General features: G+C 42.2%; 1 protein-coding gene across 4 annotated transcripts; it reads left to right on the forward strand.

Moving 5' to 3' along the window:
- The first annotated feature begins 9962 nt into the window (after positions 1-9962).
- LOC129829032 (SAP30-binding protein-like) lies at positions 9963-58830 on the forward strand. Of its 4 annotated transcripts, none has more exons than XM_055890461.1 (10): positions 9963-10077; positions 28353-28471; positions 28607-28651; positions 33845-33887; positions 50978-51066; positions 55368-55459; positions 55583-55695; positions 55813-55916; positions 57492-57579; positions 57835-58830. In XM_055890461.1, exons 1-10 carry the CDS (start codon positions 9984-9986, stop codon positions 58014-58016), a joined length of 969 nt encoding a protein of 322 aa, XP_055746436.1. In that variant the 5' UTR covers positions 9963-9983; the 3' UTR covers positions 58017-58830. The 4 variants fall into 4 exon arrangements, with proteins under 4 accessions (XP_055746436.1, XP_055746438.1, XP_055746439.1 ...); XM_055890463.1 differs by having other exon boundaries at positions 57838-58830; XM_055890464.1 differs by having other exon boundaries at positions 55813-55871.
- The last annotated feature ends 2118 nt before the right edge of the window (positions 58831-60948 follow it).

A 60948-nucleotide genomic window follows, 5' to 3' on the forward strand; every position in this document is an offset into this window, starting at 1 on the left:
TAAAAGTAACGTAAACTCGTACATCGCCTTGGTCCGTACAATTGCCCTTATTTTAGCGCCCCAAAAACGTAATACTTCCAGATCAACTGTAATGTCAATACCATTTTAAAGCACAATTTCTCCCCTTTCCAACAGAATCAATTCCATGACCTAAACGCTGCCCGTTTCTGCATAATTCAAGCAGGCAATGAGCCCCGTCGGGTCTTTTTAAAAATGCCGGGTGGGGAAGCGAAACTAATGCGTTATAGTGAGGAGAGATGTTGTGTGGGATTTTTTTTTTTTCACTCGATCTGTCCAACTTATCGCCTCTAAAAATGAAAATAAAACACTATAAAGAGTTTATATAATGTGTCATTACATACCTATTTGAAGGTTTGTGTCGAATTTGAATCGGGTTTTTAGGGCGGTGCTAAAGTGATCTTAGAAGTAAACAGCTGCTTTGAGAATGATGATCGCTTGAAATGATGACGCAAAAAATGACTAGGTATCCCCCCTTATCCCCGTCACTGTCCATTTCTTGTTTTTAAACGATGAGAGAAGTGCTACACCTGGTAGAGAGAGAGATTGTAAGACAGAAATTGTTGCTTTATGCGTGCTGTACGTTGCAACATGACACGTCACGATGTAACGGAGCGTTTTTTCAACTTTTCTCCAATACAATAGAGCCATTACCATGTCGATCAACGCTTGAATAGAAACCTAGTTCACACCCCCGATTTTGAAGTCAACACAGTCGCTACAGTTCCATTCGTTTTCTTTGTAGCCTCGTTTGAATGTTGTGGTTGCGCACATTTGTACGGAATGGGGTGTTTATGTTAGACATGCACTCTTAATTGACTGTAGTGCATATAAAGCACCCACAAACTACCGGTGGCTGAAAACACAATCATCGCGGGATTAACGAATGACAAATTTAAAAAATCTTTCCTTCCTCCCTCGCCCCTTTCCCTGCAAGTGTATACTCGTCAGATGTCATGATACGTCATCAGAAGTGTCCACTTAATTTGAGGGCAGAGGGGATAGGGTGTGTCTTTTAAGTGTTTGGACCGCACTTGTGATTCCACTTTCTCCCACTATGAAACTCTTCCTCAAGACTTTCGTTACTGTGACATCAGTAGCTAGCTAGCATCACTCGACTGGCTAGCTCCACGTTCCTTGCGTCTTTCTACAGTGAAAAAACTACTTACACTCAGACATTCTACCGAAAATAATGAACACAAACGTGAGAACGTTTCTTCCTCGTCGCCAGTTTTATTGTATAGCACACTGTATTACTTATACAACTAATAAGGACGGGAGTTGTAAGAAATACCATTGTAAATAACACAAGCATATTGCTATTACATTGTTATAACTAACTTCTTTCTAAAAAACAGGGTTTCTCACAAGCAGAAACTGAGACACACACACACCAGAGACAGATGGCTGACACAGAACATTCATAAACACTGATAAGGCAGGAAAGGCTTGGGAGTGCTTGGGAGTGCTTGGGTCTGCATCTCACGAAATAATGAGACACACACATAACCAAGGACAAAGGGCTGACGTAAACCTTTCATAAACACCGATTAGATAGGAACATCTGCGCACACACCTAAATCTCCTGTTTTAGCTGAACATTTGGTAACAAAGAACTTTTGATACAAGACTCAGAAGGATGACGCACAGCTCATCCGGACCAATCTGAGAAGACAACAACCTGATCAGGACCAACCAGAAAACCAGATCTACCAGACTCAACCTACTTTCTGTCCTGTATAAAATGACTATGTATTTCTGTTATCTGGGCTCTGTCTGCAGGTTCCTTACGAGCTGAATGAACGAGTCCATGCATGTTTGTATCAGATATCTTTACCTCTGAATAAAACTGCTTTTTATTATACGAATATCCACCCTGTCCAGAGTCTCTACTTCGTCTCAGTTCTCCAGTAAACTTGTGTCATCAACAGAGTAGAAACTAACGTGGGCATTGTTTAACTCGTTTCACAGAACAAAACATTCCAATGTACGTAAGCAGTGGGGTGTTACAGGTGTCCTAAAAGGGACAAACTAGAATATCAGTACACAACAGGAGTCATTTCTGGGGGCCCACCATCTATGTCAATAGATTATTTATTTTTTTAAAGAGGAGAAGGGAGGCTAGTGATTGAGGCCAAAAGGTTGGTCAGTAGGAAATAGGGTCAAAGGAATTTAAGCTTATCAGTGATACTGAGGTTTGAGACGGTTTTGCCTGGGAAACTCCAATGGAATTGTATTAAAGCCTACTGTGTATCAGAGATGCTTTTAAAGGGTTGGGAAACTCCAATGGAATTGTATTAAAACCTACTGTGTACTTTGCCCATACGTTGCCAATGGCCGTGCGGTGCATTCTGGGTACACTCCGACAAAGATAGCTCTCCTTCAAGGAGTCAATAGCTATGTTTCCATTAACTTGTCCAGTGATTTATTTTCTTTACAATTAGAAAGTTGGAATAGAAAATAGATGCAACATTTGCCTGCTAGGGTGCGTTTCCATTTATCTATATTGTGTCGATAAAAACAGCTGGACGTAAAGATGTCACCCCACCCAATAAAACAGATCTGTAAAAACTTACACCATCTAATAAAAATGTAGTGGTTGAAATGTTGCCATTAGCCATTTAGGCAATACATTGGTGACAGCCTGTATGCCCTCCCACCTCAAGTTTCATGTCTCAGGTAGTCAGGGAAAGCCAGCATGGATAGAATGCAATCATTTACTAATATTTGCCATATTCTAATTAAGATATAAGGCATGAGTGGGTGTGGTATATGGTTCTGAACACAGACTTTAGCCGTGGTATATTGGCCATTTATCACAAACCCCTGAGGTGCCTTATTGCTATTATAAACTGGTTACCAATGTAATTAGAGCAGTAAAAATAACTTTTGTCATACCCGTGGTATACAGTCTGATTTACCAGGACTGTCAGCCAATCAGCATTCAGGGCTCGAACCACCCAGTTTATAATCATTCTTATGTCGCCACGTCCATGCCATGGTGAACTCCTATAGATCTGAAATAATTAGATGAAACTTGCGAGCCAACCAGAAAAGCAAGGCAAACCAATTCAGTCATCCTTGAAAGTCAGGACAATCCTTGCCTGCAAAGAAACATCATTTTTATAGTCGATTTTTATTTATTTTGCAAGCAGTAGACATTTAGAATTAAATATGGAGTAGAGCTTCTAGTACGTTATGACATCACGTGCCCGGCGTATCTTGAAAAGTATTCAACAATCAAAATGTATTTTTTTGGCAATAAAAGGTATACAAAATACAAATCCACCCGTTGAGCAAATAAAAATGTTGATCTTTATAAAATGTATTCTATATCTGCCGTTTCCATTACACATGTCGTAATAATTTTTCCCCCGACATTGACCCAGATTTATTCTACAAAAGCAATGGAAACCTGCATAATTGGAGTCAATTGGGCACTAGCACAAAAAAACTACATGATCAAGAATTATGTGAATAAGGTCAACATTACAAATCTTTTCCAGGATTTGAGATAATTAACTTGTCCTCTGTAATAGGCCATCATTGCAGATAATAATTTGTTCTCACCTGACTTTCCTAGTTAAATAAAGGTTAAATAAAAATACATATCGTATAGCTTAGAAATCATGACATTACTAACTTTCTAGGAAAATAGGAAGGTTTCTTGACACACAACCTGACTTTTAGAAGGGATTGTGTGACGATTAGTTTAGCAATCGCGTGACACAGCATTACAACGTGAACGCGATTGTTCGACAGTCTGCTGGGTGGAGCGTTGTTATCTTCTTCTTCTTCTTCTTATGTTCCCCAGTTTCTGTGTTGTGGGTTTGTATGTGTGTGTGTATTTCAGGAAATGGCTTCCTGGATTCCAAATAAGCTGCTTTGGAATCCAGGAAGCCATTTCCTGAAATACACACATACAAACCCACAACACAGAAACTGCGGAACGTAACACACCCACCCCAAAACCTGCAAACTCCCATTTTGCAACAACTAAACCAACACGCATCCCCAGTTACTAAACCCGTGAGAGAGCATCTGCGATCACGTTCATCGAACCCTTCACATAGTGAATCTGTATATTGTATCCTTGTACAATCAGAGCCCACCGCATAAGGCGGCGGTCCTGATTGTACATTTGCTTTAGAAACACTAAAGGATTATGGTCCATGAAGACCAGTACAGGCAAGGCACTGGAGACCACATATACCTAAAAAAACTGTAAGGCTAGCAATAAAGCCAGTGTCTCTTGTTCAATTGTGGAGTACCTTGACTGACACGAGTTGAACTTATGAGAGAAGAAACTGACGGGCCCATCCACTCCCTCTTCATCTTCCTGCAAGATAACCGCACCCACCCCCACTATACAAGCGCCTACCTCCAACTTAAAAGGTTTGTCAAAGTTGGGTGTGGCAAGCACTGAGGCACTACAAAGTAGCGCTTTGGCGGACTCAAAAGCATAGTTACATTCCTGGGACCACTTAAATGGTACTTTGGGACTAAGCAGAGATGTAAGGGGCGCTACTACCATTGAAAAATTCTTACAGAACGTACGATAGTACCCTACCATCCCCAGGAATCTGCGCAACTGGTGGCGAGTCGTGGGAGCAGGAAAAGCAACAATTGCTTCCACTTTGCCAGTTATGGGGCGCACTTGACCTCGTCCCACCTGCTTCCCTAAGTAAGTCACAGTAGCCTTCCCGAACTCAGACTTGGCCAAATTGAGGGTTAAAGAAGCATTCTCCAACCGCTGAAACACACTTTTCAAGGTGGTGTAAGAAATTGTAATAGAGACTGGAAACTAGCAATAACTACATTTCAACATAAGCCATATTTTATACAAAAATACACATACTCCTCATTTCTCTTGGACATATGCTGGACTTATTAAGACACCAACTACAGACACACATAATTCCCCTCCCCCATAATAACCACAGAACACACCCAACCCATGGTTGGAGCTCAGGACAAAGAACTATCTCAGGAACCAATGGAACGTGGACACCAGGCCTGTTCAGGACTATCCAAGACCCAGATCGACCAATCGGAAGGCCGGACTCGCAGATCTACCTACTTTGCTTGTTGTCTATATAGTACTGTACAATTCTTGAAACTACCTCTTTCCGGACGATTTCATACAAATCAGACAGAAAGAGCCGGGGCGCACGCTTTACGTAATATCTTTACACTTGAATAAATCTTCCTTATTATACAATTATCCACCTCGTCCTACTGTCTCCTCTTGTTCTCCTGTCAACAGTAAACGTTTTACTAACAGTGGCGAGATGTTCAGACCAAGTAGACGAATGAATCACCACAGCGTCAAGGTAAGCAGTACAATTTGGCACATCCGCAAACACAATGTTAACTAGCCGCGGAAAAGTAGCAGGTGCATTACACATTCCAAAGAGCATCATAGTGTATTGTACGAAGTTATCAGGCGTCACAAAAGCCGAGGTGTCAGAAGCTCGAGAGGTCAGAGACACCTGCCAACAACCTTTTAGCATATCTAACTTACTAACGTAAGCAGCAGAGCCAATTCTATCAATGCAGTCATCTAAGCGAGGTAGAGGAAAAGTATCAGAGTTTGTAACTGCATTCACGCGATGATAGTCCGTACATAAGCAGAATGTACCATCAGGCTTAGGAATAAGAATACACGGGGAACACCAGAAGCGGTTACTGGGTTTTTCCATGTCATTCTATAATAAATAAGCTACCTCACTGTTCATTACCTCCCTTTTCTTAGCGTTAACCTGGTAGGGATGCTGGCGTATAGGAGCAGCGTTCCCCACATCCACGTCATGTTCCAAGATGGACGTGCGACTTGGAACATCCTGAAACACATTGAGAAAACTATTTATCAATAGGATAAAATCATTAGTTTCATTGTTATCCAAATGTTCCATTTGAGAGGGTAACTTTTTCAGCATCTCCGAATTACATAAGCGTTCACACTGCTGTAACATATGGTGTAACTCCAACCCGTCCTCCTTATCCTCCTCTAGGTCCCAGCCAGGCTTCAGCAGCACCGCAGCCACACTGGAGACAGTGTGGACCGGCTTACCTGAGGAGCTGTCTGGAGAGTCACGCATATAATATGCTTTCAGCATGTTAACATGACACACACGGGAAGAACGCCTACGATCTGTGGTCTTTATCACATAATTGGTGTCACTGAGTTTCTTTTCCACAAGATATGGCCCAGAGAAACGTGCCGACAGAGATGAGGAAGGGATTGGCAACAAAACTAAAACGTGATCCCTTGGTGCAAAAGAACAGCCTCTTTGTCATAATGTAAATTCATGTGTTTTGAGATGAGGAGAGAGACTTTTTGGATAACGCACATGCGGCTTGCAGTCTCTCCCGCATCTTACTGACATAATCCAAAACATTTCTAGGGGCGCTACTGGGTGTAGGAGATAGGATATGCTCCTTCAAAACTTTTAGAGGACCCCGTGGGGTGTGTCCAAACACAAGGTCAGCAGGGCTGAACCCTAAGGACTCTTTTATTGTTTCCCTGATAGCAAATAGTACAAAGGGCACCCCCTCATCCCAATCGGTACTGGTATCCATCGCCTTTAGCGTCTGATGCCAGCGTTCGAGGGCTCCTTGACTCTCCGGATGATACGGACTGGAGACCTGATGGGAAATACACAGTGTCTTTAACACATTTGAGAACAGTTTTGACATAAAGTTGGTTCCCTGATCAGTTTGGATTACTTTAGGGACTCCACACGTAGAGAAAAACTTCACTAGTGCCTTCACCACAGTCTTAGCCGTTATAGTATGGAGAGGGATAGCCTCTGGGTATCGAGTAGCACTGCACATTATTGTTAGTAAGAACTGGTTAACTGACCTGGTTTTCGGTAACAGACCTACACAATCGATTATCACTTGTTCAAACAGTTCCCCCACCAAAGGAATCGGGCAGAGCGGTGCACAAGGAACTGTTTGATTCGCTTTCCCAGTGAGTTGACATACATGACATGTTTTACAAAATTGGACAACGTTAGACTTCAAACCTGGCCAGAAAAGATGTTGAAGGACTCGGTTATAAGTCTTCGTGATCCCCAAATATCTGGACCACGCCTGGTCATGGGTGAGTGACAGCACATGCTGTTGGAACGGTGTAGGAACAACCACTTGAAACACTTCACTCCAGTCACTAACTGTGTTATGAGCTGCACATTTACGCTTTAGCTTCCTCAATGGAAATTACCGAAGCAAAACACTTGCGAAGACTGGTGTCTCCCTTTTGACATTCAATCACCTTCTCGGGGATGACAGACAAAAGAATGTCATGTAATTGGGGCACGATTTCGCTTTCCCCTGCCTTAGTTTTTATGGGAGTAAAAACCGTCGGCCTTGCAGAAGGAATACTCGGTGCATTGCCTTCTAACTCAACATTCTCAAAAATGGAACTAGACAAATCCACCACATCTCCCAGCTTGTGAGATTGTGCCCTAGTTAACACACAAGCAGGAAAAACATGGGGAAATGCTTGAACCAATTTTTCATCTGCAGTTTTGATTTCTGGGTTGTCTATTACTTCTAACACAGGAGTTACTTTACCAGCAGCGATATCATTCCCTAGTACCAATGTGACTCATTTTACTGGCAGTGTAGACACCACACCAACACAAAAATGTCTTGATACCAAGTCTGACACTAAGTGGACCCAGTGTAATGGTACAGATACGTTTTTTGTCTCTATACCCTGTAATATGACATGCGAGCCACAATACCTTTCAGGGGACCAGGGTAAAGCATCAGTAACGATTACTGACTGCGCCGCCCCGGTGTGTCGTAAGATTTGTATGGGCTTTTGATCCGCTTGTTCTCCAGTTAAGGAAACACAACCGACAGAGATAAACAGAGCATAGATAGGATCCGATTTCCCAAATGCTGAATCAATAAGTAGGTCCAACGGACGAACCAAAGACTGGACTAAACCCATGCTTTTTAATTTAGGGGATGGTGACAGGAACTGTTTCGGTTTATTTTCCAAAACCGGGCAGTCCGCAGTCACTTGACCCTTTTGGTGACAGTAAAAACATTCACGGATTTCGTGCGAAGACTTAGGGTCATCAGAGGAAAAGCAACCCGAACGAGGCACTGATGACGTAATCGTTAGGCCTTCAAAACAAGGCGCACCAAAGACAGTTTTGTGTGTCAAAGCGTACTCATCTGCCAACACTGCTGCCTGGGCCAATGTCGCCACTTTCTGTTCATTTAAATTAACTACAATTCTATCAGGCAGGTTTCTTTTAAATCCTCCGACAGCATCAACTCCTGAATATCAGCAAAGGTGTTAGATTTGCTGGCTGAACACTAGCGATTAAACAGAGACTCTTTGTCCAAACTCATCAAAAGGACGGTGAGAGGGTTTTTTGTGGTTCCTGAAGAACTGCCTATAAGCTTCAGGCACCAACTCATAAGCCCGCAACACGGTTGTTTTAACTATATCGTACTGTAAACTGTCTTCCAGGGAGAGAGCGGCTACTACTCCCTGGGCTTTCCCAGTCAATTTACATTGCAACAGGAGCGGCCAAACCTCGAGTGGCCAATGTAGCGCAGCGGCCACACGTTCAAATGCAGAGAAATAGGAATCAACTTCCGACTCCCGAAATGGAGGGACTAAAGCATTTTTTTAACTTACATCGAAGTGGGCTTGATGATGGGCAGGCTGTGGAGTCGCACTGGAGCCAGCATGTAGCTCCAGTTGTCGGCTTCTATTTCCATTTTCCTAATTTCTAAATTAAAATCCATCTGTCTAACGCGCTCTTTATCTTTTAGCTCCATTTCCAAACGGGTCAGCCTCACCTTTAGCCTAGCGGTCCCGTCTGAACGACCCGACGCGGAAGATAAAGGTTCGAATCAGGGCAATGTAAAGGGAGTACGAGCAACCTCTTCCTCCGTGCCGTCCTCCGACTTGGCATCGGAAGGTCTACCCGTCTCCTCTCCTGAAGCCTCCCTCTCCTCATCTTTCAACAAGAAAATTAGTTTTCTCACTAAACCCTCCCTGACTAGCACCAAAAGCTCAGCCTTTAGAGCTTTCTCAGGGACGAAGAGTCCATAATGGTCAGCAATGATGCAAAGGTCTACTTTATGCAACCCCACCAACCGATCAACAGAGGGCGCTTCAATAAACTTGGAGACGGCTGAGGCAGCCATTTTGTACACAGCAGCCTACTGAACACACGTAAACTAAACAAGTCACCCAAACTCACAACCTACCACCACACCTCAATCACCGATCACAGAGAGCTCAGAGCAGTGGAGTCCTGTGGATTTAATGATCCCGGATGAGCCCCAATTATGTTATGTACACCTCTTGGTGGAGGGAACGCAACACCCTGCTCCAACTCAACTCCCCACGGAGCTAAAAAAAAAAAGGTATGTGACTGTAGGTGCGGGTAAGGATGACAGAGGCAGAGAATATTACCGTTTACAGGGAATTTATTCTTCCTTCACACGGTAAGGTGGGGAATAGGGTCTGGACGGAACCAAAGAAAGTACAAGTTAAAGTTCCCCTCTCCTACCTTACCCTCACCTACAATCACATACATGTTTTCAACTGTTGAGTTGTAGCAGGTTGTTGTGTTCCCTCCTCCAACAGGCGTAGGTAACATTCTTCTATGATATAATGGTGGTCCGCAAACAAACGTTTAAGGTGCATGCCGCCACCTACTGTGCTGGAGTGTGTGGTCAATCACGGTTTACAACATTAGCTCCACATTTCTAAATTATCCTATTTAACTCAGTGTTTTTGATAAACTAAAAAGAGCTCTACTAACTGGCGGAGCGTCATACATTATGCCAATAATTTTCATAATGGGACTCGTAACTACGCCTTTTCTAATATCTCGGACTACATTTCCCAGAGCCCCGAATACGCATAACCCTTTCAAAAACGACGCTGAAAGTGACGTCTTTGTTGTGCGACCGGTGGAGAAATGGCGAGCGGCAAAAAGAGTGCACTTCTCTCCTCTTTGGCGGATTATGGAGACGATTCAGAGGCAGATTCCGACCCAGAGATAGAAGAAACAGGTAGATAATTTGCTTAACTACTGATACTGATTGCATAGAAATGAGAATTTTGGCCCCAAATCTGTTGTAACTGAGACGAAAGTGGGTAACCGGAAATCGCTTTGTGTAGTTCAACAATGTTGTTGGCTAGCTTGTAACAGAAACGTTAGCTAGCTAAATACTATATTGAGGTGTTAACTTTAACATTACTGTTCTAACTAACTTTGTCCCCGAGCACGGTAAACAAACACTGGATTGTCATCGTTATCTAGAATAAGGCGTTGTGTGAGCCTGTACAGAATATACTTTATTAAACGTAAGGCTAACGTTAGCTAGTTTTGTGTGGATGGAAGAGGGGCATGTCAAGATGCCATCATAACTGGCTACGGTAGTATCTGAATCACATCACCGGCTACGGTAGTATCTGAATCATGAACTCTAACTCCACACTTGTTGCTAGATAACAAAATACGGAACAGTGCTGTGCCATAGAGATCCTATTTAATTACTAGAGGGCTATGTCGTTCGTAGACGTTACTAGTTCAAGAATTGGCCAAAATTGCAGTCATGTTGGTCAGGGAGAAATCCAAAGCAGTCTAATTGGAATGAATGACAGTAGAGGCATACTCCTGATTTTACTTATGCAGAAATATACAAGTAAGGAATGTGAACCTAAAATGTCAACCTAAAATATTGTCATATAATTTATGAATACAGTTTATACAGGTTTTAGACACATTTTCTGAATTAAGACTAATGTAAACATACATTAATGTCGAAATGTTAGTTTTCTTAGAGATCTGTGTTATTACATATGTTATTAGATACAATATCAGTGCTAGTTGCATTTACAACTTGTCTAAGTCTTATCATCAACTTATTTCAGCAAGTATATGGCTGTGGATTGACTGCATTGTTTGAATGGAATGTTGGCATATTGGCAGTAACGTTTTAACAATTTATGAAATCATTCTTCTAAAACAGTATAAGCTAGCCAGATAGTCTTATCACAGCACTGGCAAATCATGATTGACCAGCAGGGCTTTAACTCTAAGTTTTTGGTCCACCAGCCACTGTGGCAGGTGGATTAAGAAATCTACCAGCCACTCAGATTTTTTACCAACCATGAATGTCAGTCAATCCGGGAAAGTTTCAAGAACTTTGAACATTTCTTCAAGTGCAGTCGCAAAAACCATTATCTCTATGATGAAACTGGCTCTCATGAGGACCGCTACAGGAAAGGAAGACCCAGAGTTAACTCTGCTGCACAGGATAAATTCATTAGAGTTAACTGCACCTCAGATTGCTGCCCAAATCTCAACATCAACTGTTCAGAGGAAACTGCGTGAATCAGGCCTTCGTGGTCGAATTGCTGCAAAGAAACCACTACTAAAAAGACACCAATAATAAGAAGAGACTTGCTTGGGCCAAGAAACACGAGCAATGGACATTAGAAATCTGTCCTTTGGTCTGGTGAGTCCAAATTTGAGATTTTTGTTTCCAACTGCCATGTCTTTGTGAGACGCAGAGTAGGTGAACGGATAATCTCTGCATGTGTGGTTCCCACCGTGAAGCATGGAGGCGGAGGGGGTGCTTTGCTGGTGACAGTCTGTGATTTATTTAGAATTCAAGGCACACTTAACCAGCATGGCTACCACAGCATTCTGCAGCGATACGCCATTCCATCTGGTTTGCGCTTTGTGGGACTATATTTGTTTTTCAACAGGACAATGACCCAACACCCCCCAGGCTGCGTAAGGGCTATTTGACCAAGGAGAGTGATGGAGTGTTGCATCAGATGACCTGGCCTCCACAATCACCTGACATCAACTCAATTGAGATAGTTTGTGATGAGTTGGACCGCAGAGTGAAGGAAAAGCAGCCAGCAAGTGCTCAGCATATGTGGGAACTCCTTCAAGACTGTTGGAAAAGCATTCCAGGTGAAGCTTGTTGAGAGAATGCCAAGAGTGTGCAAAGCTGTCAAGGCAATGGGTGGCTACTTTGAAGAGTCTCAAATATAAAATATATTTTTGATTTAACACTTTCGTGATTACTACATGATTCCATGTGTTATTTCATAGTTTTGATGTCTTCACTATTATTCTACAATGTAGAAAATAGTTAAAATAAAGAAAAACCCTTGAATGAGTAGGTGTGTCAACTTTTGACTGGTACTGTATATATCTAGGTGGTTAGAGCCCTGAATGCTGATTGGCTGACAGCCGTGGTATATCGGATCGTATACCACGGGTATGACAAGTTATTTTTACTCCTCTAATTACATTGGTAACCAGTTTATAATAGCAGTAAGTCACCTCGGGTAGAGGTCGACCGATTTATGATTTTTCAACACCGATAATTGGAGGACCAACAAAGCCGATACCGATTAATCGTACGTTTTTTTTTGTGTGTTTTTTATTATTATTATTAATATAATTATTTTAATATTTGTAGTAATGACAATTACAACAATACTGAATGAACCCTTTTATTTTAACTTAATATAATACATACATAAAATCAATTTAGTCTCATAAATAATGAAACATGTTCAATTTGGTTTAAATAATGCAAAAACACGGTGTTGGAGAAGAAATTAAAATTGCAGTATGTGCCATGTAAAAAAAGCTAATTGCCAGCCTAATCTCGAGAGTTGATAGGCTTGAAAACATAAACAGCGCAATGCTTGAAGAGCTACTGGCAAATGCAGGAAAGTGCTGTTTGAATGAATGCTTACGAGCCTGCTGCTGCCTACCACCACTCAGTCAGACTGCTATATCAAATCATAGACTTAATTATAATATAATAAACACACAGAAATACGAGCCTTAGTTTCCGGATTTGACATATTAATAACCTATCATTTCGAAAACAAAACGTTTATTCTTTCAGTGAAATACGTATTTTAACGAATGGGTGGCAACCCTAAGTCTAAATATTGCTGTTACATTGCACAACCTTCAATGTTATGTCATAATTATGTAAAATTCTGGCAAATTAATTACGGTTTTTGGCTGGGGAGATGTGCGCACTGTGATTGAAGAAATGTTTAGAAGCGCTGCGCATATAAAGTCTAATTTACTCAAGTCTACTAAAGTGAGCCTTTGTCCTTGTGTTTCTTGGCTATTGACATTGTTTTGTTCACAAGCTAGGTTGTTTTGTAATTTCTGAGTATTCTTCTGCGAAGACACATTGGCTACTAGTTATATTCTCATATCTCACAGGCCGGTACACTAAATGACGACTCCAGTGGCTCGAGTGCCCTTGTAGCTACGGTAACCTCTTGGCCTTAAAGGGGCAGCTGAACATTTTGTCTCATCTGTGATTTTTTGGGGGTTAAAATACTCGGGTCACAAAATTTTTATAAAATTTAGCAATTTACCGCATCACTTCTTACTAGTAATACATCCATTGTTTGAGAAACATTACAAAGCATGCTCATTTGTTTTTTGTATGTGTTGTATCTTCTATATACCACCCCTACCTTGTCACAACACAACTGATACGCTCAAACGCTTTAATAAGAAGGAAAGACATTCTACAAATTAACTTTTAACAAGGCACACCTGTTAATTGAAATGCATTCCAGGTGACCACCCCATGAAGCTGGTTGAGAGAATGCCAAGAGTGTGCAAAGCTGTCAAGGCAAAGGGTGGCTATTTTGAAGAATCTTATATAAAATATATTTGGATAACACTTTTTTTTGGTTACTACATGATTCCATATGAGTTATTTCATAGTATGGATGTCCTTACTATTATTCTACAATGTAGAAAATAGTAAAACATTAAGAAAAATCCTTGAATGAGTAGGTGTTCAAACTTTTGACTGGTACTGTGTATGTTTGTGTATATATTATTCGTATTGAACTGTTCGGTACAGGGTCCACGGTGCACGGTTTGGTATGCACTGCGAACCGAACAATGCATTAATCATATATTATAGCTAGGAAAATATATAATTGTAAAATAAACCAATGGCGTATAAATTGACGTGGGGAAAATATCCACATAGTAATAAAGTTGTTATAGTTGTCTGTAGCTCATTAGTTATTTCACTCCATTGAGAACAGAGCTGAGAGACCGTCGCAGCAGCAATTCACTTATGAAGGAATTAGCAGTTAGCAAAGGAGCAACTTGGCGAGCCAGAACTAGAAGACGCCCCGGTATCATTCAGGTCTGCCGTCTGGGAACATTTCTGTTTCCCTGTAAACTATAATGGGATTGCCAACGAGTGGTGGATAAAACTTCTACAACATGTTGGCTCTGTTCATTTGCCGATAGCCTATTCGAGTGGCAATACGAGTAACATGACTACTGATTTGCGCCGACATCACCCCAAAGTGCCAATCGGTGGGACTAGGCGAAAAAATGAAACGGCAACCACTTCTCCCCAAAGCCTTCAAGCAACAATATGCGGCTGACTCCGGTAGGGCTAAAGATATCAATGCAGCGATAGCAAAATTCATAGCGGCAGATATGAGACCCTTCTCTGTGGTAGAGAATGCGGGATTCAGAAACATGCTTAAAGTGGTCGAGCCGCACTCACTATTCCTTCCCGCACACATTTTGCCCAGACATTAATACCTACCTTACTCAAAATAACAACTTGAGAGTGAGTTGTCAGAAACGTGGTCTGTTGTTCTAACAGACCGTTGGACGTCTAGAGCTTCAGAGAGCTACCGTACTGTAACGGCTCATTTCATTACGGCAGAGTGGGAGATAAAAAGCCATGTCCTTCAAACACGTCCTCTTGAGAGTCGTCACACCAGTGTAAACTTGGGGGAAGAGCTGAGGGAAGTAGTTGCCGTGTGGAAGTTGTAGGGGACTAATGTAACGATTCCTGTGACCACTGACAACACTAGAAATGTTGCAAATGCAGTTGCACTAGCTGGACTGGGGCCACAGATAGGATGCTTTGCTCACGTTATTAATCTGCATCTCAAAAAGCAATGTCAGTCAATCCAGTCTCTCGCCTCCTAGCAAAGATCAGGAAAGTGGTATCCTTCTTTCGCAAAAGCACAACTGCTGCACATGTTTTCAAGACAAAACAGGAGATGCTGAAGCTGCCAAACCACAAACTAATCCAAGATGTCCCTACTAGATGGAATTCAAGCCATGACATGGTTGAGAGAAACCTTGAGCAGAAAGTTGTGGTGTATTCTACACTGACTGATCAAGCTGTCAGGAAGAATGTCAAAGATATTGGGGCTTTGTCTGAAAATTATGTAAGAGTGCAGAGGAAAGTGTGCTAACCTCTCAAAACAGTCAACACTGAACTGCACTGGAAACAATGATGCTGAAATCAATGGTGGCATCTGATGAAGATGAATCGGCAGTAAGGGATGTCAAGACTGCTATCAGAGTTAACCTGGAGCCTAGATATGCTGACCCTGGTGTCCAAGACTTGTTACACAAGAGCACCACTTTGGACCCCCGGTTCAAGTCTCTGCTGCACCTGGATGCTGCTGCTCGTCTGAGAGTCTACAATGACTTCACAGCAGAGCTTGTGACCAATATACAGGTATTGTATTTATTTTGTTAATGTGACATTGTTTTATTAATTAGTGATTTAACAATTATAAAGTAAAAATTGTTATAGTGTCTGATATATATTTCTAACAAATCATATTTTTAAAGCCACTTCAGAGATAGCAATTATCATCTAATTTAATTCTGCAGGGTCAAGCCACAGATACCAGAGGAGCCAATCCCTCTCCAGAGACGACAGACGATAGGGGTTCTCCACCAGAAAAGAAGTCTGGCATGGCTGAGCTTTTTGGGGAGTTGTTCACGACCCAGGAGCAGGGAACCAAGTCAAAGGTCAAGGTCATAGAGGAGGAGGTGACCTCCTACAGGGAACTGGACTGTATTCCTCTGGATGCTGATCCATTTACATGGCGGAAGACCAAAGAGTTAATATACCCTCATGTTGCCATGTTAGCAAGGCGCTACCTGGCTGTGCCTGGGACCTCTGTTCCTAGCGAGAGGGTATTCTCCACGGCGGCTGACATTGTCACTTTAAGCCGATCTGTGCTCACTGTAGATAATGTGGATAGACTAATCTTCTTAAAGAAACACTTGAGAATCTGATAATGTTTTTAAAAAATTCAAGTAACCAGTCTCAAGTGGTCCTATTTTGTTCAAGGTACTGCCATGTGACTTAATTTTGATATGCTGCTGGACTACAGTATGCACTCTTGTTGAAGTTCTGTTTTACTGCTGTTTTTTGTTGTCCCTTTGTTTCCATCTGCTCCTGGGAATTCGAGCTACCCGTGTTTACTATTATAATAAAGGGAAAATCTAAATACAAATGACTTATTTCTCAGGCATTTATTTTGTCGATGTATTGAAACCGTACCGAGCCGTGACACCACTGTACCGTACCGTGAGTTTTGTGAACCGTTTCACCCCTAGTGTGTGTGTGTATATACAGTTGAAGTCGGAAGTTTACATACACTTAGGTTGGCGTCATTAAAACTCGTTTTTCGACCACTCCACAAATTTCTTGTTAACAACCTATAGTTTTGGCAAGTCGGTTAGGACATCTACTTTGCGCATGACACAATTAATTTTTCCAACAATTGTTTACAGACAGATTATTTCACTTATAATTCACTGTATCACAATTCCAGTGTGTCAGAAGTTTACATACACTAAGTTGATTGTGCCTTTCAACAGCTTGGAAAATTCCAGAAAACATGTAATGGCTTTCGAAGCTTCTGATGGGCTAATTTACATAATTTGAGTCAATTGGAGGTGTACCTGTGGATGTATTTCAAGGCCTACCTTCAAACTCTGCTTGACATCATGGGAAAATCAAAAGAAATCAGCCCAGACCCCAGAAAAACAATTGCAGACCTCCACAAGTCTGGTTCATCCTTGGGAGCAATTTCCAAACGCCTGAAGGTACCACATTCATCTGTACAAACATTAGTACGCAAGTATAAACACCATGGGACCATGCAGCTGTCATACCGCTCAGGAAGGAGACGCGTTCTGTCTCCTAGAGATGAACGTACTTTGGTGCGAAAAGTGCAAATCAATCCCAGAACAACAGCAAAGGACCTTGTGAAGATGCTAGAGGAAACAGGTACAAAAGTATTTATATCCACAGTAAAACGAGTCCTATATCGACATAACCTGAAAGGCTGCTCAGCAAGGAAGAAGCCACTGCTCCAAAACCACCATAAAAAAAGCCAGACTACGGTTTGCAACTGCACATGGGGACAAAGATCGTACATTTTGGAGTAATGTCCTCTGGTCTGATGAAACAAAAATGGAACTGTTTGGCCATAATGACCATTATGTTTGGAGGAAAAGGGGGAGGCTTGCAAGCCAAAGAACACCATCCAACGTGAATCACAGGGGTGGCAGCATCATGTTGTGGGGGTGCTTTGCTGCAGGAGGGACTGGTGCACTTCACAAAATAGATGGCATCATGAGGGAGGAAAATTATGTGGTTATATTGAAGCAACACCTCAAGACATCAGTCAAGAAGTTAAAGCTTGGTCGCAAATGGGTCTTCCAAATGGACAATGACCCCAAGCATACTTCCAAAGTTGTGGCAAAATGGCTTAAAGACAACAAAGTCAAGGTATTTTAGTGGCCATCACAAAGCCCTGACCTCAATCACATAGAAAATTTGTGGGCAGAACTGAAAAAGCGTGTGCGAGCAAGGAGGCCTACAAACCTGACTCAGTTACACCAGCTCTGTCAGGAGGAATGGGCCAAAATTCACCCAACGTATTGTGGGAAGCTTGTGGAAGGCTACCCAAAACGTTTGACCCAAGTTAAACAATTTAAAGGCAATGCTACCAAATACTAATTGAGTGTACGTAAACTTCTGACCTACTGGGAATGTGATGAAGTAAATTAAAGCTGAAATAAATCATTCTTTCTACTATTATTCTGACATTTTATATTCTTAAAATAAAGTGGTGATCCTACCTGACCTAAGACGGAATTTTTTACTAGGATTAATTGTCAGGAATTGTGAAAAACTGAGTTTAAATGTATTTGGCTAAGGTGTATGTAAACTTCTGACTTCAACTAATATATATATAAAAAAAAATGTTTTTTGTTTTAGTAAGCTATGAAAGAAAAATACAGTAACGCAAACTAGTGCAGAATTTATTTTTCCATAAATGTGTATATGACATTTCACTTGCAAATGCAAGGTACCCTGACCACCCACCAACATGGCTGGTGAAATAGACATCTTACACGGCAATTCCAAAATCTATGCTCATTTGGCGGATGTTCATTTTAGGCATTGTTGACAAACTCCCTGACCGACATGGCTGACCATTATTGGGTTAATGACCATTGTAGTATTCAAATTCCTAATTCTATGGCGGCAGCTTTACAAGTCAGAATGTTGAATAAATGCTAATTTGAAGGTATACTTATCTATATATCTAAACTGACTGTACCGGTTGTCCGCTATGTTTGTCCTTATGCCGCTGGAAATTTTAGGCAAAATATTGACAGGTTATTGTTAAACAGAGTTTTCAAAATGTCTGTTTTTGTGCATGGCTCTCACTGTTAGTTTGTCCATCACCTGGCGCATGCAATATTGAAACTTGCTGACGAGACTACGTCGATGAGTGGATAAAACGCCTCTACCCTCTGTTCTCTTGTCAAACGTGCAATCACTGGAGAAAAAACTGGACGAGCTAGCTATGTAATCTGAAGAACTGAGTGGCTGAACAAGGACGAGGGAATCTCTGTGTTAACAGGTGGTGTGCGATCTCTAATATTAAGGTGGTCTCGAGGTTCTGCGCTGGTACGATGTAGACCATACTACACTGAACAAAAATATAAATGCAACATGCAACAATTTCAAAGATTTTACTGAGTTATAGTTCATAAGGAAATCGGTCAATTTAAATAAATGTATTTGGCACTAATCTATTGATTTCACATGACTGGGAATACTGATATGTATCTGTTGGTCACATATACCTTTTTTTCCCATGTAGGGGTGTGGATCAGAACCAGTCAGTATCTGGTGTGACAAACATTTGCCTCATGCAGCATGACACATTTCCTTCACATAGAGTTGATCAGGCTGTTGATTGTGGCCTGGAGAATGTTGTCCCACTCCTCTTCAATGGCTGTGCAAAGTTGCTGGATATTGGTGGGAACTGGAGCACTCTGAGCATGTTTGGGATGCTCTGGATTCACAATGTTGACATGTCTGAGTATGCAGGCTAGGGAAGAACTGGGATATTTTCAGCTCCCAGGAATGGCGTACTTAAGCATTAAGGCCCAGGGGGGTGTGGTATATGGCCAAAATAGCACGGCTAAGGGTTGTTCTTATGCACAACGCGGAGTGCCTGGATACAGCCCTTAGCCGTGGTATATAGGCCTTATGCCACAAACCCCCGAGGTGCCTTATTGCTTTTATAAACCGGTTGCCAACAGTGAGGCAATTAAGGACACATTTTAAATTAAATGTTTTTATAAATAACTTCTGACAATACATTGCAGTTGGTCCAGAACAAAGCAGCACGTTTCACACTTAAAAGTAGACGGAGTAAAAGTGTCAGTCTCTCCTGGTTCAAAGTTGGGAAGAGATTGACGGCATCACTATTGGTCTTTGTGAGAGGTATTGATGTGTTGAAGGTACCAAACTGTAAGCCAAGGCAACAGCTACTCTTCCTGGGGTCCAGCAACATTAAAGGCAGTTATATACAATAACAAATATTACATTTCATAACACTTTTCACAGCACATCAAGTGTGTGCTCTCAGGCCACTACTCTACTACCACATACAGTGCATTTGGAAAGTATTCAGACCATTTCCCTTTTTTCACATTTAGTTACATTACAGCATTATTCTATAACGGATACAATTATTCCCCCCCCCCCCTCTAAATCTACACACAATACCCCATAAGGACAAAGTGAAAACAGATTTTTAGAAATGTTTGCAAATGTATATAAAAAAAATATTTAAAAGAAGCCTTATTTACATAAGTATTCACCCCCTTTGCTATGAGACTCGAACTTGAGCTCAGGATTTTGTCAATGCACAGATATCGGGAAAAGTACCAAAACATTTCTGTAGCATTGAAGGTACCCAAGAACACAGTGGCCTCCATCATTCGTAAATGGAAGAAGTTTGGAACGACCAAGACTCTTCCTAGAGCTTGCCGCCCGGCCAAACTGAGAAATCGGGGGAGAAGGACCTTGGTCAGGGAGGTCACTCTGACAGAGCTCCGGAGTTCCTCTGTGGAGATGGGAGAACCTTCCAGAAGGACAACCATCTCTGCAGCACTCCACCAATTAGGCCTTTGTGCTAGAGTGGCCAGAAAGAAGCCACTCCTCATTAATAGGCACGACTGCGTGGCCATGCACGCCTCCAACTCAATTATCAAGTTTGCGGACGACACTACAGTGGTAGGCTTGATTACCAACAACGACGAAACGGCCTACAGGGAGGAGGTGAGGGCCCTCGGAGTGTGGTGTCAGGAAAATAACCTCACACTCAACGTCAACAAAACAAAGGAGATGATTGTGGACTTCAGGAAACAGCAAAGGGAGCACCCCCCTATCCACATCGACGGGACAGTAGTAGAGAGGGTAGTAAGTTTTAAGTTCCTCGGTGTACACATCACGGACAAACTGAATTAGTCCACCCACACAGACAGCGTTGTGAAGAAGGCGCAGCAGCGCCTCTTCAACCTCAGGAGGCTGAAGAAATTCGGCTTGTCACCAAAAGCACTCACAAACTTCTACAGATGCACAATCAAGAGCATCCTGTCAGGCTGTATCACCGCCTGGTACGGCAACTGCTCCGCCCACAACCGTAAGGCTCTCCAGAGGGTAGTGAGGTCTGCACAACGCATCACCGGGGGCAAACTACCTGCCCTCCAGGACACCTACACCACCCGATGTCACAGGAAGGCCATAAAGATCATCAAGGACAACAACCACCCGAGCCACTGCCTGTTCACCCCGCTATCATCCAGAAGGCGAGGTCAATACAGGTGCATCAAAGCAGGGACCGAGAGACTGAAAAACAGCTTCTATCTCAAAGCCATCAGACTGTTAAACAGCCACCACTAACATTTACTGGCCGCTGCCAACATACTGATTCAACTCCAGCCACTTTAATAATGGGAATTGATGGAAATTGATGTAAAAATGTATCACTAGCCACTTTAAACAATGCCACTTAATATAACGTTTACATACCCTACATTAATCATCTCATATGTATATGTATATACTGTACTCTATATCATCTACTGCATCTTGCCATCTTTATGTAATACATGTATCACTAGCCACTTCAAACTATGCCACTTTATGTTTATATACCCTACATTACTCATCTCATATGTATATACTGTACTCTATACCATCTACTGTATCTTGCCTATGCCGTTCTGTACCATCACTCATTCATATATCTTTGTGTACATATTCTTTATCCCTTTACATTTGTGTATAAGGTAGTAGTTGTGGAATTGTTAGGTTAGATTACTCGTTGGTTATTACTGCATTGTCGGAACTAGAAGCAGAAGCATTTCGCTACACTCGCATTAACATCTGCTAACCATGTGTATGTGACAAATAAAATGTGATTTGATTTGACAGCCCACTTGGAGTTTGGCAAAAGGCACCCAAAGACTCTCAGACCATGAGAAACAAGATTATCTGGTCTGATGAAACCAAGATTGAACTCTTTGTCCTGAATGCCAAGTGTCACATCTGGAGGAAACCTGGAACCATCCCTACGGTGAAGCTTTGTGGTGGCAGCATCATGCTGTGGGGATGTTTTCAGCTGCAGGGACTGGGAGTCTTTTCAGGATCAAGAGAAAGATGAACTGAGCAAAGTACAAAGAGATACTTGATGAAAACTTGCTCCGGAGTGCTCATGGCCTCAGACTGGGGAGAAGGTTCACCTTCCAACAGGACAACAACCCTAAGGCCACAGCCGAGACAATGCAGTAGTGGCTTCAGAACAAGTCTCTGAAAATCCTTGAGTGGCCCAGCCAGAGCCTGGACTTAAACCCGATCGAACATCTCTGGAGAGACCTGAAAATAGCTGTGCAGCGACGCTCCCCATCCAAACTGATAGAGCTCGAAAGGATCTTCTGAGAAGAATGCGAGAAACTCCCCAAATACAGTTGTGCCAAGCTTGTAGCGTCATACCCAAGAAGACTCAGTGCTTCAACAAAGTACAGAGGAAAAGATCTGAATACTTATGTAAATTTGATATTTCAGTTTATTTATAATAAATTTAGCAAAAAATTCCAACAGTTATGGAACTATTTAATCCATTTTAGAATACGGCTGTAACGTAACAATGTTGAATATGTCAAGGGGTCTGAATACTATGAATGTATCTGCAATATACACACACGGATTTTGTGTGTCCCATCACAGTCCCTGCTGTTCCCTAAGGTGTATTTTTGTTTTTTAAATCTGATTCTACTGCTTGCATCAGTTACCTGATATGGAATAGTTTCATGTAGCCATGGCTCCATTTAGCACTGTGAAGAGACCTCTGGTGGCATGTCTTGTGGGGTATGCATGGGTGTCCGAACTGTGTGCTGATAGTTTAAACGGTGCATTCAGCATGTCAATACTTCTTACAAAACCAAGTAGTGATGAAGTCAATCTCTCCTCTACTTTGAGTCATGAGAGATTGACATGCATATTATTAATGTAAGCTCTCTGTGTACATTTAAGGGCCAGTCTTGCTGCCCTATTTTAGAAAAATTACAATTTTCCCAAAGTCCCTCTTTGTGGCACCTGACCACATGACTTGACAGTAGTCCACGTGTGACATAACTAGGGCCTGTTGGGGATGCCTTGATGTTGGTAAGTAGGCTGAGCAGCGCTTTATTATGGACAGATTTCTCCCCATTTTAGCTACTGTTGCATCAACCCAGGGTTACTCCAAGTTGTTTAGTCACCTCAACTTGCTCAATTTCCACATTACTGCTTACATGATTTAGTTGAGAACTAGGGTTTAGCCAATGAATTGTCCCAAATACTTTTTAGTTTTTGAAATGTTTAGGACCAATTTATGTCTTGACACCCATTCTGAAACTGCAGCTCTTTAAGTGAAGTCATTTCACTCGCTGTAGTAGCTGTTAATAAAGATTGAAAAAGTCGCCTAGACAGCTGCCCTGCGGAATTCCTGATTCTACCTGGATTATGTTAGACAGGATTCCATTAAAGAACACCCTCTGTGTTCTGTTCGACAGGTAACTCTTTATCCACAACACATATGTTTCTCCAGCAACAGACTATGATCGATGATGTCAAAAGATGCACTGAGGTCTAACAAAACAGCCCCCACAATCTTTTTTATTGTCAATTTCTGTCAACCAATCGTCAGTTATTTGTGTAAGTGCCTTGTATGTTGAATGTTCTTTCGTATATGCGTGCTGAAAGTCTCAATTTGTTTAATGTAATACAATTTTTCCAAAAGTTTACTACAGGTTGGTAACAGGTTGATTTGGTCGGCTATTTGAACCAGTAAGGGGGGCTTTACTATTCTTGGATAGCGGAATGACTTGCTTCTTTCCAGGCCTTAGGGCACACAGTTCATTGTAGGCTTAGAAGATATGGTAAATAGGAGTGGCAATATCGTCCATTATTATCCTCAGTAATTTTCCATCCAAGTTGTCAGACACCAGTGGCTTGTCAATGTTGATATACAACAATTTTTTCACCTCGTCCGCACTCCACTTTTCAGAATTTAAAATTCTAATGGTCCTCTTTCATAATTTGTTCAGTTATACTTTTGTAGTGTCAGTGTTTGTTGTTGGCATGCTACAAAGGGAAAGCCAGCTGCAAGCCTACCAGATGAGCTAAATGCCTTCCAAGCGCGCTTCGATGCTAGCAACACTGAACCATGCATGAGAGCACCAGCTGTTCCAGACTACTGTGTTATCACACTCCATAGCCGATGCAAGTAAGACCTTTTAAACAGGTTACCATTCTCAAGGCTGCAGGGCCAGACAGATTACCAGGATGTGTACTCGTAGCATGCACAGACCAGCTGGCAAGTGTCTTTACTGATATTTTAAATCTCTCCCTGACCAGGGCTGGGCGGTATACCGCATGTTACTATATACTGGTATTGATGCACGGACCGATTTGAGTTTTTACCTGACCTTCTATAATGGTGTTTCAATGTTTGATTTGTTAAATGTGATACGCATCTCCAGTGCATATAATGTCAGTTTTTATAGTTTGCTTCTTGAGTCATCTCTCTCCCACTCTTGCTGCTGCATGCTGCTAACCACAATAAGCCCTGTCACTCAAGGAGAGAGCAGTTGCGCGTCCACTGAGTCAGGAGCACTTCTTTGCCGTTCACTCCAAATGGTCAGATGGATGCAAGAATGTTGGTGACATGCTGCTTTCCTCAAGAGTTTTATAATTACGCTTTGTTTCTGTATCTTACGGTCTGCAAACTACTGGTTGCTAGTTTGTCTTTCCTTAGCAAGGTGTTGCTAAAATAATGTGTTCGCCGCTAATGCTAATCGCAAGTTAGCAGGCTAGCTAGCTTGCTAAATGTACTAAGAGTCAGAGCAAACCTATATAGTTAGCTAATGCTGCCTGGTACCAGTGCTGGTGTAGGCCAAGGTATGCATGTTTGTGCAACATCTTATCAGAGAGGAATAGGCAAAGCATGAATATATTGTCTGGCTGGCTAGCTAGCTACATGAAGTATGAAAATGTGTAATGCAACACAATGCTAATTAGGGTCACCTGGAAACACTGACAAACTTTGGTTCCTACCCTGTCAATCATTTCTCACTGGCTTATTAATTTGTTGTCATGTCAAACAACAATGTATTCAAGTTGCTGCCCACTATGTTCCAACTATAACATTTGAAAAATTGTCATATTTCCATGACTCCAACAGTTCAATTAACTAGGCCTAGATTTTTTGGGGCCATATGCTGCATGGCACAGTGTGGAAATTGACAAATGCTGAAAGTGAGTGTGGGCAAAAATAAATTCTTCATCTCCACTTAGGCAAAACAGATAGTTCTATAATGAAGAACAGTATCTTACAGGATTCAATAGTTGGAATTGTAAGAGTTGTTGCCCCGTCCCATTCTCTGTGATTGTCATTTTAATGGAATCCAGAAAGAACGAACAAAAAACCTGTTCTCAAACATTTACATCAAAAGGTGCAAAGTTTCGGTCAAAGACACAACATCCACATCAAATGTAATATTCTTCTTGATCAAATAACATGGAAAACTACTTTTTGTTCAGTATTTATTTACCATCCTTACAAACCATTTAATGTACAGTGCGTTTGGAAAGTATTTAGACCCCATGACTTTTTCCACATTTGTGTTACATTACAGCCTTACTCTAAAATTGATGACATTTTCCCCCCTGTCAATCTACACACACTAACCTATAATGACTCACAGAAATGGATTATCTACATCAGTATTCTGACCCTTTACTCAGTACTTTGTTGAAGCACCGTTGGCAGCGATTACAGCCTCGATTCTGCTTGGGTATGACGCTACAAGCTTGTCACGTCTGTATTTGGGGAGTTTCTCCCATTTCTTCTCTACAGATCCTCTCAAGTTCTGTCAGGTTGGATGAGGAGTGTTGCTGCACAGCTACTTTCAGGTCTCTCATCAGACCAGCGACTCTTGTTTCTCATGGTCTGAGAGTCCTTTAGGTGTCTTTTGGCAAACTCCAAGCGGGCTGTCGCGCCTTTAACTAAGGAGTGTCTTCTGTCTGGCCACTCTACCATAAAGGCTTAATGGGTGGAGTGCTGCAGAGATGGTTGTCCTTCTTGAAGGTTCTCCCATCTCCTCAGAGGAACTCTGGAGCTCTGTCAGAGTGACCATCGGGTTCTTGGTCACCTCCCTGACCAAGGTCTTTCTCCCCAGATTGATCAGTCTTGGCGGTTCCAAATGTCCAATCAATTGAATTTACCACAGGTGGACTGTAATCAAGTTGTAGAAACATTGATGTTCAATGGAAACAGGATGCATTTGAGCTCAATTTTTAGTCTCATAGCAAAGGGTCTGAATACTTATGTAAAGGTATTTGTTTTTTAAAACTTTTAATACATTTGCAAACATGTCAACCTGTTTTCGCTTTGTTATTATGGGGTATTGCGTATAGATTAAGGATTTTGTATTTATTTATTACATTGTAGAATAAGGCTAACGTAACGTTACTGTATTGTCATCTAGGTTTAACTGTAGATTTGCCATCCCCATGAAGAAACACAATGCACAATACAGTAATTGAGTACATTGAGACATCACGTGATTTGTGACGTGACGATGTGGCTCAGTTGGTAGAGAATGGTGCTTGCAATGCTAGGGTTGTGGGTTCGATTCCCACTGGGGACAGTATGAAAAGTTATGCCCTCACTACTGTAAGTTGCTCTGCATAAGAGCATCTACTAAAATAGAAAAAGGAATGAATAGACCATTTCAGTTTTCACATAGAAATAAGTTTCATTTGCAAAGTATTTCAAGAAACTGGAAAACATATCAATCAACTATATTTATATTACAGAAGTATTATCAGATTAACTGTTTTGTACTTAAAATGATCAGAGTCAAATTACAGATGCTGGTTAACACTCAACTACATTTACTTTAAATTTGTTCACAAAAGTAGTGCACTGTGCTTTTACTAGTGCTATACTGGCGGACCGATACAGACGTTTTCAGTGCGGGGAATCCCTGGCCGTCTGTAATACCTACATGTTTCAAGCAGACCACTATAGTCCCTATGTCCAAGAATGCCAAGGTTAGCTGTCTAAATGACTATTGCCCCGTAGCACTCACATCTGTAGCCATGAAACGCTTTGAAAGTCTGGTCATGGCTCACATCAACACCATCATCCTGGATCCACTCCAATTCGCATACCGCCCTAATAGAGCCACAGATGATGCAATCTGTATTGCACTCCATCCTGCCCTTTCTCACCTGGACAAAAGGAACACCTATGTGATAATGCTGTTCATTGACTACAGCTCAACGTTCAACAACATAGTGCCCTCTAAGCTCACCACTAAGCTCAGGACCCTAGGATTGAACACCTCCCTCTGCAACTGGATCCTGGGCTTCCTGACAGGCCGCCCCCAGGTGGTGAGGGTAGGTAACACATCCGCCACGCTGACACAACACGGGGCCCTCAGGTGTACGTGCTTAATCCCCTCCTGTACTCCATGTTTACCCACGACTGCTTAGCTGCGCAACACCATCATTAAGTTTGGTGACAACACGGCGGTGGTAAACCTGATTACAGATGACGATGAGACCGCCTATAGGGAGGAGGTCAGAGACCTGGCAGTGTGGTGCCAGGACAACAACCTCTCCCTCAACGCCAGCAAGACAAAGGAGCTGATCGTGGACTGCGGGAAAGGGAGGGCCGAGCACACCCCCACAGGGCTGTAGGGAGCTGGTCGAGAGCTTCAAGTTCCTGTGTCCACAACACTAAGGACCTAACATGGTCCAAACACACCAACACAGTCGTGAAGAGGGTATGACAATGCCTCTCCCCCCTCAGGAGGCTGAAAAGATTTGGCATGGGCCCTCAGATCCTCAAAGTTCTACAGCTGCAGTATTGAGAGCACCTTACCTGGCAGCATCACTGCTTGGCATGGCAACTACTTGGCATCTGACCGACAGGGTAGTGCATATGGCCCAGTACATCACTCCTTGTATTATATAGTCTCGTTATTTTATTGTTATTAGTAGCTTTTTTTTATTTTCAGCAAATGTTTCCTACTTTTTAACCTCATTGTTGGGAAGGGCTCGTAAGTAAACATTTCACAGTCTGCACTTGTTGTATTCGGCGTATGTGACAAGCCACATTTTATTTGCGATCCGGGGGTCCTTGGGTCGTCCCTAACCCACTTTGAAGTTGACATTGATAAAATAGTTACGGTTAGGTAAGGTTAGGGTTTAGGGTAGGGATGTCACAAGGATACCGGATTAACCTTTGCTGAGCTCGTTCAGCTGTTAACATGGTTTTACACATGTGTCAGGTGATCTAAATCAGACAGGCATTGCCAGGGGAAAAAACAGGTCAATATTACTTTCCTGTAGATATGTTTCTCTAAAATATCTATTTGGCATAATGACCAACCAATAAAGTAAGTCGGAAAACAACTTTTTATTATAGGTACTTGTTATACCAGGCACACACATTACGAACATGTGAAAGAATAGAGGCTAACCAATCTCAGCTTGATATTAGGTCAGGAAGCCGGCAACTGAATGCTGCTATGTTTCCAACCTGATAACCAAGCTCTGTCATTCTGCAGAGGGCCATGGAGTAGGCCTGGTGTCTGCTGCCTACGGAGAGGACGACATTAGCCGGATTGAGGATGGCGACGACAAGGCATCCGGAGACGAGGACAGTGGGGAGAGCTCCCGTAACTCGGTCAGTTCTCTTTATCTCTCCAATTTAGTCAGTCTCTTTCCCACAGCACCCTGCTAGAGGTATTTGTCAGCGGTGCACGTATGAGTGTGTGTGGTCGCTCAGGGATGTTAACCATTTGCTTTCTTGTCTTCATAGGACATGGAAGAGTCTGATGAGGGTGGAGACACAGATGATTATAAGGTATTTTAACCTCCCCTGGTTTTGGTATGGTTTGTACTTGCGAAATGTTTGTTAGGGGTTCATGGGGCTAACCAATATTGTCTCTGGGGGTGCAAAGAAAGGCAAGGATTTTGTTAATATGATGGTAGTGCCACTAGGTGGTAGTGTTGAGCTATAATGTTTTGTCTCTATTCACCGATACTTGTATAGAGCCGCATAAACAACATCCATTATTTCAAGTTAAGTATAGCTTGGTTGTGCACACTGATGAAAAACCTTTGCATATAAACTTTGAATTATAGTTATCATGTTAAATCCGCACCAATAAGAACAAGCTTGATCAAGATGTGGCATTTAAAGGTGCATACCCTTTTGAATAGTGAGGTTCAGACGAGCAGGGTTGTACCCTTAGCCAGCCCCACCCTGATAGTGCAGCAGTCAGTGTTTGAGTTGGAACTGTGATTGATGCAGGTCAGGAGGGCTTGATGCTACTCAAACAAACAATCATTACAGGGCTTGGGCCACATAATGCCATAGTATCCTGTGTGGGTCTGACAATTAGCAACTCTATGATCAGGCCATGAATGCAATATGTCTGCAGAACTATAGCATTTCACAACATGGGGGGGATCAGGTAGAGAGGTGGAGGACTGGTGAGATGTTGTGTGCCTTTGCGTCTGTCAGAGAGGTAGAGTTGCGGTAAACTGATCCAGAACCTGCCAAAAACCGTAATCGGGTGTGTTTTCACTGGCTACTACTACTATACTCCCACTCTCGTTAGTTTGGTTTATATTTTGCTACTGCTGCCCTATACACCAGAGTCCCACTATTTATTATGAGTTATGCCTCGTCAGACACACCATTGACCCCCACTTTGTCCTAAGAGCTGAACTCGTTATCTATATGCTAATTCTGTTTCGACTGCGTTGAGGTGCAACAGGCCCTGTCCTATGTCTTTTTTCTAGTCATATAGAGTTGGTTTAGACGAGGCTAGTGTTTGTAAGAGCTATGTAGTAGAAGGCTCTCGTGTGAAAGTTAAACATTGCTTACTGGTAATTTAGGGGAGTTAAACGTGTAGCAGTTCTTTCAAACTCGTCTCCAACTCTTAGCCAAACTATTGAGTAATAGCTTGGTTGGTTGCACAGGCATGATTTATCCATCTACTGTTTTCACTTATGGCCTGAAAATGCAATGGCTTTGATTAGATTGGATTTCATAATTATTTTTTTCATAGAGAAAGACTTAAAATGCCATATCTGAGTTATAGATGTACTTTTGTGTCATATAACAGTAATAGTGGAATGGATTTATAGAGGTGATTCATTTATATAACGTAATGGAGATGTTGGGATACTTTCATTGTGGCCTGCTTTCTTTTGAATGGCTCGGGGTGGGCTTGGGCTAATGCCACAGACGGGAAGAACCATAGAACCAACACGGCCTCTCCCCTTTTTCAGTGAGAAAGCGATGGGCGGAGGGGTTGTCACCAAATGTGTCCGTGCCCTGGTTATCACATTTTGGCTCTTGATCGTGTCAGGGACAGAGTGGGGTAAGGGTTGAGTGGAGGGGTTTGTTTGATTGTGTCTCTTGCCCTCTCTCTACCCCCTTGACATGTGTTTGGCCCATAGTGAAGACGCAGTAACCCAGAATAATGGCCGTTTGTCCACACTGTTCTGTTGCTGTAATTCTCTCTCTCTCTGGCTGAAAGTATTTTAGTATTTTATTAGGAACCCCATTAACTGCTGCCAAGAGAGCCGCTACTCTCCCTGGGCTCCAACCGGGATCAAGACAACACATCACAACAAAACAATAGTGTACCTACATTACCGTTCAAAAGTTATGGGTCACTTAGAAATGTCCTTGTTTTTGAAAGAAAAGCTAATTTTTTGTCCATTAAAATAACAAATTGATCAGAATTTTCAGCTGTACTAACATAATTGCTAAATGTTTTTGTAATGATCAATTAGCCTTTTAAAATGATAAACTTGGATTAGCTAACACAACGTGCCATTGGAACGCAGGAGTGATAGTTGCTGATAATGGGCCTCTGTACGCCTATGTAGAAATTCCATTAAAAATCAGCCGTTTCCAGCTACAATAGTCATTTACAACATTAACCATGTCTACACTGTATTTCTGATCAATTTGATGTTATTTTAATGGACAAAAAAATGTGATTTTCTTTCAACAAGAATTTCTAAGCGACGCCCAAACTTTTGAACGGTAGTGCAAATATGCTGAACAGCAATATAAATTTGAAGTGCATCAATTTCAAAGATTTTACTGAGTTATAGTTCATGTAAGGAAGTCCTAATCTATGGATTTCACATGACTGGGAATACAGATATGCATCTATTGGTCACAGATACCTAGGATCAGATAACCAATCAGTATCTGGTGTAACCATCATTAGCCTCATGCATCGCGACACAATTCCTTTGCATAGATCAGGCTGTGGAATGTTGTCCCACTCCTCTTCAATGGCAGTGTCACGTTGCTGGATATTGGCAGAAACTGGAACAAGCTGCTGTATACGTCAGTACAGAGCACCCCAAACATGCTCAATGGGTGACATGTCTGGTGAATATGCAGACCATGGAAGAACTGGGACATTTTCAGATCCTTGCGACATGGTGCTGTGCATTATGCTGAAACATGAGGTGATGGCAGCAGATGAATGGCACGACAATGGGCCTCAGGATCTCGTCACGGTATCTCTGTGCATTCAAATTGCCATCAATAAAATGCAATTGTGTTCGTTGTCCGTAGCTTATGCCTGCCCATTGCATAACCCCACCGCCACCACGGGGCACTCTGTTCACAACATTGACATCAGCAAACGCTCACCCACACGTGATCTGCGGTTGTGTGGCCGTTTGGACATACTGACAAATTCTCTAAAATGACAGAGGCTGCTTATAGTAAAGAAATTAACATTACATTCTCTGGCAACCGCTCTGGTGGACATTCCTGCAGTCAGCATGCTAATTGCACGCTCCCCCAAAACATGAGACATCTGTGGCATTGTGTTGTGTGACAAAACTGCACATTTTAAAGACAGAGTGACAGCAGTGGTGTTGCAGAGACAGGCTGCACAACAGAGAGGCAAGAGGCACAGTTATAGTGTTGAGTTGTATATCCAGTGGTGTTTTTACATGTTGTATTTGTCTAAATCATGAGCTTGTTAAAAAAGGACTAGGACTATATTTCACTGGTCATTGGTACAGTAAAAGTTGAGAAACGATGTACTATAGTGTACTGCCTATGTTATGTGTCAGTAGCATTACTGCTTGTGTAAGTAGTCACAGGACGTTGTGCATTATAGAAATGTACAATGCTCCACCATTACAAATGTACATTATAAAAGGTACTATATTACAATACATACTACGTACATTTTTTTATGTTTTGTAATATTGTACATTTCTATAATGCACAACATCCCTGTTGTATTGTTTTACACTGAACAAAAATATCTAAACTGAACATTTAAAGTGTTGGTCCCATGTTTCATGAGCTGAAATAAAAGATCCCAGAAATGTTCCATACACACAAAAAGCTTATTTCTCTAAAATGTTGTGCACACATTTTTTAACATCCCTGTTTCTCCTTTGTCAAGATAATCCATCCACCTGACAGGTGTGGCATATCAAGATGCTGATTAAACAGCATGATCATTACACAGGTGGACCTTGTGCTGGGGACAATAAAAAGCTACTCTAAAATGTGGCCTTTTGTCACACAACACAAAGCCACAGATAAAGTTTTGCGGGAGCGTGCAATTGGCATGCTGACTGCAGGAATGTCCACCAGAGCTGTTGCCGAATAATTTAATGTTAATTTCTCTACCAGAAGCCACCTCCAACATTTGTTTTAGAGAATTTGGCAGTACGTCCAACCGGCCTCAACCGCAGACAACGTGTAGCCAGCCCAGGACCTTAACATCCACTTCTTCAACTGCATGATGTTCTGAGGGTGGGGTGGACTGAAGATATACAAAAATGATGCATCTTCACAGTCCACATTGTGCCATGTGTTTTTTTTTCTTATTTTTTTCTCTTTACTTAGATTTTACTGTGCTAGCTTGAATTACCTGATGTGGAAGAGTTCAATGTGTTCATGGCTCTGTGTACTGAACAAAAATATAAACGCAACAATTTCAAAGATTTTAATGAGTTACAGTTCATATAAGGAAATCTGTCAAGTTAAATAAATTAAGAGAAATATGCTTTCTGTGCGAATGTAACATTTTTTGGGGGATTTTTTTATTTCAGCTCATGAAACATGGGACCAACACACTTTACGTGTTGCGTTTTATATTTTTGTTCAGTGTAGTATTGTGATTTTCTGAGCCTCTGTTCTGGACTTTGGGACTGAAGAGAACTCTAATGGCATGTCTTGTGGTGTAAGTATGGGTGTTTGAGCTGTGTGAACAGACAGTTCAAACGCATCAATACCTCTCACAATAAGGAGTCGTGAGGCTGTCAATCTGTCATTCATTACAGTGAAATGGAAATTCATTCAGTGGTTCAAAAGAACCTCTGGTAAGCCATGTCTGCACTGTATCCTTCCTCCCCTTCCTCGCTCCTCCCATTGTTCTACTTAGTTTGGCCCTCTGCCCTCTTCAAGACAATTCTTGGATGTGTCCATGCAGTTGCTAGGTGACTGGGTGGCAGTGTGTGTGTGTGTGTGTGTGTGTGTGTGTGTTCCATTGCCAGTGAATAGGAGCACTGTTTCTGTGGCTGAACCTGTGTTATGCCCACAGTTCTGGCGAGGACAGGCCATATTTTCTAAGCAGCTCACATCACCCCACCTCCTGCCAAGCCCCTGCTTTCACAAGAATGTCCTGAAACTCCTGTAGCCACATGTTTGCCATGATACCACGAAGGCAATCTTATGCCAAACGACTGTTTTTTTATATAAATTTTACCCCAAAAATAAAGCAGTTTAAATAATCAGGAAACCTCATTCAGTTTTAGCCTACCTGTCACATCACCATGGCTGACAAACTAATATCTTATTGCAGACCATTCCGCTGCTATTACCCTATTCTAATAGTTAACTGTTAACGAGTGGTATAATTGGGGTAATTGATCACCATCAACAGTGATGTTATGCTGCCTGGCCATGTTGACCCTCACATCCAGGACCGTGCATGGTTCTTTGACTGACGTTCAACCCCCCCCCCCCCTTCTGTGTGTTCTCTCTCTTCAGGACATCCCAGAAGCAGAGAGGAAGGACCCCAATGAGTTGGTCGGTGAGTACACAAACAGAAAACCGTGTTTAAGACACGGACACAATACAAACTTTTTGTGAAATTTGTAGATTGCGACCATCAGCCGTTATATGGTCAAGACTGTTACATTTATAATGCTGCGATCTAGATCATGGGTACTCAACTCTTAGCCTATGAGGTCCAGAGCCTGCTGGTTTTATGTTCTACCTGATAATTAATTGCACACACCTGGTGTCCCAGGTCTAAATCGGTCCCTAATTAGAGGGGAACCATGACAACGTGCAGTGGAACTGGCTTCCAGGTCTAGAGTTGCATTTGAGGGGTGTAAATAATGATTAACTGCTATAGATAGCTAGTAGTACTAGGGTTGGTCGAATTCCACCTATGTCCATTCGTGATTATGTACCCATAAAGCGTTGACATACCAGGGGTACTCAACCTGGGGTCTGCGGCCAACCGAAACAGAATTGCCTGCTCAGAGACGCACGCGATTTAACTTCACTAAAATGTACACTGTTTTTCCTGGCTTTAAACCCGATACAATCTTCTATCAACTTTGGAAATTAGGATTAAATCAACATAAAAGCCCCTTTCAGTGCAAAAACCCCCAAATCTAACTCCGACTGAGTTGATGATTGTGTTGTAGGCTTAGGAGCGCATCGGAGAAGCCTTGTTCTATTTCAAGGGCAGGAAAAGCTTTTCTTCCATCACCCATGATCGAAGAGTAGCCTAGATATGCATTTTAGATCAGAGCAGAGCCGCTTGTAGACGCATGTGTACATTTGTTGATATTCTTTGGTAGTTAGTTACTAGCCCAGTTCTAACTAATTTCTGGTCAGAAATTAGGGAGTGTTTGTTTGACAACAACTAGAAACGTTTGTTATCTTTGACAAGCGAGCCAGAGCTTTTTTTGTCTTTACTGTGTCTCAGCTCCCATTTTATAAAGGGAATAACAAATACCCTGTTGAAACTGGAGTAAACGTTGAAGTGATATTGATGAAAAAGACGCACCTGTTACAGTAGCTTAAGTCGTGGCTCAAATGGTGCTTGCAGCCCTTAATTTAGAAAATTAGTAGGCCATATCAACTACAAACATTTCTGTAGTCTGTTCTTTCTTTTCCAGCTGTTAACTAGGATGACGTGCCAGAGCTCTTTATGGCCGTCACAAATCATGTGAAAGATGCATATCCCTCTTACTAACATTACATTATTGTTGCGTTACACCATCGTGCATACATTTATTTTGTCCCCCCCACACCAAACGTGATCACGACACGCAGGTTAAAATATCAAAACAAACTCTGAACCAATTATATTAATTTGGGGACTGGTCGAAAAGCATTAAACATTTTATGGCAATTTAGCTAGTTAGCTTGCACTTGCTAGCTAATTTGTACTATTTAGCTAGCTTGCTGTTGCTAGCTAATTTGTTCTGAGATATAAACATTGAGTTGTTATTTTACCTGAAATGTACAAGGTCCTCTACTCCGCCAATTAATCCTCACATAAAACGGTCAACCGAATCGTTTATAGTCATCTCTCTTCCTTCCAGTCCTTTTCTTCTCTTTTTTTAAAACTTTTTTTTTATTTTTTTTATCCCATTTTCTCCCCAATTTTCGTGGTATCCAATCGCTAGTAATTACTACCTTGTCTCATCGCTACAACTCCCGTACGGGCTCGGGAGAGACGAAGGTCGAAAGCCATGCGTCCTCCGAAGCACAACCCAACCAGCCGTACTGCTTCTTAACACAGCGCGCCTCCAACCCGGAAGCCAGCCGCACCAATGTGTCGGAGGAAACACCGTGTACCTGGCCCCCTTGGCTGGCGTGCACTGCGCCCGGCCCGCCACAGGAGTCGCTGGAGCGCGATGAGACAAGGATATCCCTACCGGCCAAACCCTCCCTACCCCGGACGACGCTATGCCAATTGTGCGTCGCCCCACGGACCTCCCAGTCGCGGCCGGCTGCGACAGAGCCTGGGCGTGAACCCAGAGACTCTGGTGGCGCAGTTAGCACTGCGATGCAGTGCCCTAGACCACTGCTCCACCCGGGAGGCCCCTCCTTTTCTTCTCTTGACTGTATATTGCGATTGGCAACTTTCATAAATTAGGTGCATTACCGCCACTGACCTTGTTTGTCTTTCAGTCACCCACGTGGGTATAACCAATGAGGGGATGGCACGTGAGTACCTGCTTCTATAAACCAATGAGGAAATGGGAGAGGCAGGACTTGCGGAGCGATCTGCGTCAGAAATATAACTGATTTCTATTTTAGCCCTTGGCAACGCAGAAGCTCGTTGGCACGCGCAGTGTGGGTGCAATAATTGAATAACATGGATTCCTACATTTATTTTGCAACACTCGCGCACGCAACGCGGGCGGTGTAGTCAGCCTGTTAGGTAGGCCTATCTGTAAAAAAATAAATAAATGTATGATGATAATGATGCTTATCGGGACCTTTTGCAATAAGGTACGAGAACCTGAGGATTATCGTGTGATAACTCCCGACTAAAGGGCGGTCCATACCAAGGACGATAACTATAACGCAAAAAAACGAATTCAAGTGAACATTAGCGTTCACACTACAACAATAACTACAAAAAGAGTGGAGAATGGTAACGAGATATATAGATTCAAGCGTTTTTTTGTCCCTCTGACAATCAATCAAATACGCGTTTATATTGAAGCGTTCTTGGTTCTAAGTGCCCGATGCTCCTCCGAGGGTTGGAAGCGCATGTTAAGCTTTCCTGAGTAATTGAGCATATTGGTGACCACATTAATTATAGGACGACTGGGGAGAATGATGATCCGTAACAAACAGTGCCTGAGAAGGCTGCATTTTCTGATGGCCTGTCAGTTAGCCAACACATCCTGTGTGCCTCTGCTAATGTGCCTTTCTAGACCTTGTAAACTGTTGATAAAATACCCAGTACTGCTCCAAATGGTTACCTAATCAGGCCTTGGCTAGATTATTATTATTTCGGAAAGAAACGTGCATTCAAAACGCAAGGCTTTTTAGCGTTTATTGAAATGGCATTCACTGCAGTTTACCGCCTAGAATAGAATGCTTTACTCATCAGAAGAAAAATGATTGCATTGTGTTATAGTCTAGGTATGATGATTTTCTTGTCCCTAAAAAGCTTAATCAATTATGGAGGTTATTCAAGTTAGCCTACATCACCAGAGTTTAAAGCCCTAGAAAATAATTGTGTAGGCTACTCACTTGATAACAATACTTTCATCATTGCACTGTGTTGTTGTAGCCTAGGTAGAATAATGTTATTGTCTAAAACGTAGGCCTAATTAGTAGTGGACCTTTACGTGTCCAGGACTGTAGAGCGCAGCCTGGAGGAGTGCACAGATCTGCCATTTCATAACTTTTTTAAATTTATTGCACAATATATATTTTTTTGCTAATGAATAGCCTAATGGGGCGGCAGCGTAGCCTAGTGGTTAGAGCGTTGGACTAGTAACCGGAAGGTTGCAAGTTCAAATCCCCGAGCTGACAAGGTACAAATCTGTCGTTCTGCCCCTGAACAGGCAGTTAACCCACTGTTCCTAGGCCGTCATTGAAAATAAGAATTTGTTCTTAACTGACTTGCCTAGTTAAATAAAGGTAAAAAAATATATATATAAATAAATAAATATGTAGCTTCTTACGCAAGCCTGGCTGCTATTCCTCTTCACGTGAAATCCCAGGAAAAACTATAAGTTACAAAAGTTAAAGGAAATGTATTCTTCGCATTTTTTAAACTAGACTAGATAACTAGATAATTCTGACCACTATATTATGTGCTAAATTATGTAGCCTACTGGTCATAGTTAGGACCTCATCATAACCTGATAATGACCACCTGACTACTGTAAAAAGTATTGGATATTGAAAACATCAAGTTGGATATTGAAAACATTGTTCATTACATTTCTATTTGTTTCCATAGTCACCAATTAAAGTTTAAATCTGCAACATATTATTACATTTAAAATAAATAAAGCAACGGCATAAAACAAATCTGCATCACCATTTTTCCCAAATTTGCACACAGTAATTGTTTCATTCACTCACAGACATTACATGCACGAACACTGGGACACATAGTACATAAAGGCAGATTGTTTTATTTTATTCATAAGAGTTGTGTGACCGGTCAGATTTGCAGTGAAGAGAATTAGTGCATTACAAATGTATCAATTTGAGATGTTAAAAGAACTTGAAAACGACATTCCTGAAGAAACTTTGTGGACTCAGCTGGCTAAAAACATGTCCAAAGTATTTCCATGGTATTACTAGCGTAGATGTCTTCAAAAAAGAGCAACTTACTCCTTACATAGTTTGTGTCCTCCTCTACCAAGGAGGTCAGGGGCATATTTCAGGACTTTCCGAGGGCCCACAACACATCAACTTCTTGCATTTTCTGGCTTTTCATGACACTCAATGTAAGCATAAAAAAATACTAAATGTAGGATTGGCCTAATGTGAATATGCAGGACAGAACAGAACAGTAACACAGAGTAAAATATCTTTAACAGTCAGACAATGAGACGTTTTACAGATTCTATGTCAATAGACCATGTCAAACTGCTCACATTTACTTACCAACTACAATGGATCACACACCAGTGGTAACAAAGGCATGTTTGCTCCTCTGTCCCTTCATATTGAAGTGGGACATTAATTCAATGGTCATCAATCTGAAACATTTTATAAGGATATTAAAATTAGACAGTTGTTGCATAATTACTTTTTTACTCACCTCTATATGATAAAGTTTTGCTTAACCCTAATACATGTTGTCATATTCAACAACTTTTTATAAACACACCGCTCCATAATGGGCTCCCGAGTGGCACAGCCTTCTAAGGCACTGTATCTCAGACACCCTGGTTCGAATCCAGGCTGTATAACAACCGGCCGTGATTGAGAGTCCCATAGGGCGGCGCACAATTGCCCCAGCGTCGTCCGGTTTGGCCGTCCATTATAAATAAGAATTTGTTCTTAACTGACTTGCCTAGTTAAATAAAAGATGCATTTAAAAAAATATATATATATATAAATATATGTTCCCCCCAACAAAGGTAACTGCAAAAATTAAAGTGTGTGTAAAGAGGCATTAAAGAGACATATCATTCCTGCAACACCCATTGTTAGAAATGGGTGTAATTGGCAAATCTCTTCCTCTTCTCTGCAACTGCACACGTGTCTGAGTGAGCATCAGGGAGAAAAATGGGAGAAACTTTACTTGACTCACCAAGGGAGGTGTCTTCTGAATCAGGACAAGGGTTTTGCACTTGAAAAGAAAAGGCGAGTTAAAATAGGGTTTTATTTGCTTTACAAACTTACTTTTAGAAGCAGTACTATTTCAATTGGATTTACTTACACTAAACTTAGAAAAAGGGGTTCTTCGGCTGTCCCCATAGAACTATTTTGGGTTCCAGGTAGAACCCTCTGTGGAAAGGGTGCTACATGGAAACCAAAGGAATTCTACATGGAACCAAAATGGCTTCTTCAAAAGGTTCTCCTATGGGGACAGACGATGAACCCTTTTAGGTTCTAGATAGGAAAAAAAGTGCTATGAGTAAGATCAGGCAATCAAGGGCAGCTGAATAGCATGTCTCTTGGGGAATCCAGTTGCAGAGAAAAAAACATCAATGATCATCAGCATAGCTAGTACAAACCTACCTCTTACAAAGCTGGCTAGTAGGAATCAATACACATTGAGTATCAAACAAAAGAAAAAAATACATTTTGCACAACTTGACTATGGATTTAAGGAATGGTGGTGTTGCTCTCTCCTTTCCCTGGGATCTGGCAGAATGGGTAAATGAGTGGGTGGACAAGCACTGCTGTAGAGACCATGCATCAGGTCATTGACATGTTTCAGGAACTGTAGAGACATAGACAAATCATGATAAACCATTACTAAATTAGACTTAGCCTAGCATTGACTATGTTTCCCTTCAGCAATCTGTCAAGCAGACATACGGGCTGTTTACATTTCTTAGTCAGCTGACTGAATAACTTCTGTACTTCTTCCCTTTGTTCACACGTCCATCCTTCCATCCAAGCTAGAAGATTCCTGCAAAAGAAGAGAATCAAATTGAACAAGGCAGTTAAAAGTTGTAACTTAAGGAGTGTTGAGGGGGAGCAGGATTAGGCTAAATGTATCTTAGTGTCAAAATACACAAATAAAAGGGTCCCTGATGAATCAAGAAAATCTTCACAACCATATTGGGGGTACACATTTCAAGAATTAGGCTAGTGTAAAATGTGTAAAACACACTTCCTATACAGTGCATTTGGAAAGTATTCAGACCCCTTCCCCTTTTCTACATTTTGTTATATTACATCCTTATTCTATAATGGATTAAATAAATGTTTTTCCACATCAATGTTTGCTAATTAAAAAAGAAACATGTAAATAAGGTATAACTATTCAGACCCTTTGCTACAAGACTCAAAATTGAGCTCCGGTGCATCCTGTTTCCATTGGTCATCATTGATGCTTTTACAACTTGATTGGAGTCCTGCACCTCAGATTGCATCCCAAATAAATGTTTCACAGAGTTCAAGTAACAGACACATCTCAGAACAACTGTTCAGTAGAGACTGTGTGAATCAGGCCTTCGTGGTTGAATTGCTGCAAAGAAACCACTGCTAAAGGACACCAATTAGAAGTGACTTGCTTTAGCCAAGAAACAAGAGCAATGGACAATAGAGCAGTGGAAATCTGTCCTTTGGTCTGATGAGTCCATCTTTTAGATGTTTGGTTCCAACCGCGGTGTGGGTGAACGGATGATCTCTGCATGTGTGATTCCCACCGTGAAGCATGGAGGAGGTGGTGTGGGAGGTGCTTTGCTGGGGACACTATCAGTGATTTATTTAGAATTCAAGGCACACTTAACCAGCATGTCTACCACAGGATTCTGTAGCGATACGCCATCCCATCTGGTTTGCGCTTAGTGGGACTATCATTTATTTTTCAACAGGACAAGAACCCAAAACACACTTCCAGGCAGTGTAAGGGCTATTTGACCAAGGAGAGTGATGGAGTGCTGAATCAGATGACCTGGCCTCCACAATCACCCAACCTCAACCCAATTGAGATGGTTTGGGATGAGTTGGACTGCAGAGTGAGGAAAAGCAGCCAACAAGTGCTCAGCATACGTGGGAACTACTTCAAGACTGTTGGAGAAGCATTTCAGGTGAAATTGGTTGAGAGAATGGCAAACGTGTGCAAAGCTGTCAAGGCAAAGGGTGGCTTCTTTGAAGAATCTCAAATATAAGATATATTTGGATTTGTTGAACACTTTTTTTGGTTACTACATGATTCCATATGTGTTATGTCATAGTTTTGATGTTTTCACTATTATTCTACAATGTAGAAAATAGTTCAAATAAAGAAAAACCATGGAGTGACTAGGTGTGTCAACTTTTGACTGGTACTGTATGTAAATGTGATATTACATTTTTTTATAGTCGCAAACGTTTCAGAAAACCAGTTTTTGCTTTGTCATTATGGGTATTGTGCGTAGATTGATGAGGAGGGGGGGGGACTATTTAATCAATTTCAGATTAAGGCTGTAACGAAATGTGGAAAAAGTTCACGGGTCTGAATACTCTGAAGGCACTGTATATTTATCAACCATCTCACTCACACTCAGTTAGCATGACACAATGTTGACATGACAAAAGTTAGTGTGAACATCTCTCTCACACACACACATTTACTGTCATTAACTAAACATATATGAAAATGTTAAAACGTTCGCTAGCGACAACTGGTAAAAATGAAAATGTTCCCATTTCCGTGTCGATGGAGGATAAGCCAGAAAGCTAAAGTTAGCTAGCTAAAATTAGCCAGCTAGCTAGCTAAACTTTCCTTGACGTTCTTCTCTCCAACAAACCGCCACGTTAACTTGCAAAATCAAAACAAGTATGCAGGAGAAAGGGACTACCACTTAGCAGTCATCTTTTTGTGTACATTTCGAGAAACTATCGTTTCCCAGCGGTGGTGTTGTGTAGCCTACCAGGCGCTTTGTTCCAAACGTTCCGTATGGAATGTTGACACAAGAGCAAGCAGGAAACCTGCCCGCGGACATCTATTGCTGCGAGACTGATTCCAATCCAAATTTTAGCTGGAACTGATATGCCTACCTCCTTATTTAGCTACTGAAATTAAAATAAATGTACTGTACGCATTATGTTAATTGCTTTAAAGCTTTAAGGGATAATATAATTGTCATTCTCAGGTGCAATGATTTTGTACTAATTATTGATGGATTAAAAAGTTTTGTGTTAAGTTTTATTGGTCACATACACATGGTTAGCAGATGTTAATGCAATTGTAGCGAAATGCTTGTGCTTCTAGTTCTGACGGTGCAGTAATATCTAACAAGTAATCTAACGATTTCACAACAACTACCTTATACACACAAGTGTAAAGGAATGAATAAGAATATGTACATATAAATATATGGATGAGCGATGGCCGAACGGCATAGGCAAGATGCAGTAGATGGTATGGAGTACAGTATATACATATGAGATGAGTAATGTAGGGTATGTAAACATTATATAAAGTGGCATTGTTTAAAGTGACTAGTGATACATTTATTACATACAATTTTTAATTATTAAGTGGCTAGAGATGAGTCCGTATGTTGGCAGCAGCCACACGATGTTAGTGCTGGCTGTTTAACAGGCTGATGGCCTTGAGATAGAAGCTGTTTTTCAGTCTCTTGGTCCCAGCTTTGATGCACCTGTATTGACCTCGCCTTCTGGATGATAGCGGGGTGAACAGACAGTGGCTCGGGTGGTTGTTGTCCTTGATGATCTTTTTGGCCTTCCTGTGACATCGGGTGGTGTAGGTGTCCTGGAGGGCAGGTATTTTGACCCTGGTGATTCGTTGTGCAGATCGCACCACCCTCTGGAGAGCCTTACGGTTGTGGGCAGAGCAGTTGCCGTACCAGGCGGTGATACAGCCCGACAGGATGCTCTCGATTGTGCGTCTGTAAAAGTTTGAGTGTTTTTGGTGACAAGCCAAAAATTATAAGGATTAAAAAATAGTTTTGTAAATCCTGGTGGATTGTAGTCGGATATTTAAATAATTCTGAAAAGAAATGTAGTTAGTCATAATAGAACATCAAAATTGCATTCACTGGAACAAAATAAAATGTGCAACAACATAGTGCAATAAACAGAAACAAAATATAGTCATTAGAAGCCAACATAATTAACCAACAATTATTTCATTGTAATGTAGTTTTACAGTTTAGCAGCAGTGATGTTTTTGTAAGGGGATGTGCGTGTTTATTTGTTGGCATGTTGGTAGCCTAGAACAACTGCTATGGAAGTGAATGTGCTCTACTGCCATAGTCTGTAGTAAAAGCATTTATAGATTCTCTAAATTAGGGACCCCCTCTGATAGCTATAGGACTGCAGAGATTGTCACAAATGTTTGCTTTTAATGACCTAGCAAATTCCATGACTTGGAGGTGAGAAATCACAATTCTTAGTTTTTTTGGTTTTGATATTAGTATTTCATCACCTGCCAAATAACCTCCAAATGGCCCTAACCCGGAAACTAAACAGTTAATCGGGCCAGATAAGCTGAATTTGGCTCGGCCCGAGTACCAGTTGTCACTGACAATACACTCACCCTGAAAGCACTGAGAGGTCTGTGGTGTACCACCTTATTAATAGGTCTACAGTGTGCAGTAGGATGCATTGATCAGTTGATTGACAGGTGTACTGCAGAATGATAAACGGTCTGCTGGTGTGGATGCTTGCCAATGTTAAGTTATGTATAATTTATCATTATAGATATCGTTACAGTTATTGCCTTGGTGTGGATGGCCCTTAAGGGCTGTTCTTATTGCTTTTATAAAGTGGTTGCCAACATATTTAAAGAAAAAGGATTAACGACATGTTTTCATTAACTATATTAGTAAATTCTGTTTATTTTATCCTTCCACCAAATGATATAGTTCGGGCAAAAGCCAGTAGTTAGTTCTGAAGTTGCTTCACCAAATAGGCTGGTCGTTAATGATATTTTCATGTTTTGACTCAGTCGTTCATTCTGTTCATTCCACGTTTCTTTGCGAAACAAATCCTTGGCATGTAGCTAGCTAGCAGAGGCCCAATGATGACGAAAGACAAGAACTTAAAAAAATAAGGATTTAATAAATATTTTATTAATAGACAACAACCAGCTGATTTGTCGAGTCAATAAGATAGTTATTGAGGACAGCTAGGCTAACGTTACTTCTACTTTGCTAGCTAGCCAACTAAAGCTAACACGCAATCACATCAAGCAGCTGAAATGACAGCAAACTATGTGCATTTTCATTTGTTTTACCTTGGATATGTCCATTAATGATATTGATAAAGGCATTATTTTGTGGAGAAAAAACCACTGCTTCGGTTAGGGATTCAATTTCGTTTTAACATTCACACCCCTATTTTCAACCTCATGGAGTGATTTATTTAATTGTTTTAATTTCCCGACCCCGCATGGGTAATTTATTTCTTAAGCTCAAACTGTTCTGTATATAACATATTTATTTAACCTGTCTAGGATCAGCGTGGCGCTAGCGGCACACCCCCCCCCCCCCCCCCACTGAAAAACCAGTGCCGCGAAATTCAAAAAAAATATTTTTTTAAAATATTTAACTTTCACACATTAAAGTCCAATACAGCTAATGAAAGACACAGATCTTGTGAATCCAGTCAACATTTCCGATTTTTAAAATGTTTTACAGGGAAGACACAATATGTAAAGATGTACATCTATTACCTAAAAACACATTAGCATAATCCACCATCTTTTATTTGTCCACCAACACCAGTAGCCATCACCAATTCGGCTAAACTAAGATATTTATAGCCCCTAACCAACAAAAAAACTCATTAGATGACAGTCTGATAACATATTTATGGTATGGGATAGGTTTTGTTAGAAAAAAGTGCATATTTCAGGTATATGGCATAGTTTACAATTGCACCCACCGTCACAAATGGACTAGAATAATTACAATGAGCAACGTGTTTACCTAACTACTAATCATCAAACATTTCGTAAAAATACACAGCATACACGAATCGAAAGACACAGATCCTGTGAATACAGACAATATTTCAGATTTTCTAAGTGTCTTACAGCGAAAACACAATAAATCGTTATATTAGCTTAGCACATAGCAATTAGCAGCCCAGCATTGATTCTAGCCAAAGTGAGCGATAAAAGTCAACATCGCCAAAAGATATTAATTTTTTCACTAACCTTCTCAGAATTCTTCCGATGACACTCCTGTAACATCACATTACAACATGCATATACAGTTTGATCGAAAATGTTTATATTTAGCCACCAAAATCATGGTTAGACAATGTGAAATGTAGACAAGCTGGTAAAGAAAAAGTCCTTGCGCCACTTAGACAGTGATCTACTCTTATACATAAATACTCATAAACGTGACTAAAAAATATAGGGTGGACAGGGATTGATAGACAATTTAATTCTTAATACAATTGCGTTATTACATTTTTTAATTTATCCTTACTTTTCAATACAGTTTGCGCCAAGCGAAGCTACGTCAAAAAACATGGCGTCCTAAGCCACTAAAATGTTTCGACAAACACGATTTATCATAATAAAAATGTCCTACCTTGAGCTGTTCTTCCATCAGTATCTTGGGCAAAGGATCCTTTCTTGGGAGAAATCGTCTTTTGGTGGAAAGCTGTCCTCTTGCCATGTGGAAATGTCAACTGCGTTCGGGATGAACTGAAAAGCATGCCCAACTTTTCACATCGTTGCAAAAATAAATGTCCCAAAATCACACTAAACGGATATAAATTGCTATAAAACGCTTTAAATTAACTACCTTATGATGTTTTTAACTCCCATAACGAGTAGAAACATGACCCGAGTAATATTACCCCCTTCACTAATGCTTGGAAAAGGTGCGGGCCGGTGTCCTCTAGGCGCATGACGCAGGTCCAAAAGAATGACTAGCTTCAGGGTTTTTTCATTTGTGGGGCCTGTGAACGCGCAATCGACCCCATTGGAATCGTCATCACGTAAAGGCATCCAGGGGAAGACGTAAGAAGTGTCCGTATAGTCATAGCAACGACAGTGCCCTTTTAACTGACTTCAGAAGAGTGGCCAACATTTCTCAAATCTGACTCCATGTCAGGGAAATTGCTGTAGAATGGGCTCTGTTCCACTTAGAGACAAAATTTCAACTCCTATAGAAACTATAGACTGTTTTCTATCCAATAATAATAATAATATGCATATTGTACGATCAAGGATTTTGTGGGAAGCCGTTTAAAAAATTAGCCAAATTAGCATAAATAGTCTAAACAGCGCCCCCATCCCCAACAGGATAAATAGTCTATAGCAAATAGGAATGTGTCACTTATCCCTGCTGTGCACTGCGAAACGCCAGTCAAGTTCACAATCGACGATGGATATCAATCATCGTCGATAGACGATGCTGTCGTGATACTGCCCAACCCTAAGCAGTACAATACGTCTTTGTTTGTCTTCAGACGGGGTAATTCAGGTTATAAATGTGCCACAGGAAACGGTCATACACCCGTTGGGCCTGTGAGTCACGTGATCAACTTCTACTCACTTGCAGGTACACAAGCGGTGGGCGGTTGTGCAGCATTAGCTGACGGAAGGTGTGTGTGTGTGTGTGTGCCCTCGGAGCCAGGCAGGATATGAGTGTAACAAAAGCAGGACGACAGGAGAGAACAGGGAGTGGCCCTGGCTGATACACACTGCCCTACAGTGTTAGGCCATAAAACAGTAGTATGTACCCATCATACCTTCACTTCCTCTACTGTGTATACTAGAGCCTGCTAATGCCAAAATAGAATGGCATGCATGCTCTGTACAACCCCACCCCTTCTCCACATTACTCCAACAAAACAGACTGGGAAATTGACAAAAGCTTTTTGAAAAACAGCCACTGTCGAGTGTCTTAACTGTGACTCATCATCATGGCCTGAGACTGTCACTGTACATTCCATCCCTGGGCCCATTCTGTTCCACTGGGTTGGCTTCTGTTAGGAGGAAATGTCACAGAGTTCTGGTCTAAAGGTCTCACGCAGTGCCCAGCCAGCAAGCAGCATGAAGATGGGCTTTGTCTGTTTAATGGTGGGAGTTGAATTGTCTGGCTGGCTGTTGAATGAGCCTTGAGCTCTGTCGGCTTCCGCTCTGGTCGTCTGGCAGTGACCGCCACATGTCTCACTGCCTTTCTCAATGCCGGTCTGTCTCACTGTCTGCCTGCCTTTCAATGTCAATTTCTGCAGCTTCTCTGTGTGTATCTGCTGAATATAGACTACACTCTGGACTAGCCCATGCAGTTGCCATATTATTGCTTTACAAACTTTCAACATCTTCCAAAACAAATATGTGTTCATATTAACACAAGGTTGCTTTAATTTTCCAAAGAAAATACTCTTATCTTGCTATATCAAACCCCTGTTCAAGCTACTGTTAGTCAGAAGTAGCTTAAGGCAGGACTAGTCAGAGGTGATCATGCAGGGCAGGGCCTCTTGTGGTTTAGAGGGAGCTGTGATTTCAGACTAGGGTTGAATATTTTCCTGGTATTTTACAAATGTTCCATAATGAATCACTTTTCTCCTGTGTAACCTGGTATTTCCTGCCAAAACCGAAAGTGTCATTCAAAAGCATAATAAAGCATATAGATAGATTAGAGCTTTGATTGAAAAATCGAGCCTGATGCTACCTGAACCTGATGAGCCCTACATTAAATACATTGAGCCCTACATTAGACATTTAATAAGCCCTACATTAGACATTTAATAAGCCCTACATTAGACATTTAATGAGCCCTACATTAGACATTTAATGAGCCCTACATTAAATACATTATGAGCCCTACATTAGACATTTAATGAGCCCTACATTAGACATTTAATGAGCCCTACATTAAATACATTATGAGCCCTACATTAGACATTTAATGGGCCCTACATTAGACATTTAATGAGCCCAAGCCCAAAAAAGCCCAAATGATTGTGACATTATCCAATACATATATGATATATAGGCTATTGCACGAAAGAAAACATAGATATAGCCAGATATATGCTCTCTTGTCTTAGTAAATGAAACCAGCTCCAGTAGGGTTCTATTTTTGTGTGAACTGTATTACAGGCTACTGTATTATATGGACTGTAATTACGCACCTTGTTCAATCCATGATAAAGCAGAAAGAGAAAATGCTATTCTGGTGCAGTACATGCTGACTACAAAGTTGCAAGAATAGGCTAGTGGATTTAGAAATATAATAGGGCCTATTTGTATAGTTAGTAGGCTGACGCGTATACCTTTCAGAATATTTTCCCTGATGTTATTAGCCTACCTCTTTCTCTCGCTAGTGTTGCTTTAGTCCTTCCTTGGCTTTCAACAGTTCAATTAAATACGTTTCATTGTCCTTTATAGTCATCATTCTAATGTCATGCTTGAATAATATAGGACTAGAAATAGATGCAGATTGTTTTCACATCTCCGCACGAAGATTGAATGGCTATGGGTCTGAGTAAATAACTGAATAGCCTAGTGCCATCACGCGTTAGCTCTTCTTTCAATCTACCCGTGAGTTCTATTGGCTGCTGTATTTAACATTCAGCAAACAAGAGCTCGTGTCCCTTTTCTAATAGTCTATTGGTATAAGAAATGCAAAAAAATAAAAATAAATGATGTCCCGCAAGCTGTCCTTGTCTAGATTTTCCTGCATGGGACTCCAAGAGCTAAGGAGCGTTTTTAAAGGAGAGAAGCCAGGTGTGTGCGTATTGCTCAAGAGAAAAGCAATAAGTTAGAAGCTTATTATGCGTAAACATTCATTAGCTAAATATAAGGCTAATAGTGCATTGAATGTATTACCTGAAAGAGGTAAGCTAGACTTGCTATATATATCAGTCTTTAACAGGATTATCTATTTTAGATGCAATTTGAATGGAAGTGAGAGAGGGAGAGGGAGAGAGAGAGAGAGATTTTAAACCAACGATATTTGAGTGATGGGCTATTTTAAAACTATGCAGCTGCAATTGAAGAAAATGATATCTTTTCCACTCTGTATAGCACTTTGTGACATCTGCTAATGTAAAAAGGGCGTTATAAATACATTTGATTGATAAAATTTTTTAAAAAGGCGACCTCCCAAAACCAGATGGAGATGTGTAAATTAGACACGCATTCTGTCTTTATATTACTGTAGCATAGACTATGCTGTAGCGAATGTAGTCCTTCCTTTCACAAGAACCAGAAAGTGACCATGATGAGATGATGGGTCTACATGCGTTGTGATCTGCGCTCCATACTGAGATGGGCTGTCTGTCCCCACCCTGAGCGTTGATGATTCATCATGCAGAGAGAAGGCCGCAGAGAAGCCACATTTAGACATCACTTATCATTTAAGTTCCATTTCAGGCCATGCTGTTCATATAAATAATTTATTTGGTTTATTCGGTTCCTCGCAGTTATGTCTTCCGGGAATGGAGAAGTGTTTTTGGGTGATACATCTGGGTAACGGGTTCCTGATATTCAACCCTAATTCGGACCCCTTTCACTGTACAGTATGTCTTCTATGTGCCTGTTGCCGCACACACACATGGCAGCCTGTGTTCATGGAAAGCAGCTCATGCTAGGGCGTCTGACATGCCTGGTCAGGTTTTTCCCTAACCCAGGCCATGGTATTTTCTATTGTTCATAAGTGTTCATGCAGCCAAGTGCAATATTTGTGTTTAGTGTGTGCTTGTCACCGAGTACATCATTACTCTGTTATGGTTTCTTTCTGTTTACTCTAGTGAGTGTGCGTGGACCCCTGTTTGTGCAAGTGTGTGTACTTGCTCAGTTAGCCAGTAGGAGAGGGTAACGCCCTGCCCCTCCCTGTAGGAGTGTCATACCCCTCTCACCTACAGACACAAGGCAGATTGGAGTGGGGGAGGAGAGGCAAGGGTAAGGTCAAGCAGGGTAGGGTGGGGGTTTTCTTTTGGTTCCACCTGGGCATCAAGCAAAACAAGTAAAAGGAGAGGGAGACGAGTAGAGAGGGAGAGAACACTACCTGTAAGGACTGAAGTGGAGTGTGTTTGGTGCATGGAGGACCTGCTTCACTAAAGGATCCTACTTAACTGTTCTCACATACAAAGTGTACGCACAAAAAAAAAAATCTCAACCGTTTTAAAGCAGGGGTGTCGAACATGCGGGCCGGATCCGGGGGAAACGAACTCAATATACTTTAAAATGACTTAAACCAAATTGAAACTGTGTAGAAATGATAATGGACCTATATTCCTACAATTTCTTGAACCATGTAACTACATGGAATGAATGGGTCCAAATTAGACGTTACGCCAAATCCCAACTTGAAACTATGAGATCAGGTTGGTTTCTGGATCACTGTGCACAGTCAATAGACCTACATTCATAGTTTGACTGTCCAGCTTGCTAATAATCACTAGACAGTCAAGGAGCATCGACAGTTCCAAAACAATAGATAGAGGACAATGTTTAGCAAATTTTGACAGCGAGGATATATAACCAGTTTTCAGTGTGGCCCTCCGGAGCTCGTTGACGAACGAATGCGCCCCCCGGGGCAAAATGAGTTCAACACCCCTGATTTAAAGCCTTATTAGATTGACGGTGCTGAGTGACTGTAAAATACTCTCCCGCTGAGGAGGCTCTAGTGACACTGAAGAATGCCTGGCCTGGAGTCAAAGAAAGAACGGAAGAGTTGAGGAGAGAAAGGAGGGAAGAGTTGAAAAAAGGGGAGCCTTGTTTCTCTTCACAAGCCCCAACAGACACTCCCTGACTGGGTGTGGTGCCTAGGTCTCGTACCAGGACCAGATGCTCCGAACAAACAAACAAATACACACACACACACAGAACAACTGTCAGCTTAGGAATGCACCAAACATGTTGATTCAACACTCACTGACTTTACAGACATCATGTCTGGGTTCACTTCTAAAGATAAAGAAGTAGCTGCTAGAATGTCATGGGCTTCTATACAGCATCTAGATCTGTCTGTAGTCTGCTCCTCTGATTGGTTGTTTCTCTCTGTATCTCCGCCCCAGCTCTGTTCTCCGAGAAAGTGAGGAACATGTCACCCGACAAGATCCGGATTCCCCCTGAGCCACCAGGACGCTGCTCCAGTCACCTACAGGTACACACAGACCCACCTGGGCTTTGTCGTCCACTCACACCCCTACTTACCTTAGTTATGTACTGTATCTCTACTTAACCCTATTTCAACTCACCTGAACTTGCCTGTGCTATATCACCACCTCTCTTGCACATCTTACATACCTGTGAAATTCCTCTGTCTAAACTGGTCTGGTCACCTGGTCTAAACAACCATCACTTTCACATTTGTCACACTGGCCTGTAGTACCACCATAGTCAGCAGTGACACGGTAAGCTCTCTGTCAACAAGTAGCAGACTACTGGAGGGAGGACAGTAAGGGTGTAACGGCTCACCAAATCCACGGTTCGGTAGCTTTTGTGGTTTTGGGTTCACGGTTCGGTTTCTGCACAGCGGGGGGAAATGAAATGTAAACCGTTACTGTAGTTAATTTTAGTTTATTTAAGAAAATCCTAAGTGTTTGTATTCCTGATTCCACACATGATCATGAGTCATATAATGCCTAATGAGTGCACCATCAGGAATAACACTTTGTATTTTCTTAATTGGAAACACACGATTACGCAACAACTCTATGCGCAATATATGTGTGAAATCGATATGTAAACATGGCTTAGACATTGTATAGGCGTATGCTATAATGTTTTCTTACAAAGAGAGACATTATGCACACTTGTGTGACTCATAACAGGAGTGTGTCTCTAGCACGTACTTCTCATTTCCCACTCCGGTGTAAAATGATGGGCTGTCACTGTCAAGCAGCTCTCTGTAGCCCTGGAGGTCCATCCATCCATAATGCAGGCTGCATTAGCCAATTCATTGACAACTTCAGCTTTAGTTTGCTTCTATAGAGTGGGTAGTACCTGTTTGCTGAAACGGGTGCGGGTGGGTGAAGTTGCTAACGTGGCTCGAGCACTTTCACGAGGTGCTGAAACCCCCTATTCCTCTCAACCGCTGTGAGTGGGCGCATATCCATGGCTATAAACATACCTATCGCTCTTGTAATTTCTTTGGCCCAGTCAGAATTGGCCGCGAAGGGCTGCTTGAATGAAGAGGGGATACTAAGTTGTTGTTTTTTTTGCGTTTCCGTCTTGCTCCGGTGGTAGGAATACTGGGCTGATGTTGGCGTTAAAAACCAACTCCAGTCCTCTAGTACCACCAACAGCACACGTTGTTGTAGCCCCAGACAATAAACACCGGCTTCAACTCATTGAGGGTTTGATGATTAGTTGACAAGTTGAATCAGGTGTTCTTGTGTTTTTATTTTGGGGATATATTTTTTATGTATTCATTCAGCGTCACAATGCGGACTGAACCAAGGTCCACGTACCGAAAGGTTTGGTATGAGCATGTGTACAGTTACACCCCTAGCGGACAGGTATGACGTACTGAAAGTGGCAGGGTATGAGAACAGATAAGGTGTGTGTCTGAGATATTGGTTTCCAGGTTGTAAATTGCCCCTCCTGCCAAAGTCTGAGAAGAGTTCAATGCCAGCTGCCAGACAAGCAGTGTTCTGCAGTTGTTGGTAAATGTTCAAGAATGTTCCAGGCTGTTGGAGAGCAGAATCCTCCAGTGGGAGAATAACATCAACATGTAGGACGAGACAGACAAAACATCTCAGTGGTCAGCTCTCTGTCAGTCAACATTCCATCCCTCTAGACACGGTCTCTCAATCCTTACACTGCTCCAAGGTTTTCCTCAAATAAGTTGGCATTCCCGGTAGACATTGCCATCATGCACAGATCTAGGATCAGCGTATCCTTCCCAGATCTTAACCCTAACCATGAGGGAGAAATATGCAACACTTAGATCAGTAAATGCAGGTGAAGATGAATGTCTTGGTGAGTGAACAGCTCAGCACTGTATAGCATTGCCTCATGGTGCGCACACCTACTTAATAGGCTAGCGGTTCAGAGCGTTGGACCAGTAACCAAAAGGTTGCTGGTTCAAATATTCCGTTCTGCCCTTGAGCAAGGCAGTTAACCCACAACAACTGTTCCCCGGGAGCTGACGACGTCGACTGAAGGCAGCCCCCCGCACCTCTCTGATTCAGAGGGGTTGGGTTAAATTTAGAAGACACATTTCGGTGGAATTAAATCAGTTGTGTAACTGACTAGGTTTATCCTTTCCCTTCCCTTAATTACTCCCTTCCCTTAATTACCCCTCAATCAGGTGAATCACTGATGAATCACTACCTTTCCTCAGGCTGCAACTAACACCAGCACACACAGGAAGGGCTGGGGACAGTTAAGACTCAGGTCAATGAGTAGCCAGGGTGTGGTCTGTGTTGTTTTAGTATGCCTCATGATTGTACTGTCCCTCATTACCATTGTATCTCAAAAACGAAACATCACAATACTGTTGTCCTACTATTTGGCCTAATTGAACTGACTGTTTTGAGTACTGTAGATACAGTAGTGCAATAACATTCCAATCCTCCATCCTGTCCGTTTTAAGGCTAATTTATCATTGTTGATACCCCTGGCTCCAGTTGACAGGCCCAGCTCCCTGCGTCTCCCAGGAGCCTGGTTGCCAAATATTGCTCTGAGGTCTCAGAAACTGCAGACACAATGGCTCCATTCAGAGCCCTGTCAGTCAGATATACAGTACCAGTCAAACGTTTGGACACCTACTCATTCAAGGGTTTCTCTTTATTTTCTACATTGTAGAATAATAGTGAAGACATCAAAACTATGAAATAACATGTATGGAATCATGTAGCAACCAACACAGTGTTAAACAAACAGTGTTAAAAGTTTCTTCAAAGTAGCCACCCTTTGCCCTTGATGACAGCTTTGCCCACTCATGGCATTCCCTCAACCATCTTCACCTGGAATGCTTTTCCAACAGTCTTGAAGGAGTTCCCACATATGCTGAGCACTTGTTGGCTGTTTTTCCTTCACTCTGCGGTACAACTCATCCCAAACTATCTCAATTGGGTTGAGGTCAGGGGATTGTGGGGGCCAGGTCATCTGATGCAGAACTCCATGACTCTCATCTTGGTTTAATAGCCCTTACACAACATGGAGGTGAGTTGGGACATTGTCCTGTTGAAAAACACATGATAGTCCCACTAAGCGCAAACCAGGTGGGATGACGTATCGCTGCAGAATGCTGTGGTAGACATGCTGGTTAAGTGTGCCTTGAATTCTAAATGAATCACTGACAGTGTCCCCAGCAAAGCACCATCACACCTTCTCCATGCGTCACGGTGGGAGCCATCCGTTCACCTACTCTGCGTCTCACAAAGACACGGCGGTTGGAACCAAAAATCTCAAATTTGGACTCATCAGACCAAAGGACAAATTTCCACCGGTCTAATGTCCATTGCTCGTGTTTCTTGGCCCAAGCAAGTCTCTTCTTATTATTGGTGTCCTTTGGTAGTGGTTTCTTTGCAGCAATTTGACCATGAAGGCCTGATTCACACAGTCTCCTCTGAACAGCTGATTTTGAGATATGTCTGTTACTTGAACTCATTTGGGCTGCAATCTGAGTCTGGTAACTCTAATGAACTCATCCTCTGCAGCAGAGGTAACTCTGGGTCTTCCTTTCCTGTGGCGGTCCTCATGAGAGCCAGTTTCATCATAGTGCTTTATGTTTTTTGTGACTGCACTTGAAGAAACGTTCAAAGTTCTTGACATTTTCTGGATTGACTGACCTTCCTGTCTTAAAGTAATGATGGACTGCTGTTTCTTTTTACTTATTTGAGCTTTTCTTGCCATAATATGGACTTGGTCTTTTACCAAATAGGGCCATCTTCTGTACACCAGAATGCCAAGAGTGTACAAGGCTGTCATCAAGGCAAAGGGTGGCTACTTTGAATAATCTAAAATATATTTTGATTGTTTAACACTTTCTTGGTTACTGAATGATTCCATATGTGTTATTTCATAGTTTTGATGTCTTCACTATTATTCTACATTGTAGAAAATAGTAAAAATAAAGAAAAACCCTGGAGTGAGTAGGTTTGACTGGTTCTGAATGGATCAAGGCTGGAGTAAAGACCCTGGCTTCAGCCTTTGCCAAGTTCAGTTGCCTTGTTTCGCATTGATTAACACACTGTAGGGGCTAAGCTGACATGTTACGCCTCTCTACCAATTGACCAGTCATTCTGTGCTGTTCATACACTGGTAGGTTTGGAGGCCAAAGGTCGCAATTTCAATTCCAGTTATGGACAACTGCACCTGGCTTCACTGAAATATCTAGGCTTGTGATACATACACATCACAACAAACGAACAAAGTGCTTGTCGTAAAAACTATACTAGTGGGGACTTGACTCTTATGTTCTACTGATCAGATATGTTGGTTTTCTGTCAACAGGAGAAGATCCAGAAGCTGTATGAAAAGAATCTACATGGAGACTTTGACACAAATAACCACATTCAGAAGAAGAAAGAGTTTAGGAATCCCAGGTACACACACACACACACGCACTAATTCATGCCACACACACACACAGAGTTATGAACACGTCGGCGATACGTGGGATGCTTTTCCAGAGACTTTTGTTGACATGTCTATGTGTGTCTTTGCAGTATCTATGAGAAACTCATTCAGTTCTGTGGCATTGATGAACTGGGAACCAACTACCCTAAAGACATGTTTGATCCCCACGGCTGGTCAGAGGACTCTTACTATGAGGCACTGGGTAAGGAGGTCATTGGTGTGTATGTGTGAGGACAGGCATATGTGCTTGTTTGTGGCTGTATGTGCTTGCCAGTGTGGTAGTCCTATCAGCTGAACTGTTTTCATTCCCTCTCTGCAGCCAAAGCTCAGAAGGTAGAGATGGATAAACTGGAGAAAGCCAAGAAGGACAGGACGAAGGTGAGGGACACGGGCGCTTTTATTGACTTGAAGAGGGGACCTGAGGTAACCTGAATTCCAATACACACGTTTTCACCCCTCCCCCCCACACACAAAACAAAACCATGCCTGCTCTCCTCTTAACCCCATCCCCAACCTCTGTTAAAAACATATTCACTACGTGGCCAAAGGTATGTGGACATCCACATTGAACATCTCATTCCAAAATCATGGGCATTAATATGGAGTTGGTCCCCCCCTTTGCTGCTATAACAGCCTCCGCTCTTTTGGGAAGGCTTTCCACTAGATTTTGGAACATTGCTGCGAGAACTTGCTTTCATTCAGCCACAAGCATTTGTGAGGTTGGGCACTGAGGTTGGGCGATTAGGCCTGGCTCGCAGTCGGTGTTACAATTCAATCTGAAATGTATTCGATGGGGTTGAGGTCAGGGCTCTGTGCAGGCCAGTCAAGTTCTTCTACACCGATCTCAACAAAACATTTCTGTATGTACATTTCTGCTGAAACAGGAAATGGCCTTCCCCAAAGTGTTGCCACAAAGTTGGAAGCATAGAATCGTCTAGAATGGTATGCTGTACTGTTAAGATTTCCATTCACTGGAACTAAGGGGCTTACCCCGAACCATGAAAAACAGCCCCAGACCATTGTTCCTCCTCCACCAAACTCTACAGTTGGCACTATGCATTCGGGCAGGTAGCGTTCTCCTGGCATCCGCCAAACTCAGATTCATCCGTCGGACTGCCAGATGGTGAAACGTGATTCATCACTCCAGAGAACGCGTTTCTAATGTTTCAGAGACCAATAGTGGCAAGCTAAACAACACTCGATGCTTGGCATCGCGCATGGTGAGCTTAGGCTGGTGAAGCTCCTCATGAAGCTCCTGATGAACAGTTATTGTGCTGACGTTGCTTCCAGAGGCCGTTTGGAACTTGGTAGTGAGTGTTGTAACTGAGGACTGACTATTTTTTAGGCGGTGCGTGCTTCAGCACTCGGCAGTCCCATTCTGTGAGCTTGTGTGGCCTACCACTTTGCGGCTGAGCCGTTGTTGCTCTTTGACATTTCCACTTCACAATATCAGCACTTACAGTTGACCGCGGCAGTTCTAGCGGGACAGAAATTTGATGAACTGACTTGTTGGAAAGGTGGCACCTATGACGGTGCCACGTTAAGTCACTGAGCTCTTCAGTACAGGCCATTCTCCTGCCAGTGTTTGTCTATGGAGATTGTATGGCGGTGTGCTCGATTTATTTATTTTACCAGTCAGCAATGGGTGTGGCTGAAATAGCCGAAACCACTCATTTGAAGGGGTGTCCACATACTTTTGGTTATGTAGTGTACCTGTTCAGAGAAAATAGCTTTGCCAACCCTGTGCCTACGTTTACTCCTCTCCTTTACTGTTTTACAAATCACAGACCGGGCCGTTCTCTTTTATCGGTCTGTGTGTCAGGGGCATGTTGCCACCAGCAGCCTCTAGTTTATTTTCTCCACACACTTCCAGAGAAGTGTCCTGCCAAGAGATTAAGGCTCATCACAACACAATGTCAGCACAACCCAGCCCGGCTCCGCTCAGCCTTCTGCAGCACGAGTATGGTGAAGTATGTTGTCTCCTCTCTCCTCTCCTAGATTGAGTTTGTGACGGGCACTAAGAAGGGGACAATCCCCACCAATGCAGCAGTTCCCACCACCAATACAGCTACTACCACAGCTACAGGTACACTCACAACACACACACAACTGTGTTCCAAATCAACCCCTAGCTCCAACCCCTAGACAGCTATCACCACCAACACCTCTTCTACTGTCACTGGCAGAGAGATGAGCCCCCACACTCCATAGAAACATTATCATCCCTGACTGATTTTAGGTTGTGACCTTCCTGAAAGAGAAAAGGGTTAAGATTATAGAGTATATCTGGTTCCCTTTCTCTCCCGTTCACTTTCTCTCTCTCCCGCCTCTCCACCCCCAGCAGAGGCTCAGAAGAGGAAGAGTAAGTGGGACTCTGCAGTGCCCGTGACCCTGGCCCAGCCCGCACTGCTCACTACCACGGCAACCCTGCCAGGGGTGGTCTCCGTGACAACCACCGCCAGCGGAACCAAGACCACCGTCATCTCCGCCGTTGGCACCATCCAGAAGAAAGCCAAGCAGTGAACCGGCATGGGGAGAGGAAGTATGTGGGTTTTGAATGGATGGATGAATGTGTGTGTGTGTGTGTGTGTGTGTGCATTGAGCTGTGTGGCTGTATTACTAAATGCAAAAAGAGGGAGAGTGAAAGAATGTCTTCAGATAATATGGATGTCACATGAACATTTCTGTACTCATCCTTTCTGGCTGTACAAAACCTCTGCATCTCTACTGCCGTTGGTCTCTGGGATTGGATCTACAACATATGGTCAAAGGACTCAAGTCTGACTTGAGATTCAATAAGACAATTTTTTTTGTCATTTCTGCATTGATATCAACATAAGGTTCCTTTTTCATCCAGCTCTCCAGTCAGCACCCTGTTGAAGTTATGCATTGATCTGTTTTTTTTTTCTGTCGACAAGAAACCGTGTTTTGATGTTAGCTAAAGACTATCCATTGGGAAAACCACCCTACCTAGAAAGTAGCCTAGTTATGGCATAAGCCTCTTGACTGAAACTTGAGTTAGTTTCTTTATTCCATCCTCCTGTAAAATGGTTTCTTACAGTATCAACCCATCTGTTATGGTACAGTATATATTACTATTAGTTTTGGGCACATTATGTCCTTTCTACCCACAGTGTATATTTGTGCTATTTCCTATGTTCTGTGTTTTTGACCATCTACTGGACAGACTATGGACATTGGTATCAACGTTTCTTGTCTCATTTTCAATGGCCTATTCAAAGAGCTTAGCGGGAATATTTTTTACAAATGTACATATATCGCTGCTGATGATGATGATAGGATGGTAAATAAAACAAACGTCATACTGCCTTTTCAATTGGAGTGTGTGTCCATTCTTGTACGGTTGTCTTCAACATAAACTGTATTTTATACATAAGATGAAAGTAGTATTTGATCATACAATTATTTTCATGCTGTTCTCTGGATAAAGCTTTGAATGTTCTGTCCAGGAAATTAAGGAATGGTTGTGTTATTGTGTCCCAGATCTATTGACTGCAGCCACTGGCCTGAATCTGGCCAGAGGAATTTCTGCCTCGCTGTCTCCCTTTCATTCGCTCTCCTCTCTCTTTAATTTCTCCCCTTCTGTCTCTTTTCTATCCACTACACACGTTCTCTCTCTCCCCCTCATTCCTTCCATCTATTTCTGAGCACTTTGGGTATTTATGTGGCCAGGTGCGTTTGTGATTTACATCCATCCATCACCTCTTCCTTTTCTTTTATCCCTCTCTTTATCGGACTTTAATTCCATCCAGCAGGAACGATAACACACCGCCCCACCCCGCAGTCTTCTGAAGCACAGCTGGAGGTCAAAGTTCAGAATCGGAGTCGTTTACTAGAGTAAGTCAGTTAGATCAGCTTACACTCAACAGATCCCCATATCACCAATAGATTTGAGTGCTTGTCAACCTTAACCATATCCCAGGGGTTAATGTTCTTCGTAACTGCGAAGGATATCTGTCATATGGTTTTTGGAGAGGTCGTTTTTGAGATCTGTAGATCCGCAATAAAAATCTCCTTGGGATTGGTTCTTTGGTGGTGGGGGGGGGGGGGGGGGGGGGGCTGGTTTGGAGATGACAGCCTTAAACAGACAGAAGCATGCCTAGAAACATGTCTGTTCACGAAAAATTTTCCCAAATAAATGTATTCTCAAATATTGTAAACTCAGCAAAAAAAGAAACGTCCTCTCACTGTCAACTGCGTTTATTTTCAGCAAACTTAACATGTGTAAATATTTGTATGAACATAAGACTCAACAACTGGGACATAAACTGAACAAGTTCCTCAGACATGTGACTAACAGAAATTTAATAATGTGTCCCTAAACAAGGGGGGGTCAAAATCAAAAGTAACAGTCAGTATCTGGTGTGGCCACCAGCTGCATTAAGTACTGCAGTGCATCTCCTCCTCATGGACTGCACCAGATTTGCCAGTTCTTGCTGTGAGATGTTACCCCACTCTTCCACCAAGGCACCTGCAAGTTCCTGGACATTTCTGGGGGGAATGGCCCTGGCCCTAGCCCTCACCCTCTGATCCAACAGGTCCCAACGTGCTCAATGGGATTGATATCCGGGCTCTTCGCTGGCCATGGCAGAACACTGACATTCCTGTCTTGCAGGAAATCACGCACAGAAAGAGCAATATGGCTGGTGGCATTGTCATGCTGGAGGGCCATGTCAGGATGAGCCTGCAGGAAGGGTACCACATGAGGGGGAGGATGTCTTCTGTGTAACGCACAGCGGTGAGATTGCCTGCAATGACAACAGACTCAGTCCGATGATGCTGTGACACACCGCCCCAGACCATGACGGACCCCCACCTTCAAATCAATCCCGCTCCAGAGTACAGGCCTCGGTGTAACGCTCATTCCTTCGACGATAAACGTGAATCCGACCATCACCCCTGGTGAGACAAAACCGTGACTCGTCAGCGAAGAGCACTTTTTGCCAGTCCTGTTTGGTCCAGCGACGGTGGGTTTGTGCCAATAGGCAACGTTGTTTCCGGTGATGTCTGGTGAGGACCTGTCTTACAACAGGCCTACAAGCCCTCAGTCCAGCCTCTCTCAGCCTATTGCGGACAGTCTGAGCACTGATGGAGAGATTGTGCGTTCCTGGTGTAACTCGGGCAGTTGTTGTTGCCCTCCTGTACCTGTCCCGCAGGTGGGATGTTCGGATGTACCAATCCTGTGCAGGTGTTGTTACACGTGATCTGCCACTGCGATAATGATCAGCTGTCCGTCCTGTCTCCCTGGATCGCTGTCTTAGGCGTCTCGCAGTACGGACATGGCAATTTATTGCCCTGGCCACATCTGCAGTCCTCATGCCTCCTTGCAGCATGCCTAAGGCATGTTCACGCAGATGAGCAGGGACCCTGGACATCTTACTTTTTGTGTTTTTTAGAGTCAGTAGAAAGGCCTCTTTAGTGTCCTAAGTTTTCA

Source organism: Salvelinus fontinalis, chromosome 30, assembly GCF_029448725.1.
Source record: "Salvelinus fontinalis isolate EN_2023a chromosome 30, ASM2944872v1, whole genome shotgun sequence".
Classification (NCBI taxonomy): Eukaryota; Metazoa; Chordata; class Actinopteri; order Salmoniformes; family Salmonidae; genus Salvelinus; species Salvelinus fontinalis.

Bases quoted from the DNA above. Each gene is read 5' to 3' on its own strand.
- LOC129829032 (XM_055890461.1), top strand. From the start codon at position 9,984: ATGGCGAGCGGCAAAAAGAGTGCACTTCTCTCCTCTTTGGCGGATTAT. The intron at 55,460-55,582 runs GTACACACACAC...GTGTCTTTGCAG, and splicing joins AAAGAGTTTAGGAATCCCAG to TATCTATGAGAAACTCATTC. The intron at 55,917-57,491 runs GTAACCTGAATT...CTCCTCTCCTAG, and splicing joins ACTTGAAGAGGGGACCTGAG to ATTGAGTTTGTGACGGGCAC.